Below are 72,089 nucleotides of genomic sequence, written 5' to 3'. Positions count from 1 at the left end.
ATCGGAGGCATCTTGATTGAACAGGTATTGGCGATAACGTGCCAAGAACACGCAAGAAAACGGGGGGAGAACCTCGACGATACGTAAAGCCAAAGCTGTTTTAGCTAATATGTCAGCGGTTTCATTGAGGGTTAACCCACAGTGACCGGGCAGCCAAACGAGCCGGATCTCCCGCACGTAAGTGGGGACGCAGGAATAAAACGTTTTGATAATAAGATGTAAAGCTTCTGAGGAGAGAGCCATGCACACGGACAACGAGTCGGTGAGCATCACGGAAGAATTCGCCGAATCAAGTTTTAGGATTGCAAGGAGTAGAGCAAGACATTCCGCATAAAAAATGGGGATAAAATCTGGTAATCGCAATGAAAAGGACCAGTTCAATGTCTGAGAGAAAATACCCACCCCAACTTTTTCGTCTTTTTTCGAAGCGTCAGTTGCAATGACCACGTGGGATGCATGGGTATTCGGACTGGTGAGCCAGGAGAATGTTATTGATTATGTTAGGCGGGAGAAGCTTAGCGTTTTTGGGGAAAATATTGTCCAACGCAATCCCTACTACTGTGGATGGTAACTGCAAGGCGGGAACTGAAAGGAGGGTGGTGTTTAATGGAGTAAGCAACGAATTGGCAAAAATGACCTGTGGGCGCCGGAGACGAGACCAATATGAACCAAAAAACGACATTGCATGCTGGAGGAAAACAGCCTGTGTTCTGGCCAGCGGGGACTCAAATAACTTTGCGAATGCATTGACTGTTAGGTATTGGAACCTGGAGTTCAGCGTTGGGACATCGGTTTCTAAGTACAACACCCTGATCGGGACGTAAGCGGGAACAACGTGCACGCGCTCCTCTTCGCAGCTTTGTGTTCTTCTCCTTCTTCTTCAGTGGTTCCCCTACGGGAACATGACGAAGGTGGTTGAGCGCGAAGCTATCTCGTGATGGATTCTTTGGTTGGTCAATCCCTAGGGGCATCCTGCCACAATCAACATCAGAGGCGCTGCGGACGGGGCACGGACAAGTGACATGCCCCCGAGCAAGACATGCTTCGCATGCCTTGCTCGGGGGCATGCGAAGGCATGCCCCTCACCAAGACATGCCTTGGTGAGGTAAAATTTGTTGACGTTGGTGCACCAGCTGAGAGCAACGTACACACCCTCCTCTTCGAACCTCTGTCTTCTTCTTCTTCTTCTTCTTCTTCTTCAGCGGTTCCCCTGCGGGAAGATGACGACGGTGGTTGAACGCAAAGCTATCTCGTGATTGATTTTTTTGGTTGGCCAGTCCCTCGGGGCATCCTGCCACAATCATAATCAGAGGCGCTGCGGACGGGGCACGGACAAGTGACATCCCCCCGAGCAAGAGGTGATCCGCATCTAAAGTAATAAAATATTGTATCCATGGTGGGTAACAAGACAGAAATGTATTGCACCAAGATGGCAAGCTGGGCGAGCTGGTATTGGTTCATGGTGATAGAAAATAGCCAGCGCAAGGAAGACGAGGACGAGGAAAGTCTGTTGTCTGTTGCCGCGCTGTGTCTGTTACCTTCCTCGTCCTCGTCTTCCTTGCGCTGGCTATTTTCTATCAACAAGACAGAAATTGTGGCGTAAGACAGTACTGATGAAGATAGAAGGCACTCAATGCACATTTCATCTGTGAATCACCCAGTACCTTCGGCCCCAGTTTTCATCCTTCTTAAAAACGGTTGCAAGCAGCGCAGCTAACCAGACAATTGGAAACTACCAATATGCAGCACCCCTCACTGCGAAACTAGCTTATTCAGATTACTGTGGAGCTTCACTCCGCGATTACTGCTACTCCAGACGCAGAATGCAGTGCTGAATGTTCGGGCATTCACGACAACAGTCGCGGCGATGGCGACTGCATCGTTTTCCTCTCCAAGGACAGTGTCCATCATAATTATTAGCTGGAATGTCACGGTTGCTGAGTGAGGACCAAATGGGAGCACATGACATTCGTAGAACGCATTGGGTGTTACAAACGTTGTCTTATCGTAGTGACACTTCTTACTCGATATGATAGTACCTGGTTGCGGGCACTTCATCTAACGCCGCTTCATCCATCGAACGCCGTTTCGTAGAGGCCGTTCCATCGAGAGCCGTTTCAGCAAATATTTTCTCGTCGAAATACGATTCCTCGAAGTCGTTTCATCCAACGCCGTTTCAACAAATGCATATTCCATCTAACAAAAGAGCTCGAAAGCCGCGTGGCAGCGTTTGCGATGTAGGAACGCTTTGAAAATACTATTGACACGAAATAATGTACAATGCTCCCATTGCGCTCGTTTGCGGCGGATGGGGGGAGGTCGGGGAAGTTATACTGGTATTCTGTGCATGCCAATTTAGCAAAGGTCTGGTGTTTTATACAGCGGCCCTTTTATCATCGCTCCGATTCCCAAGCGTTCATATGCGCATGCAGTCGAGTTCAAGACGATTGCTTGTCGAAAGCAGGTTCTACTCGTAAGGCTACTCCTACATTTGTGACAAATTCACTGGAAGTCTTGTTGGAAGTCTGAGCGTTGCGGGATCTGCAAGGGTCGTGTCGCAACTTCGTACGGCATGAAAAAAGAAATCAGGATGTGAACGACTTGAACAAAACAGAGTCATGCTCCAAACATAACTTGAGTTGAAGACCTGGGAGTCAATAAAAATTAATCTAGTGACATCAAATAGCCCTGGTGACACTTCTTATTCCAGTACCAGGCGCATGTGTTGCGCATTTTGTTCCGCCAATTAGCAGCATGCCCTTAATGTTCTCTTTTAGATGCAACAAATGTAGCACTCGCTGTGATCGGTGATACAACGGGCTATAGCCTCATAACTGAGGAGACACGGTGCGCAAGATGAAATAGCGGTCAAGTTCATGACTTCTTCCCAGATAGCGGACAATTCTAAGTGGCTCAGTTGTTCATTAAAAATGAATGGTTTCAGATTAAATGTTTAATGAAAAAAGTATCACGCAGAACTTCATGCGGATATCTATCCATGGCCGTCACAGGCAGGCAAAATTTTTCTAGGATGAATAGCTCTTAGTCCGAAGGATTACTAGCATAACTTTCTTTCATCTGTCATCATCTTTCATAGGTGGCTTTCATCTGTCCGACGAGCACGTACTTTATTTTCAAACAATACCTGTCTGCAGTAATTGCGTCACATCGCCGTTCATTTGCTACTTAAAACCTGTTTGTGGGCCGCCGTACCAGGTCACCATTGACGTCTTATCAGCGAAATGTTCTCACATTCACGGAGTATAGGGATTCAATGCAAAACAGGTATTTGCTGTCAATCCTCAGCGTTTACTTGACCCAATTTCATGTCTATACCACGCATATGGTCTGGAAGCATTCACAAGGATGTCACAATAGTTTTTGTCAAAACCTTAAACGAAGCAGGCACTCCCGATGTGGTGAAACTGCGTTCTACGTAATGACTTCGATGAAAGGGGGTTCGATGAACAGTCCCGGAACCACCAGTGCCTACTTTACATGTCTAATTATGGGATTTTTTTTGCATTGCTGAGCCGCTCAGGACAATGCGTCGTGCATGCCGAGAAGGGGATATACGTTATGTTTCCTTGCGTGTGTTACCTGATCTCTCTCTCTCTCTCTCTCTCTCTCTTTCAAACAAACACACACACGCGCACGCACGCACAAACTGTATGTTACTCGCTCCGATGGCTCAGTGGCTAAGGCGTTGTGTTGCTGAGCCCAAGGACTCGGGTTCGATCGCGCCCGCGATGGTTACTTTTCTCATGGAGGCGCAAAGTGAGAAGTCTCGTGGGTCGCGATTTCGGCGCACGTTAAAGATCGGTCAAAATTATTCCGAAGCTCTCCACTAGGGTGCGCCTCATAGCCCAGGTGTAGCTTCGGCGCTTTGAACCTCCTGTGGGTGACACCGCTTGTGGATTTCCGTGATAATGTGAGACCGCAGCCAGATGCGGTCTGGCTTGTGCAGGCGATAATGCTTCCAGAAGCAGGTCTGAGCGCAGCGGGAGGTTGTAGTATCCTAACGCTTCCGCAGCATCCGCGTATCTTTTGCAGAATAGGCTGGAAGAATTTCGCGGCCTTGTTTAAGCACCGGAACCGTTGTTTCTGTCCGTAATGTCCGCGGCGTCATCAGAAAACTCCGGATAATAGTACTCCCGTCACTTACCGCGCACGTGGGCACGCGCTTCACGAAGAGCGCCCGGCGTCGTCCAGGCTTGCGCGTGGCCCTCGCAAAAAAATACCAAGAGAACAGCTCACGCGTGTCCGCGCCTTAAGGGAGGAGCACAAGATAACTCCCGCAACAGACGCCCAGTTTGCGGAGCCGGTGCCGGTGCTTCTAGCCCGTGCTGACACGTTCCACTTTGGGACGAACAGGAAAGCCTGCGGAGTAAACGATCCGGGCCCTCGGCCAGTCATACATGAGGAAGACGGCAATATAGATGGATATAACGGTGACTACTACTACCACAGTGAAAAGCGGCGATGGAACATGTAAGTAAACAATTTAAAACTTAATTTAATGCGTGGTGGTCTGTCCTTCAGTGTTTACATAAAAAGAAATCCGCCAGCACCACTATGGTTCAAGCCATGCGTGGCTCAGTGCAAGCTTTGCCACTTTTGTTAGTTTACGCAACACTGCTAAAATCTGCTGGGCACATGTTTTATCTGAAATATGCCTCACTTTTCATATTCGCTCAGAAGCGCATGTATGAATCTTCTCACCTGATGTCAACAGGGATACCATCTATATGCATTGTTTAAATTTGCCGCTTGTGCACAGATACTGGTATTTATGGGTGTACTTCCAATGGACAGATCTTGTTAATTGAATTGTGAGTTCTCCACACCACAAAAAGAGTAACATCAGAAACGTGGCGGCAGGAAATTTAGATTGAAAACTTGCTGGCATTCGTCAAGATATATTTCGCATGAGAGAGGCACCCACAAAAAAGCTAGGTTTTGCACCTCAAGTTTGCAGATTGCTTCGCAAGTTCTGACCCCAGAGCGCCGGTATTTTAATCGAACGTTTTCTTTTTTTTTTCAGACGAACTAGACCCAGAGCAATGCAGGCGCCAGAAAGCGTGTGTACGCTATCAGGCTGCCGCTCCACTCGCTTGCACAGAGCTGCTACAGTGGCGACCGCAAAGAATAAATTGCCACCAATAAAGCCGACGCGGTCTTCAAAAACAGCCGCAAAAAAGCAAAGCGCCGCAGGTGGGGTCGTCGCCCGCGCTGATGAAGAAAGCTATCCGCGCTGCAAAAGCAAGAAGGGCTCTGGGCGAAAAGAAGAATAATACGCAAACAAGAGAGATAAAAAGAAAGACAAATAGAGAAAGATAAATCATATGTTGTTTTGCACATATTACGCACAAGCACAAGCCCTTGCTTTATAAAGGTGTGGTGCCGTCCCTATTTGTCCTTGTCCTTTCGCGCTGTATTGTTCTCTTCCCGCTCGTAGTCACATGGCGTGTACCAACCCGTGGTGTTCACAAGTTCATAGCTGGTGACACCAGCCATACAACTGAGTAGGCGGCGGGAGATCTTAAGAGGGTTTGGAAAGGTGTGTGGCTTCCGTTGGGTGCTGCCGTGAGGTTGCTAGCGGGGGTGGCCACAAGTGCACGGACTTCTGGGTCTCAGCTGCCCAGCGCTCCCTCCCACTGCTCTTCATTAAAGAGACCCTGCAACACTTTCTTCAACTTTTTTTTTGAAATCTTCATTGCTTGCAGAACGTAGTCACCCAACCCACTAAGTAGTTAGATTAGAGGGTCGCAAAGTACCTGAGCCAAAAATTTCAGCTCTATGCCCATCAGATAACTGGTAAACTCTCTGAAAAGATTTTTCTTTCTTTCCCGCTCTTGACGTTCTTCGACGGCTCGGGTTACGTCACTAACGCCATGTAGCGGCTGCTGGCCGCTTTTCTTTCAGTTGCAGCATTGAACGCTTTTCGAGTGCAACTTTAAAAATAAAGCCACAAAAAAGGGCCCATCTCCCCGCGAGGGGGACTCGAATAAATGCGTCGCATAGGGGGTGTATGTATTGCGTTAACGTTTAGTGCTTGGGGAGTTGGTGGTAGTGAATGCGTTGTATCAGCAGCTTGTTGACGTAGTTTGAATGAGTCAAGGATATAAGGCTCGTTCGTAGCTTTTTATTCCATGTCGGTTTTGTGGCGCAGTGGGAAGAGCACCGTGTACCTCGCGTTCCGTCCACAGATAGTGAATGCGTTGTATCAGCAGCTTCTTGACGTAGTTTGAATGAGTCAAGGATATAAGGCGCCTTCATAGCCTCCCATTCTGTGTCGGCTTTGTGGCGCAGTGGGTAGAGCACCATGTACCTTGCGTTCCGCCCGCAGGGTCGTGGGATCGAAACCAGGCGCCGGTAAGTATTATTTTTTTATATAGTGTAGGGGGAGGGGTGTGGACCTGTTGTTGAGAGCGAGGCGGGTAGCCTGATGCGGGAGAGGAGGAGTGGTGGAGAGGGCGCACCTGGAACGGCTGTTGCGGACGCCGACGCACGCCGACAACGCCGGGTGACATCGTGAGTTAAAGAAATGCTCTGCATTTAAAACAAAGTAGAAAATGAAGGCGTATCTGGTGCGATGAGCAAATCACGTGGTGCCGCTCCGTGCTGGCGATAACTATAGCTTTCGCAGTGCTTCCAGACACGAAGGAAAGATTGCAAGCGCTTATCGAAAGCGTTGCAGGGTCCTTTAACTATGAATGGAAAGGAATCTTGTTGGCAGGTTCACATAGAGTGGATCAGCGTGGCTTGGTCCCTACAGTGTGGACGATTAGGCCAGAAGAAATTGTGAGTGCTGGTTTCGGTGCAGTCGTGTGTTGCGACTACAACGCCTTCGCCAAGAAAAAGTACTTAATTTAGTTGCATGGAAGACAGCCTATCCGATCGTCGCAGTTGTTCTTCGTCGCGATCTTGTACCCACGTGTCCACGAACTTCGTTCTCCTAGAGGTGACAAAGTTTCAACATAGTTTACGAACATACTGAGTGGCGCAAATACACAACACACAACAAAGAAGACACGGACAGGTGGCTGTCCGTGTCTTCTAGATACGCAGCCAATTTTTCTCTTGTTTGTTGTTCGGATGTTCTGTAATTTTTGTGCTTCCCCACCCTTCATGTAAAACCGCACCAATTGGGGTCTTTGATTTATCTGTAAATAAATAAATAAATAAATAAATAAATAAATAAATAAATAAATAAATAAATAAATAAATAAATAAATAAATAAATAAATAAATAAATAAATAAATAAATCATTCCCCTTGCCTTGCGGCACCTAATTTCTCGCGATGGCAAAGTCGCTGCAAGGTTAGTGTGCAGGATGCGATGAGAAGGGAGCAAGTAGTCAAAGCCCGCGAACAGTGTATGAAGCGCAACATCAATTCCCATCACAACTCAGCTGGTTTCTGTGGTATTTCCTTCAAAGCCTTCTTTACTTCTTCCGTCGCCACTTGTGGGATGTCGATCTTCTCTCAAATACTTCGTCGTAAGGCATTTTCCTGGGTGTCGCGGCTACAGTACAGTTCCCTATAGACCTCCTCGGCTACTATAACAATTTTATTCCTATTTGTGATTACATTGCCGTGCTTGTCTTTAAGTGCATATATCTGATTTTTCCGCATGCCTAGACACCTCTTCATTGCTTTCAGGCTGCCTCCGTTCTTTACAGCATGCTTAATCCTCTCCATATTGTACTTCCGTATGTCAGCTGTCTTACGCTTATTTATTACCTTGGAAAGCTCTGCTAGTTCTATTCGGTCAGCTGGGGGGGGGGGGGGGGATTGTCATGCTTTGCCGTTTCTTAATTAAATCTTTCGTCTCCTGGGAACGTTTACCATTATCCTGTCTAGCCATGGTGCCCCCGACTTCAACAACCACCCCGAAAACAAAAACACGGTGAAAGTGGGCAGGCTGGAAGGAATTGTAACAGCGCCGGTGTGTCACGAGATCCACAGGAGCAATGAACATGTCGAAGAACGAAGCGCGGTGGGTTAATGAATGCCCCCCAAACAACGATTACATTGCGGTCTGGAAGTGTTCTGAAACATAAAGTGTTCTTATTCACGTGACAAGCAACATTTGACCCCGCAGGAAAGACCTTTTCGACAAACAACATTATATGGCAATACCGTGAAACTGCAATTGAAACAAACTCCAGGGAACGAAGAAAATTGTGGTTTTAAAGTAAAGTTTAATTTAAAAAGGCAGAAAACAGTATATCAAAATTCTAGTGAATTTGTGGAATTTAAATGCAATCAGGGGCGTTCATTTTTTGCCACCAAGGAATCTCTCCCCGCTTGTTTACATCTTGGGGCCTAGGAAAAATGGTAGTATTGCAGCGGAGCATTGAGCAAATCATGTACTATAAACAAACCGCTTGTCTACTTGTTTTTGTGCGCCCTCTCGTAAAGGGTTCCCCGGTGTTAAACGCACATTCTTTTCCGTTCAGTCGTGACAAAATGTCGTGTTTGTCGAGCATAATCGAGCGGGATCCGACATATTATCCTGGCTAAAGCTATGATAAGGCGAAAAATCTGATGTGTTATTTTCTACAGAAATAGAAGTGGCTTCGGCGAAAGCTGCCTAAAAGCGGGAAACCATTCATAACGAAAACTTGGCGGGACTATTCAGAGCCAGTCAATAAGTGACGCAATGAATTAATGGATATGCATGGCCTAAAATTTCAATCGAACTTGAATTGTCTGTAAATAAAAAATTTAACATGTACCCATAGTAGTTTTGGGCACAATTCTGTGCTGGCAAGGGCTTTCATAACACATGTTTCGGGTAAAGTGTTCGGTTGAGTAAACAAGTAAAGTTGTATTGTATACTTTTTAGACATTTCAAATTAAGTGGTATTTCTTGCCATACAAATCGCGTTTCAAAAGCAGCAAGTGAACGACGAATTCTACTTCTTGATCTCCACACCATCCTCAGGGCGCCACCCTGCCGCTGCCCAGAGGTGCCGACTACGGGAGGATCGAGGCTCAGGGACTCGACCCCCTCCGAGATTTCCCAGGTTGGACGGGGAGGGGGGGGGGGGGGAGGGGGGGGTAGTCAGCTCCTTCGGCGATGCTGACTCCGTCCCGCCCCCCCGCTCCCTGAAGTTCCATTGCCACTGCCATTACCAGTTGAGTTTTTTTTTTCGTGTTGCCTCTACCTTTTGACTTGTGATACTATTGCGACAATATCTTACTGCATCATAGTTGGCGCAGATGGGCACGGCTTACTTTCATTTCATACCTTCCATATATTCCTTGAAATCCTTACCATAGGAGGACAAGTGCCCTGGAAGCACCCGCGGCGGTTGCGTCATCCGTATTTTGCTATCATTTTAGATGCGACGCTCAGAGCATCTCTTGTCGGCGGCCCAGTCCTTCCTGCGTGCGTCCGTTGTTGTCCGCGGCGTGTGTCCGTTGTCCGCAGCCACTCTCCCGCTCTCCTCTCCGATAGCGAACACTCTCTAGCGAGGGGCATTGGATTGGATTCGATTGGATTCGATTGGATTCGATTGGATTGGCTTGGCTTGGATTGGATTGGATTGGATTTGGATTAGATTGGATTAAAGTGGATTGTGTTGGATTGTGTTGCGTCATAGCCGCGCAGACGCACTGGCGCCGGCGCGTGCCCAGGTGAGAGCGTGTGCGGCCCAGCGCGCTCTCACTCCGCCGGTGGGCGGTGCTGCGCGCGGTGATGCGCATGTGCAGTACTCTCTCTCTCCGCGGTTTCCTCTCCTTCGGGCGCGCTGCGCATATATAGTGCCTAGAATATAACCGGTGTGCCGCTCTCCGGCGGCCTTTCGGTCGACGGTTGCTCTCCGTTGCGCTTGAACCGCCTCAGCGTCGCATCACACCAGGGTTCCCGCGAGGGGAGGTGGGCGTAATTTTTTTAACTTTTGGCTGGGAACTCAGTGTGCACACAATATATATTTAAATATACACAGAGGAATAAATTATATTTAAAAGAGAAAAACGGAGCCTACTAATCGTCAATGTCCAATGTTAGCGATAGCCTGCGCTCCGGAGATGAATATGATGCTGTATGCTCATCCCGCTTTCAATTCCTTTGCGCGCTCTCATGGGCATGAAAAAAAAAGGCTGCAGTCATCCGTGACCCTTTCGGAGGAGTTCATAATCAGCGTCTTGTCAAATTCACGAGTGTTCTGTGCCTCAGTATTGCTACTCTTTCAAGTAGGCAATCCTGAGGACTCATAGAGAAACAAGCTGTTCTAATAGTTTCTATCACTTAGGGATGAAGACAATCGTCCCTTGCACGCAGAGGTCATAAATGTATATGACTTATTCAGTACTGAAAATGAGGCCAAGCCGCATACACTAAAAATAAGAATGAAATTCTGATTAAGGTATTTAACGCGCTGAATTCTAATCCCAGGCTGGAGGCACGGAGGGCTCCGGATTAATTTTTACCGCGTGGGGATATATATATATATATATATAACAGAAGAGAACACACAAAAAAAAAGGATGAACCGGGAACGGAACTAAGCTTTCTGTCGCAGCTAGCTCGTGGATATTTTCATAACAACAATTGAAGGATGGGCGAATCGATTTACAATGACATTTGAGCGTGCTGGCAGTGCTGTCGCAGCCTCGTCCACCACAATAATCTCCTTGAAAACTTTTTCAGTTGGGGTTAGGAACTGGGAGAAGGTATAAAGAAAGTACAGCCATAGAGCAGGCTTCTACAAAAATCAACTGCCCCTCTTTCGAAACTACAGCGATGGGGGAATGCAAAGCTTTCCGAAAGCAATGCCCAGCTTTCAACCACCGTCGTCTTTAGACGGCGGAGTGCATGATTCTTCTGTCTAATTTTGCACGTCCATGCACCCTACTCCGAATCCAAACCCTGCTTCGACCATGCCGGGAGGGCGCAATCGGATAGACGTCGGCTTCATAACGCGAGGAATCCAATTTCGATTCCGACCACGGGGAGAATTTTCGTTGTTTTTTTAGTTTATTTAATAGCCTCAACGCTTAGTAGACATTAAGCGAGTTTTCTCTATATCCAAAAAAAGCTAGGTCGGCCTCCAGGATATAGTCCAGCAAGGAACGGTAGGCAGGACCCTTTAGCCACCGATGGTAATGGATTTCTTAGCGCAAATGTAGGCCTGCTGCCATCAAAAATTTCCTTCAAAATCATTAGTTCCAGGGCATGTCCATAATGAGTGGTGAAAGTCTGCCGGAACTGTTTCATCAGAGCATGTTGGAGATTTCACGTGCCCTCGGTAGTCCTCTTTCCATCCACTCGTGCGGGAAGGAGTAGTAGCCACGCCCAGCCGAATCCTTGAAAGTAACTGGAAATTTTTGTTATTCACTTCATCCACAGTCATCGTCATCGGCAGAAAAAGTTGGCTTTTCTACAGCGCGTTTTGGGTGGACTACGGACAGCTGTGAGAAAAAACACTCTAAAAATATGTAATTTGGGCTATTTGCAGGAATAATTGCCCTCAATCGCGGCAATGTCACTTGGGCTAATCTCAGCCTAACTGATCTGAATATATGCCTGCCTGCCACTTCTTATTCTGGAAGCTAGTAAGCTTAAGTCATCATCATCACCAGCCTATCTACGCTCATTGCATGCAGGGCAACGGCGTCTCCCATTAATCTCCAGTTACCCCGGTCCTGTGCTAACTGCGACCAATTTATCCCTGCAAACTTCTTGATCTCATCCGCCCATCTAACTTTCTGCCGCCCCCTGCTGCGCTTGCTTTCTCTAGGGATCCACTCTGTTACCCTTAATGACCAACGGTTAACACTGGTGTTCGAAGACAAATATGGTAGGTGGCTGTCGCACTTACCCCACCGAGCGACGATCGCTTTTTCCGGAGCCACGCTGGCGAATACGGTGAGCTTAGGACTACGTCAAGACTGCGGTCTCATTTCAGGAGTCCTGTGAGCAACATGCGTCTCGTCGTCCCATATCACGTTGTCTGTTCCCAGCTGGATCGCCAGAACGGCTGCGTTTTTCCCACACCCCCTGTCACGTTTCCTGGACGCGACGCGACCGGCTGAGAACGGCAGCGGTACCATCGTGAACCCAACGATGAGAACTTGAGAGCTTTAACAGAATAGGGGGGAATTGGCGGGGGTACGAGGCGGGGGGAGGGGAGAGATCGGAGTACAATGGGCCGGTCCTCGCGCACCTGGAATTCGGCTGGCAGCGTACGCGCGACGGCAATCTGTCGCGCAGAAGTGGTCCAGAGGCCGGATTAACGTGAAACCTTTTCATGCGCAGCATTCTTTGCCGAGTACCCCCCTAACCAGGAGCGTGTAACGCCCTGCATTTCCACAAAATTGCAGATTTCGCGAAAGTTCCAAATTTAATCGTTAGAATAACGTAAATGAAGATAATTGGGCAAGCGAAATTTTGACAAACTAAAAAAGTAACAAAAATATAAGCAAATTACGGAAAATTGCAAAACGTATACCGCATGGCATTTCCACAATAATGTAGATTTCGCGAAAGCTTCCCCTGTAATCGTTTGATTGCGTAAATGGAGATAATTGGTTGAGCAAAATTTTGAAAAACTGAAAAAATAAGAAAAATATAAAATATTTACTGAAAACTGCGAAACGTCTAACGCCCTGCAATCCCACAATATTGCAGATTTCGCGAAAGTTACAACTGTAATCGTTAGAATAACGTAAATAGAGATAATTGCTGAAGTGAAATTTTGAACAATTAAAAAAAATAAAAATATTAAAGAAAATACGGAAATTGTCAAAACGTATGCCCCGTGGCATTACCACAATAATGCAGACTTCGCGAAAGTTCCACCTGTAATCGTTATAATAGCGTAAATGGAGATAATACGTCGAACGAAATTTTGAAAAACTAAAAAAAAATAAGAAAAATATAAAAACGGAAAATGGCTAACCGTGTAACGCCGTGCATTTCCACAATAAAATGCAGGTTTTGCAGAAGTTCTAAATGTAATCCTGATAGGTACATAAATTGATTTAATTGGTTGGGCGAAATTCTGAAAAACTGGAAAAATAAGAAAAACAAAATAAGTACGTAAAATGGCGAACGGTGTAACGCCCTGCATTTCCACAATAACGCAAATTACCGGAAAATTCCAAATGTAATCGTTAGAATAACGTAAATGGTGATAATTGGCCGAACGAAATTTTGAAAAACTAAAAATAACAAAAAAATTACGAATGGCAAAACGTGTAAGCATCACATTTCCACAACATTGAAAATTTCGCGAAAGTTGCACGTGTAATCGTTATAATAGCGTAATTGGTCGGACAGTATTTAGAAAAAAAAACAAAAATATGCCTGGAAAAAACTCGCACTCAAGACAGGCGGCATAAGAATGGTACTCATTAGGAGATCATTTTCTGAATTTCTGCAAAAATTTTTTTTCCGGTCTACCTTCGTCTAAAAATCACCATTCCATTCCGGGAAAAAGGTGGTCAATTCCATTCCCATTCAATTCCTCGAAGCGTCGTCCTCATTAAATTCCCATTCCATTCCGGCATCTCGAAAAGGTGGAATTAATCTAGAGTCATTACGATTCTAGAGTAGAAACTTCGCAATTCTGTCTGGAAAATTTCCGTGGAGGACGCTCCGTTGTAGGGCCTTCGATGAACAAGCATTTCGGTGTACGGGTAATGCAGTGCAAGTACACTACGGTGCAAGTATATTTCGGTGTGCGTACATGTTACTGTGGGCGTTTCACCGAGCCACTCTGTTGAACGGGCACGAAACACTCTAAGCGCAGTTTAATAGGCAAGATTATATATCCTAGAGTAATTATGTATTTAGTCTCCGGAAACATACGTCATGCTTGCATGGTTCTGTGATACTGGAGTTGTTTGGGAGTCGCTGCCCTATGCCTAAACGGGCGTTCCTTAGATTTTGTAGCTACACAGCAGGAGAATATGTGTGTGCCTTTAAGCAATGCTTTAATATTGCGCGCAACGTGGCTCCATTTCCAAACACAGCAATGCACCTGTACGACGCAAAGGGTGTGCACGCCAACCTTCTCACAATGATTCTACGTCCCGCTAATATGACACCTCGAGGATTGCGCTACGACAGTACACTAGCGTCATAGTGCAAGTGCAGGATAAAACCTCTCGAAAGCAGAATCCACCACCAAAGATGTATATGGTGCTCACGTGAGCGAACTTTCTTCCGGCAGAGCGATCGTAGCAAGCCAGAGCGGCACGTAGCAAGTCCTCCGTAGGTTCTGCTGATGAGCTACCACTAAGAAGACACACAATCCACCCGAGTCAGTTCGATCGATATGGGAGCCGCCATTCACAGAGCTGCGCGACAGTCCGGAACTCAAGACCACATTTGATAGGACTTATGAGCTGCGAAAGCTTTTAAGGTCTTATTTAATGTGCAGCGACAATGTTCCAAACAAATCTCCTCCCTCTAAAGCTCCGCCCCCCCCCCCCCCCCCCCCCCCGCTGTATACTAACCCACCCAACCACCGCTCTAAGTTAACCTTCTGGTGCCCCAATCCGTACGTTTGCATCATTGCATCAGACCCTGAATGAAGAGCAGTTTGGAGTGAATAGCAAGACCGCTTAACACTGCGGTTTGAGCCCACTCCCACACCGTAAAAAAAGAGACCAAAAGTAAAATGACGAAATCACAGCATGGTCCTTCCTAACTTCTTACCGATTAGTATAAAGTTGGAAGAAAACATATGGGCACACTCGCTGCAGTCCTTATGAACAAGAAGGAGGAGGAGGAATGCCTTTAATGATGAAGTGTAAACAAGACGTGATCGAACCGGTTTACAGCGGACTGAATCCAAACGTGGGCTACCGTAAGTTCCTGGCCGGCGGGCGCCTTCTTCAGCAGCAACCTCCTGTAAGCTAGCAAGCATGCAAACAAACAAACAAACAAACAAACAAACAAACAAACAAACAAACAAACAAACAAACAAACAAACAAACAAACAAACAAACAAACAAACAAACAAACAAACAAACAAACAAACAAACAAACAAACAAACAAACAAACACACACACGAACGAACAATCAAACGCACACTCGCGAAGGTTTAAAGATACGTTGATACAGTTGACTTTCCCGCAAGAAACATCGCTGGAAGGACGTCGCAAAATGCATGGAAACCTATTCCAATACAGCACGATTGTAAAAATAAAATGTCATCTAGCATATCAAAAAGCCAATCTGCCATGGGTACATGCTTTAAGGAGCACGCCTTCGCCAGCACGAAGACCTCTGGCCTACATCTATTTCCCTGCTTCCACCACTAAATAAGCTACAATTCACAGTTTATTTAGTGTCTCTAATGCCAGCTACTGTACCGGGTACATATAGAGCAACGATGTTATTGTTTATTTCTAGCCCCACCTAGTCGAGTGTGTTTTAGCAGTTTCCTTTTCGCAGCATTTGCGCACAGACAGGCGGCAGACGGGGGTGGCGAGCTCTGAGACTTTGAGAGCACCTTATTAGTGCACAACACTTTGGCGGCCCCTACTGTGGTTTGGCGGCTACGGCGTCGTAACCGAGCGAATGATGGAAAGACCGAATACTGAAAGAAAGTGAAGGAGGAGAGTGTCGCGTAATTGTGAGGAGGAGGATGGTTTGTGAGGTGGCATAAGACCACTCCAGAAGTGTGATGGAGAGGGCAGTATGCCGAGCCCGCGCCAGACATGTGTGTGGAAACCGCCCCCGGTGACTACTGGCACCCGAGAAACAAAACACAAAACCAGGCATCCATAAAAGCAAGCGTCTTGTTTTTTCAAGTGCATAGAAACCTCACGGAAGCCCAGCACGCACTGCGTGCTGCACGTTCATGGGTCTTCCGCGTCCGTCGTCGTGGTTCTCGTTGCGTGGCTCATCCTAATCAAGCGCATTTGTGCGGGAGGTTCAAACACAATTTACAGAAGCATGCTCGGCGACGCACTATGGCGACGCCAAAGCGCTGCGAGATAACGACCTAGCAGCGCGCCACCATGCGTTTGCTGATCACACGATCACGTCCTGAGACACAGAAGCCATGCGCCTTGACCGAGACGACTTCTGTTCGCGCTGCGCACAAATTTCGCATTAGGTAGTATCGTAATAATCAGGCATTTTTCTGTTGTTATGGTCAGCTGGCCTCCGCACGGGTAGCCGGGAAGCGTCCGGATGAGAACCCCTCGTGTTAAAGCACCGTGCTCGTGGCCAAATTATAACGCCTGAGTGTCCGTAGAGATGGCGCTTCCTGGGCCATATTTTTGTAAAATAAAGTTTTTCTACTGCTACATCGTGTCGCGTGGATGCTACGCTACAGTGTAAGTTCGTTGATTCGGAAATATAGGGAGTAAAAAAAAATGTACGAATTATCGGAATGTCAAATTATCGAATGAACGACAAAAACAGCCCATCCACGATTCTTTTATGCGTACCTCTACTTTGCGCAGAAGTCGGGGATGCTAGTTGGTCTTTTGAAGGATAGCTGTTCGGAAAGAACAAGTTTTCCGACGAGTTACAGTATGTGCAGAGCAAGAGCACTGCACGGAGCAGCATAGGGGAACTGTTTCAGAACAGCGAGAGCATCCGCAGGTTCTCTTACAGCGCGACCCGTCGGGAGTACGACATTGCAGGGGTCCTCTGCATCGGACGCCTCATCCTCCACACCAATGGCGTCGCTGATAATTGCGTCATTGCTTATCTGGCCGGCAACTACAACGCCATCGTCAACGTCAACGTAATCAGCAAGCTGAACTTCAGTGGGGAGCAGATCAACGAATGTCCCATCGGCGTACTTCTCTTCTGGCGCTGTAGCGGTTCACTGGCAGCGATGTACGCTCGTATCCTCCCCACCATAAGGGCTATTGAACTGGCGTGCGAAGAAGGCGTTGCTCCGAATTAAAAGGTCAGTGCGTAATTTTGCGCCGAAAGAACAATGATCCGCGGCCATTGGGCAATGTACATTATTGAAGGGAGGGATTAGGAAGGCCGAACTTTCCGAATTTCCGAATTAACGGGGGCCAAATTAACGAGCTATTACTGTATTTCGAAGGCCGCCATGTTCCCGTACTTGTAATTATAATACGTTCCCGTTACATTCCCAAGTGCGTACGTTTTGCTCACATACCGTGCTACCATCACCTTTGCCACAACAATACAGATGAGGAGAGGGATTTTTTTATATAAGTGACACGTGAGACCCAATTTTACGTGAAGCGTATTCGGCTAAAGTTTCAGTATTTTTCGCGTCCGTGAAAAACCTCCACGGGCGTTTGAAAGGCGGGCCACTGGGAAACAAACTGCCTGGTGTGTGTCCTCTACGGCATACAATTTAGTTTTCAGACGGCCTACAATTTCGATGGTGACCGTGCACTTACAAAGAGAACACACCCGGATGGTTTGTTTCCCTCATGAAAAAATTGGCCGCGTATCTGCTCCTTTCTTTGCAAATGTCGTCAAAAGACGATAGCCTTTATCGAATTTTGCCAAGTACATGCCTCCCTTCGCTTTCCCGCTCACTTCTCATGTTGTTCCTCTTGCGTCACGCTCCTCCCAAGGTAAGGACGCCAAACGTTTGCTTAAATCATTTTAAATTTCCCGCGTTCCACTGCTCCATACCGAGTGGCTCGATGCCAACGCTGCCGTACGGCGAAAACGCGCGTGAATCGAGGCGCCCTACTTCAACATTTATAGAACCGCGTTTCCCTACTCCACGTGTGTTGCAAGCAGAACGTGGAACCTATCTTGTGGAACCTTTCGTAACTGTTGCCGGTTGATTTCGTAAAATGGCGGCAGAAGCTAAAGTTGCGCGGGCGATAACAGGCTACGGCAGAGTGAATTTTTTTCTGCAGTTGATGAAGTATTTAATTTCGCAAAAGTCAAGCACGTATATTTTTCTATATAGGAACACTGCAAATATCACTTCTGCATTAATTTGTTGTCTTATATTTGCGTAATGTTTTGTTCTTCTTCAACAATATTGACAAGTATTAACATTATACCCAACTTCGGCGGGTAGAATTAGCTGTGACTATATAAGACTATTGCGTAGGCATTGTTTTACTTCGGCCGGGTGGCTGAATTGGGTCAGACAGACAGACAGACAGACAGACAGACCAAAATTTCTGGGTTTAAGTAGCCCAAGAAAGACTACCGTCTTTAAAAGACGCTGGACCTCGGCTCGAGAGCGGAGCACACCCCGAGCGCGTCGAGAAAGCATTTATTTATCTGATGGTGCTTAACTTGCAGGATGACGGGGTCCAAGTGCAGGAGGGATGTAGGCTAGAGTTTTAGGGTTCCTGCATTTTTGTTTTTTACGTGCAAAAATGCCTTGCGGCGAAGTGAAATATATCGCGGATGCTCCGGACAAAACAGCTTTAATTACTGCATATGTCTTCCTTACGGGATGATGACTTTGAACGCCAAGAGAACATTACAATACTATAGCGCAAAGAACGGGAACGAAGACAAGAAAGACGACGGGACGAGCGCTTCGTCCCGTCTTTTTTCTTTCTTCGTCCCGTCTTCTTCTTTCTTGTCTTCGTTCCGTTCTTTGCGCTATAGTATTGTAATGATGTCCTACCAAATAGCCCAACAGTATTCCTTGCCCAAGAGGAATAAATTTGCTCGTATACCTTTAACCTAAATTTTGTGTCTATTCTGTGTCGTGTGCTAAAAATCTTCGCTGGCTATCCGATACCTTGAGTGAGTGGAATAAGTGGCGATTTTTCTTTTGTTGAATTTGCTCCGTTGGCTGCACCAGTTGGTCCTTTATGCGCATTCTGCTAAGGCGAAGCCAGGCACATTTTTAGAGTTTGTTGTGAACAGCCAACGTGTCAGACCAGGTCTACCCATATTGTGTAAAGGTATTTAATGTTAATCTATCTGCTTGTCTGATCTCAATTATACCGTCATTCACCCTGTGGTTTATGTGGAGACGAGAAAAAAATGAGAGAACGGACCAAAAGGGCATGACACCTTTATTCAGCCCGACTGGCCGCTGTTGCAAGCACTCATTCAACAAGATGCCACGTGCACCGGCAGCCTGGGCATTCTATTTGCCGGTCGTTATGTAGCATCAGGTGGCGTTAGCGTGAAACCCTGCAATGCACACACGCTTCGCGCCTATCTTTCCACCTGCAGCGAGAAGCACACTTTTAAGTGCAGAGCACTTTAAGGGCTTGCCTTGTCGTCGCAGCTCGCTGTAACGCTTAACGCATAACAGTCGACTTCCGGAATCAGGCGGTGCAGAGAGATAACGGACCCAAGAAGGGCCCGGCGTACTGTCGTAGCGGCCTCCAACAGAGGATTCGAAAACCACGCGGTTTATATAGTCATAACCGTTCAAAACTTCCGAACCGCTGGCGCTTGTCCTACATCTCGCCGTTGTTTAGCGCAAAGAAAACTGCACGCGCATTTGAGGCAAAATACTCGTAATTAACCGGCAGCGCCCGCGTTCATTTAGTTGGAAACGCTCGTTATGTTGGTTTTTACGATAGTAATCGAACAAAAGTGGCAGTGCAAGAAAAAAATGGCGCGTTGCAAACTGCGCAGTAAGGTGCCGGCAGCGCCGGCACGTGCGGGATGAAAAGCAAGCACAAAAAGAACAAAACTCCAGCCGGCGCTGTTACAGGCAGGCGGCGCGCGAGCACTGGGAAGACTGGAAATTTGAATTGCATTGGGCAAACCTCCGTTCTATTCATCAAGAGAGGAGTGAGACAGGGCAGCGAGGAGCATGATGGGTGGTAGCAGTGAGCGGATAACGGCGCTACAGCCCATTATGGCAAATCACTGCTTTCCACTTCCGACAGGCTCACGTTGATTGGAACGGCTTTAATTCTTTTTCGCTATTCTTGCTTCGGTTTTGTAGTGAGCCATGGATATCATAAATTGCCTTGAGTGAGAGGCAGTTTCAACCTCGCTGCCTTAGCCACATTTATTTGAGTAGCTTGCAACGAACTTATTAAACGTAATGTAACGTAACTTAAGGTAACGCAACGTAACGTTCACACTAAATAGAAGGACTCCAACACATGCGAAACGAACGCCCGGCGTGCGAGGTCATTGTGACATTGAGCGCAAACGCCACGTGATGCTACGGAGCTACCGAACGAACTGCAAAAACACTTTTCCCGGCTGCACGACGAAAGTAATGCGCCATTCTTGGCGTGCATCAGATTCTTTAGGTGGGAAATAAGTAAGCGTTTATTGTATGACGGGTGATTCTTTGTACAAGTGGGATGATAAGTCATTGCCACGGTGTTTTTGTCGCCGCAGGTAAAATAGAAAAACCTATGAGCGTAACGCTCCGTAACTTGCTGTCATAGAAGACGTCCGACACATTCCGTAGTAGACTTCGTTGACGTGCTGCTGCCAAATAGGTGCTGCACCTGGACGTGGAATGGCAGCGGCTTTCCCGTCGTTTCGCAGTGACTCAGCGGAAACGAAGCCGCTTGGCCTAACAGATTGGGACATTTTATCTGTAAGCATTGTAGATTGTGGATACAACTGCCACATCATCTTGGAAAGCGTTGTTAACCTCTTGTTTCCGAGTAACCGGTAGCTTCTTGCGAAATGGAACGATGCCAAACCTGTAAAACAAAATTCAGACCGGAATTAAAAGAATCAAGAATGTTACTGAGTATGGAAGATGCGCACTTATACCAGTTGTCTTTATGAAGGGGCATGCACATCCGTGTTGTTTATGAATCTTGCAGCTGCACCGCAGCGATATTTCAGTGTCAAACATTTCTCGATTCTGGGTTTAAAGCTTCATTATACTTCAACCGGAACTTCAGCACTAAACGAGCTGTGATGCTATATAAAAATGATAACATGACATTTCTCAGAATTATTCGTTCTGAAACGATGAAAAAACTGGTTGCAACATAGATGGAATTCGGTGTAAGCTACGATGGTAGGCGGTGTGAGTTTTCTGCCACTGCACATGCGGTAGACACAGGAGCTCTTGCACAGGTGCCGTGCTTGTGCTTTTTTGCAGCTTTTTTGTCTTAGCAATTTTCTGGCAGGAGACAGAACCGCTGCCGAAGCCTTCTCCTAATAAGAGTGCACATAATTTTAGCAGAGTGCACAAAATTAAGCGTCGAGCTCAAGCGTAAAGAACGCACATACTTCTTTGTGGAGGCCCCATAAATCCTGAAGTGCTTCGTATGCGCAGCAGGGATAACAATGAGTTAAACAATGTAAACTTATATGACTTTATGAAACGGGCAGGAAAAAAAAATTGTAACTAAAACGTAAGATTTTATTGAACACCGTTTGGCCTGTTTCTCCGAAGTGCATCAGAATGAGAAATCCCTGCGCCTATGAGAACTAAATCGGCCAATTCCAAGCCGAAATAGCTAGTCTAAAAATAAATCACTGACTCAGGGCCACGGCGCTATACAAAAAGTCGTTGGGTAGCAAGTTGGGCGGGTTGGAAGATACATGGTCGGCGCAGAAAATAACACGGAGCAGAAACAGTCGTCCCCTCTCTTTCTGTCTCGAGTTGTCGTCTGCGCTGACCATCGTGAGAAAAAGCAGTGGGCACATATTACAGTGTCCTGCTCAAGCCATGTTTTTCAGCCGGATCTTATGCTGGCCATGCTAATTCGTCAATCGTGTGAGTTTACGACGATTCGTCCTTCGAGCATGCTTTCGTGGCACTGTCCTAAGCGGAGTCTAAGCCTACCAGCGACCCTCCATAACGTGGGATCGTCAAGAAGAAATAACGCGAATACCGGAACCGGCATTATTTAGTGAACGAGAAAACACTTTCATACTATTCGAGGGGGCTGGCATCTACAGCAACTATTCCACGTTTCACACCTGCAATTCTTCATTTTTGCCCCGCCACCCCCTCTCCGTGTTATGTCGCTAGGCAGCTGGTTACTCAGAGAACGACAAAAAAATAAATGCGTATTACTGATATTACTGCAACGCCACCTGTGATTCGACATTCGAAATTCTGCGCGACCAAATTAAAATAGACGGGCAGTTGAGCAATGCGTTTTGTATTCGTACCACAAGGTTTCGGCTGTACACCTCTGCGGCGCCGGGGATTGAAAGGCCCTCGAACAGAATGCCATTCAGCTCACATGCCACTATCGAGTAGCAACGAATTATGTGTAAAGAAATCCGGTTTAAGTGTTATTGGAGTCAAACGAGGATTGCAAAAGAGGTTTGAGGCTCTCAAATGCTGTTAGGCGTTAGCGATCATATCCCTACCCACATGAGACACACTACTCACATGGCCCACCCCACAGTCGCCAGTGTGCATGCCACACACTAGCTACAGCCGTTCTCCATGTGACTTGCTCGAGCTTCGCTTCAGCACTCGCTTACACTGGATGCAATATTAATGCTCATGTATTCCTCTGGGATAGACTAGCTCCCGCAAAAATGATATTGGGTGGCATAGGGTAATTTTAAAAGCAAAACTATATGGTTTAATACAACGAATTGTCCTGTCGGTCATTTTTACCATGACGAATTTGCGGAGCAACGTGCGAATGCGCACTAACCTTCGTTTCCTGGTAGACTTGTCTTGCACAGCAGGGGATTCATCTCTACTGCTGGCGAAGATCGGACAGAAACAGACCCCGGTGCCTTGACCCAAGCTCTCGCCGTCCTCGATGGTCTGGGGCATGGCCACGCCCATCGTCTCTGGTAGGAAGAATATCAGCACGCCGGCTACCAACGCTGTGCAGCCCATTACGAGCATGGGAAGGTAGGCATCCAGCTCAGCCTGCGGGGAATCGGAGAAATGCAAGATTTATGAGTTTCGACGATTGCAAGAGTTAATGCTACACTTGAACCCACGAGGCGGGTTGTTGTTAAATACCTACGAGTATTTATGACTGGGCTCTGATTTTCTACAGTTGGCAGCTTTACCAGCACCTTCGAAACCTTATATGTTTCGGCGTGAAACTCTGGTGTAGATTCCAGTTCGGGAGATGATGACGTGATGGCATCAAATGTGTAAGTGAATGATGAACTGCTGCAGTCTGACGTTCGTTGTTCAACCTTAACGTCTGGGGAAAGTACTGTGTGAGGGAGGAAAAAACAGAAAGGAAAATGTTGGTTAGCCTAACAGCTGAAATGTTCCCGCGTTAACCAGCGGAGCCGTTTTGGTTGCAGTGGGTGGCGCACATTCCTGAAACAAAACAAGAATGGCCAGGGCGCAATCGAAAGGAATGTGCAAAGCTTCTGCTGCTTCCCGGCCGTGGGTGTCCACATGACCGGCGACGGGAGCGGCTGTGTCGCGTTTGTACTACGCTCTCTCCCTCTTTCGTACGTTTCCGCTGCTCCTGCATCTTGCCATCCCTTTTCTCTCCGCGGCTCCAGTTCAGCGCTGAGCACCGACATCATACTCTCTCCAGCTCTGCTGCGCCACGCCTTGCCTATCTACCAGGGATCCTGCTCGCGGACGCGTTCTGCTCGCGGACATTTCCCGGGTAGGGTACCTCCCTTTGGAACGTATGGGGAGTACGCGTACAAGAGCTAGAAGCAAACAGTTTCGCTGTAAAAATACATAGCGCAGAACAAGTATAATCTCCCGTTAAAAAAAGGTTGATTTGTTGTTCAAATCCAATAGTGTGGATCATTGTTAAGGCAGATTATCAGAGTTTGGTGCTCCGTGCAGGGTAAGAAATAAAAGTGGAAACTGTCGAAATAGCACTCTACATAGCGACCGGAGAGCATCGTTATAGAATCCGATGCAGGTATTGTATTACAGGGCAGTTAGAAGCAAACCTTATAGTAAAAAAAGACGAGCGACTGGGAGTCCAAGTAAAAGTCTCTGAACCTTTTTGGTGAAACGTCATGTGGCTCGATTAGCAAGTGATGCCATCGAGTAGATCATCCGACAGTAAAATGCTACGTGGCAGAGCAGGTGAATTAAACGCCCGTGCTTTGCCTTCCAATTATTCGTTTGAAGCTGAAGGGATAATGGAGCGTGTTCTGCATGCGCATACGGGACGTTACCTGCTTAAGCGCATCGCTGCTGAAACGAAGGATATTCAGTTCTTATCTCCGCTAGCAATTTACTCAGTATGGCATTACAAGAGCGAGCTAAATATTTAAATCTAGCAACTCGGCCAGCAGCGCAATCTTCACTGAGGTCGTCCTTTTTGGCGAAAACATTCTGACGTATTTTTTTCTCAGGTGACCTTGTAACAGTATATGCTCTTGTATTCTAGAGCGGTAGACTCAACTAAGGTATGTTAAAAGGAAAACTTGCTGTTGCAATCAGAACATTATTCGCCACAACTCCACTACTTCGAGGCCAGACGTATACCTTTATTAAAGAGGCAAAGCATGATCAGGCATGTTTAGGATGAATTAACGTATCCATGCATACTAGTCCGTACTCCATCGTGAGAATTTCGGTTAAGCCCGATTCGCCAAGCAGAACTCGCCTCTTTCATGATTTAAATGAAATAATCAAGATAATAGTAATTGTTCGTTGGAGTTCCGCCTCACACGCCAACTGGAGGTTGGGGCGGCTTTGCGGTCTTCCGGGTAGCAGATCTTCTCATTGCAGACAAATGGGGCCTCGAAGACGAAGTTGAAGTAATGCAAGGAATATTTATGTACACTTATTTACATTTGTACATTACAGTCAAAAGCGGGAAGCATTGGGACTGACTACCTTCCTCGGCAAAGCCGATGGTGCACGCACCGCACCGTAAAAGAACGGCCGGCCGGACTCTCGCACTCCGTTTTTAGCCCACCGAGAGTCCAGCCCACATGCAGAAAACATCCAATCATGACACACCATCAATATGATGGGATACCCTTTGACCTGTCCCCCTCGCATTCCCCACCAGACCGTCGCCCCGATCGTCGCCTCATCGGCTTGCTTGTTCCTCGGAAAATGAAGGGTGCGGACAGGCCGGCGGCACGTGGTATCTTGGCCTCTTGAACGGGTTGCCGCGGGCAGCCGACACCACTGCCTGCGATGAGTCCCGTATCCCCACGTGCGAGAGGCCCACGCGTGTCCGCACCTCCACGTTTCCGTGCGCCGCGAGAAATTCCCGGAACACGGGTTGCCATCCTGCCCGGGTGAACGGCCTTCCCGATTATGTGCAGAACCGTCGACATCTTTACAATAATGTTTGAGGATGCTTCCATTGCTTCAGTGGAAGTTTGGTAGCTGTACAACTGTTGTCATTCTGCAGCTCCTTGTTGCACAACCTTTTCTGTTATTTCCGGATTATAAAGGAACACCTAATATATATTCAACGTGGATCGGGGGAGAACAGAAGACGAAAACAAGCATGAAGCTAGCAGAAGACGATGATAGCCTCGAAAAGCCACGGGACGCTTCGAGAACTAAAACACAGAGGTTGAGCTTCAAAACAAGATATTTGAGAGGCCGCTTACCAGAGACTCGACCTGTGCTCCAAGCAGCCCTCCAACATCTCCCAGAAGCCTCTGGAGCAGTACGGCGCGACCCCTGATCACGGTGGGGAACACCTCAGACGCAACTTGGTACGTGACGTTGAAGCCTCCCGCGAAAGTCATGATCATCACAGTCGCCATAATCAGCGTTCCCAAAGCAGAGTCTGCGGAAAAGCATAGGATTGTCCAATAGTTTGTCTAGCAGCCTAGCGTCTAATATAAATCTTTAGTATTATAGTTATGCATACATAGATCGCACTTTAATTTCTTCTCATTTACAACGTTGGCGCCAATTTGCAGCCGCTGGAAAAGAATCCTCACGGCTGAATTCAGCTGCAGCAGGTATATCCCAAGGAAGCATTTTAGGATCGCTAATCTTTAACATATATCATAATGATGTAGTTAACTTAGAAAAAAAATGCAAAATATGCAGTATATGCAGATGATACTACGGGATTTAGGGTTTAGTACTACAGTGATCGTTTCCATGTAGAAAATGTCTACTACATCACACGGGTCTTTTATTATGCACGAGGTGCATGATATTGCGAAGTTGAACTCTTCCGAATTAATGTTGCCCGTTTTGTGTGCTTGAAAAATAAGCACAGATGGCGCAGCACCAGAAGAAATTGGCTTCAGTGCGAGATTTACCGAGAAGTCGAGCAAGCAAACGAGCTGAAAATGAAGCAAATAGTAAGATTTGTTGCGTTTTTGCGTTCACTAACACACACACACGCACAACACATGTACGCACGCACGCCAGAGCGAAAGAGAGAGAGAGAGAAACACTTTACTGAGCATTCTAATCGTGACCCCAGCGGTTTGCACCTCTTGGTCTGAGCTCGGCAGCACCTTCTCCTACTGCTCTACACAAGTAATTGAAGGAAACGGGTCTTTAGGACATCCCCACAGTATGTGAGGAAGGGTGGCGAGGGCACCGCATGCAGGGCATTCTGGGGAGGGGTATAGAGAAGGGTGGATAAGGTTCAGTTTCGCGGGTTTAGGGAAGGTGTTCGTCTGTAGAAGACGCCATGCGTGTTCTTTTGAAAGGTCGAGGTGGATATCGGAGGGAGGGTATCTACAGCGGGAGAGGCGGTAATGGGTAGTTATTTCATTGTACGTGACTAGTCGCTCCCTGGCAGATCTGGCCCCGTGGTAGGGAACGTGACTGGCCCCAGCTCGGATCGTAAGCCCGCGAGCCGAGTCGTGGGCAGCCTCATTTCCCTCGAGACCAGCGTGTGCCGGAGTCCAGATAAGCTCTACTGGGGAATTGGGAGGATTTTGTTGCAGAATGTTTGAAGGTCAGCGTTGATATTAGGCCGCTAGCGAAATTTTTAACGGCCGTTTTAGAATCAGAGATTATGATTGATGGGGTTGGCCTCATCGAGAGTGCTAACGCAACGGCCGCCTCCTCCACCGTGGCTGGGTGGGGAGAGTTAACGGAGAGCCGGGCTAGAGCGGCGGCAGCGCGCGTGTCCGCTCTAGCCCGGCCGTGTCTCAACATGATAAAGCAGCAGGCAAGTGATACACTCTCGCCAGGCTTGATCTATAGGCAGACGTTTAGGTTCTGGTGAAGGCTAGAATAGGGTCAGAAACAAATAGGTGGGCTTCGGATTTTCATTTTGCTACGGCGTTATGGATAGATTTGGATTTGGTCTTGCTGATGTAAAATGTATGTCTTTTCTTCAAATAAGCGCCAGAACTGTCCGTAATACACACCACGTTAAACCCCACGGCACCCAAAAGGTCCTACAAAAGCGACAGCATGCCTCCTCCCACACTCTTCCGTTCAGTTTTTCGCGTAATGTTTGAAAGGCCTCAATAAAAAGCAAAAACCCAAATCAAAAGGCACAAAAAAATGCACCACTAAAACACATCGTCAACAAAAAATGACAAAGTGTCGAAGCTCACTTCATACAAGTCCGATTGCTATACATAGGTGTAAGCGTAATGGAAAGGCACCAACAAAAAACAAACAAAAATAAATGGGAAGGCACAAAAAAAGTTCACCAATAGAAAACATCGACAACAAAAGAAGACAAAGTGTCGAATCTCACTTCATACAAGCCCGATAGCAGTTACCGATGTAATGTGTACTGAAGTACGTAATGGCGCGAAGTGCAGCTACGTAAGAGAAACCTCCGACAGTGGAGAGTCAGTAACTGAGCGGATGGACAGCGCTGTCGCAAAGTTACTGCAGGCCGCCCAAGACGCACCAGTTAAGCGGCATACACTCAGAGATGAAACGCTTTGAGATGCGAGGAAATCCTTCCGGACTCTGTTTGAATTTTAAAGACGATAGTCTTTTTTTGGGCCACCTAAGCGGGCAAATTTTGGTCTCCCAGCTGACATGTCTGTCTGCGTGTCCCTCGTTGCGGTCGCCCGACCAAAAGTTAAAGGGATTCCGTTCAATGTTCAGCAGAAAGAAAGCATTACGCATATTTGACACAAGAAACTGCATATCTTCATTCTTGCGGTAGCAATAAAAAATAACGCCTTGAAAACAGTTTTTGAGCCAAAAAAATAAAAAAAGAGCTTGGGCTTGGGTGTATAGACGTCGAGGTGGTACACTAAGCTCAACGTAGCAAAAAAAAAAAAAACATTATCATCCCCTTCTAAAGGACGCTGAGAGAAGCGCAAAAGCTTCGTCACACAAAAACGGAGCCAAAACTGCGTCAAATCTTTTTCTAAAAGTGCGCCTAAGTTCGACAAAATTGCGTCCAATCGATCGTCAAACCTTCAACCACCCAAATCGCAAACGGAGCACGAACCCGAGCGACAATTTTTCTCGCGCTAAGTAAACGAATCTATGAACGATCTTAATGTATACCGACACGTGGTTTACGAGATAAAGTGACACTATTGTACTCCTTCATGATCGATGCGTATATTGTCATATCTAGAATCGTACCTTTTTTTTGCAATTTGAAGTAAACGTTCTGAGAAGGGGCGGCGAAGGCTTTCGTGTTCCGACTACATTTATAGTGAAACAAGCAGATACGTGGCGATTTTGTTTTTGTAATAAATGTTATTTACAATAGGGGAAATTTGAAGTTGCTTTCATAACTTTTGTTATTTAACGCACGATGACAGACTGGGGGAATCACCGGGTAGTGGCGCCACCGACCTGTTCTAAGCAGCCACATGACGAGGCAGACGAGGCCACCAGCGAACATGAATATAGTGTTTGGCCAGCGCCGCCCCAGCGTGTCAAGCGCCAAAATGCAGAAGACGTTCACGGGAAGCTCAAAGGCGATGGCGATCGAGTACGTTGAGTAGATGTCCAGGTCCAAACGTCCAAGTTCCACTTGCGCTACGTTGTAGCACAAGCTGATTATAAACCTGGACCGCAGAAACGAGAACTCATCAACGTTCATTTTCCATTGTAAGCTGCCATTGCTTCTGTAGGCAGGGACAGAGCGTGCATCTGTGGAGCAACACTGTTGAGCCATGAGAAACAAATTGGTGTCGACTGTGGGTAATTTGAAATTATACACAAGTGCAATGATAGTGAACGAAATAGCTGCACTGAAGGCGGCTGGTGAAGAGGGAAGGGCAGAAGTAAAAGTGTGGGAGGCTAAAAAGGAGGATTGGGAAAAAGCACTTTCCGTTTCTTTATTCCTATCACTGCCATGGATGAGTCATGTAAGTTAGTTGCACGAACCTTCTTCCTTTAAAAAAAAAAAAAAAAAACTGGCTGCACTGTTTGGCTATCTTCAAAAGATCCGTGATAGCGGTACGACTCGGGATAAGGTACGACTCCCGCCTTATGTAATGCCTCCGGGCCTTTAAGGCTTCAATAAATGAAATAAATAAATAAATGAAAGGGTACAGCGCAGATCGCCAGCCCGATTGGCGCTTTTTGTACCAGGTTGGAGCACAAAGTGGTGAATAGCTCTGTTTATGTGCTAGGAAATGCATTTCTTGTAAACCTTTAGACCCTGCCTTCCCCAAGCGAGCCACGACATATCAGGAGAGGATTCTTCTGTTGCGCCTTGCCTGGAATCACTTCCTCACTCATACCTTCCAAACGCACGATACGTAAAGATTGTTCACTATTTTGCGAGAAACACTCGAACAGCGCCAAAGGACAGTGCAGTGGAAGGCTGCCCCTTACGAGTTACCTTTGTGTACACGTGCGAACGTACCAGGCCGAGTAGATTAGAATGGTGATCCTCCGAATAATGGGAGATCTGAGCATGAGGACGGTGCTTTGCCAGAAAGTTAGCGCCTGATGGCCTACAGCTCGCACCTCCGTTTCACTGGCCGTCACCTGTGTATAAAAAACATTTGGAAGACGCTTAGCCACCGCCTTTAAAGGGACCCTGCAACACTTTTTTCAACTGGTTTGAAATCTGAAATCCTTGCAGGCCGTAGTCGCCCAACACACCCAGTACTTAGATTAGAGGGTCGCAAAGTACCTCAGCCAAAAATTACTGCTCTATGCCCATCAGATAACTTGGAAACTCGCTCAAAAGATTTCTACCTCTTTCCCGGTCTTGACGTTCTTCGACCGCTCGAATAACGTCACAGAGGCCATGTAGCAGCTGTTTGCCGGTTTTCCTTTAGTTGCAGCAATGAACGCTTTTCGATAGCAACTTAAAAAAAAAAACCACAAAACCAAAGCAGAAATGGAAGGCGTATCTAGTGCGACGAGCAAATCACGCAGTGCTGCTCCATGCTGCATAGCGATTACTATAGCTTTCGCAGTGGTTCCAGACACCAAGGAAAGAGTGAAAACATTTATCGAAAGTGTTGGAGGGACCATTTAAGGGTTGAACGCGATAGCATTATTAATCCACGTTCCCATCGTATTATCATTTTCTACGGCGCATTACACGCTAGCGCTGCAGTCATCGTACTCCACTGCGGCGCCCGCGAGCGGCGAAAACTTTCCGCTCCCGCCCGCACACCATTTCTTGGGACAGCGCCTAACGATAGTGGGGCATCAGTGGGCGCAGCGAGGCGGTGGTACTGTAATTTTAGCTCACGCTATTTACCGCTCCCGGTCAAAGCCTCTGATGGCGCCAGCTTTTGTGCGACACGGGGCCTTTAGCGCTCCTCGTTGAAAATTACCACTATATCAAGGTATGTGGGGAAAGTGACCGAGGTTGCTTCCAGTGCTGGTGGATGAAGTGCCCAACCTTAGCGCCCAACAGCGGGAAGCTATTCACTAAACAGTTCACGTATGCGTCGCAGATATTTAACATGAGCGAAATCTGCTCTTTAATACTCTCGTATAAAACCATCGTGACGTTATTAAACAGCCTCTGTACACTCATTCTTAAGCAGAGCGTCCGATCGAAATGCGCTTACAAAGGCGCAGAATTAACCTTCATCCACACATACCGCGGTTTTCAACACTAGCGGATCGCTAGTCTGTGAAGTCATCTGGCAAGAAAGTAAACTCATTGCTTGTAGAAGCCACGCAAGCCTCGCTGCCCGTCACTAGTGTGTGTATGTCCATACTATACCTTGTCCATCAGGGGTGTGCAGTTTATTTATATTTCATATAGAATTTGTACTATTTGTTCTAAACTGTAGAAATGGATTTGCTATTTCTAGTTACGGGTTCCTACAAAGTTTTCTCTGTACCCGATATTTCGGGTTGTCCGGGGATCTGAAGGGCGATATTTCGGGTAGCCTGTTATTTCGGTAAACACTATCGTTTACCAGCAACGCCAATATCAAAAGGTCCCAGTCTCTTTTTGCTCATGCCTGAGCATAGTTATAGCAATTTGTTATTTTACCACAGAACCTGCTTTTTATTTGTTTGCTATAGTTTTCGTGTACTATTTAGAAAACCGTAAACTGTCAGTTCGTATTGTTTCAAGTTTCGCAGAAGTGGCTGTCACGTATTTTATTCGTAACAATGTTCTTTGCGCCGAAACTTGGCCTGACAGCTGGTGTTCAATGACCGCCTGTTTACAAGCGAGACCCCCCCCCCCCAATCCCTTCCCCCCCCTTTCCCCCCCCCCCCCCCCAATAATTAATCCTAGCTTAAACGGAAAAAGTGACCCGGCATTGTATCACGTGTACAGATGGCAGGTTTTGGGACGTGCCCTTCTCTTTGGGGGGGGGGGGGGGGCGCTTTGTTGATCGGACAAGGTTCATCCCAACCCGCGTCCGCGCTGTGACGGCTTGCACCGTCTAAGGTCAGCGGACGAGGGCCGATGCCGCCCGGCAGAGCCCTGAGGCTTGCAGTGTAAAGCGGCCACTGTGATCCCCTTCCTTTACCTCAACGAGCGTCGCGTCGGCATACGAATGCGGACGCCAACTGCCGCTCGATACCAGGCTGGGCAGACGCTGGCGGGTGTTTGCCCCAGGGGCTAGGTGCGTAGTGCAGTGTTGTTTCTGTATCGTGGTTGTCCACGTAATAAACGCCTGTGCTATGAAAGTTACCACTTCGCTTTGCAGTGACTGGTGTGCGCGCGGCGAGCGCCGTTCTTGTCATACGGCTTGACTCGCTCGAACCCGTGGTAAGCAGTCTCGCCTTCGTTCAGTGCTGTGCGAGAGTAGTGAGAATAACAACGGCACATTTTTCTATTTCTAAAGCCATTACTACCCTAAACTTACCGAAGGGTAGCAGAGTAGTTAAGATAAGGCCCCAACCTTCATGAAGACTATGTTCAGGAGGAACAAGGTACCGAAGTCACTTTGAAAGCGCGCGGGGCCATCCGTAAAACTTGCCTTTAGCAGCATTTCAAGGTGCTCTGTGGAGACAACCTTGCCGTTTGTCCGCGCTATCTTCTGCAGGTTGGCGAGGGCTTCTTTCTTACGGTCCACCGAGAGCAGCCAGCTGGAAGACTCGGGAACCCACCTTGAAACGCAGGGCGGAAACACCGAGTGAGTGAGTGAGTGAGTGAGTGAGTGAGTGAGTGAGTGAGTGAGTGAGTGAGTGAGTGAGTGAGTGAGTGAGTGAGTGAGTGAGTGAGTGAGTGAGTGAGTGAGTGAGTGAGTGAGTGAGTGAGTGAGTGAGTGAGTGAGTGAGTGAGTGAGTGAGTGAGTGAGTGAGTGAGCTAACTGTAGTCACCGGGTATTAGGATTAGTGCGCGATGATTTCGTAGAGCAGTGAACAGCTTGGCGACTTAATGAGTTGTGTTAGCATCGAAGTGGAGTCGACGCAAATATCGTAGTCAAACACAATTTTACTTATTATTGCGGGAGCAATAGATAACGCACGTCGGCCGAATTCGCGCGGTCGGTCCTCGGACACAGAGGAACAGAAGAACGGCGAAATTGCGCGCGCTTGGAGATGTGGCGTCAAGCCGAGCGGGCAGCGGTGAAGCTGCATGCCTTCGCGCAGCTCCCGGATTCGCCGAGCAGTTAGGTGCTGGGGAAAGGATGGCTCTGGCGGCTGCTCGCCGTCTTTCGCCTTCGATGAGCCGCTGCACGGTGTGCAAGAGTAAAATGGAGAGCAAAGCGACTGCAGCGCCCAGTAAGCGCAAAAGAGGATGGACTTGGAGTGATGGTGATGAAAGGACCATGCTGGAGGGCAGTGAAAGAGTGACAGGCAGCCAACGATGCTGCTAAAGTTAGCAGACGGGACCACACTAGAGCGGATGGAATGCAGAGCACGGCAGGTACAATCTGCGAGGAACGTGTGGATCAAACCGGAGCAAGGCGAGCTAATCAGGCCGAGCCTCAAGTTCGCGGTGAAGTGGGTGAAGTACTCACGCATTCTTAAAAATCCTCCCTAGATTTTCCATTACACTTTTTTACCAGTCATTCGGCTTAACGATTAATGGGAGGAGGAGGAGGAGGAGGAGGAGGAGGAGGAGGAGGAGGAGGAGGAGGAAAACGAATGGAGAGGCCAAAATGTTAAACGTGGAGCGCCGGTTCGCCACCCTGTGCAGGGAAGTGTGGTTCAGGCATTTAAAAAGGGGCCCCGTGAAAAGTAGGGCTTGTAGAGGAAAAGCGCCTGCATTCACTCCTTTTCTCAGGAACTATAAGTGTTCGTGAAAGCGGGTCCCGCCATATATCTTTGGTGATGGGTTGATGTTTTTTAATACGTATAAAGACTGGGGCACACACCAGAAAACGATGACAAGGAGGGCGCTAATAGCGGCGTTGGAAGCGACCAGGGCCCTCCAGCTTTGCAGCAGGTACCCGTACCACGGCAATAACGTGCCCATTGCCATCCAGGAGGTGCTCCACACAAACGACACCAACGTTCGGCGCTCCGATACGGTGTACTCCATCACTGCGGAAAGAAAATTGAGAGAAAAGAGGCGGGGATTCTTGTTTCGAGGGCTTGGCCAACTAGTCGCAGGTGGGTCTGAGGATGGCGGTTGAGCTGCATGAGGAAGCGGCGTAACACTCCGTGAAGAGTAGGTATTGACAACGTCGTTTTGCGTAACACGACTAGAAGCTAACTGTGCACCCGTAGCTACGACTCGCATCCATTAAAAAAAAAAAAAAACATCACGAAGAACGTTCGCAGAGTCATCAAGCTATGCTCAAATATCTGCAGCAGTACAGATTGAACGATGAAGGGCACTGAAACGGCGGATCCTGCTGAAACTTTATTCTGCAAAGCGTATTTAAGCGAACCCGGCGGGCTTCTCGCTTTTTTTTTTTTTTTTTTCACATCGTCTTTTCAGTGTCGTACACTCGGCATTGCCCCTCTTAAACGCGAAACCGTTACTCGGCCAGTTTGGCGACAGCGCGAGCACAGTTGGCTTCTGCGGAACGCGTCAAGCAGCCGCGACCGGTAGCGACGTGACCTCTTCTACCGGAACTGAGCGGGCTGCAACATCCGCCGTACGCACAAAAATCCTCAATAACTTACTCTGAAGGCGAAGGCTTGGCGACCATCAATTACTTCTTTATTCGTACACCTTGCCTGCGTGTCTTCCTTCGCTTTCTTTCTTCGTAATTTGACGCAATTACTCCGGCCAGGCAGACTACCCGCAATTCATGCGGCGGCTTTCCCACCGTCAGGGCTCTCTTCCGCGTGTGACGTTCCGTCACGTCCACCAGAAAGGCGGCACGCACCAGACTCATTCTTGTTCCCCCTCTGGCAGGGTAGCGAGTTGGCGCAGTCTTAATGCACTTATTGGCTCCTGCTCTGAACACCCGGATTGTAATCCCACAGGAACAATGAAGTGTTTTTATTGTTTTATTTTCCCTTTACAGCGGCGGCCATTTTTGTACTATTTGTGTTGACCCCGCGCAGCCGACGACGCCAAGGATGGCTCTTCGCGTTTGATGAGACATTTAAGACTTTCGCATTATTTAATAAAAGAAATCCAGTGCCCATCCACTCTGCTGTGAAGAAGGCTTTGAAGCGCAGCTGGGCTCATTTTAAGAAGTGCACGAAACAAACACATTACAGTCAAATCTCGATATAAGGAATCAGGCCAGACTGCCCAAAATCATTCGTTATTTTGAAATATCGCTGCAATGAAAAACCTGCGGCTATATGCCAGTGCCCATACCTAAGAGTGAAAATGGCGTACCTTAGAAGTATACGCGAGTGCAAACACGCAAACTCTCAAATCAAAACATTGCGCTTACTTCAAAGGAGGTTTATTTGACGAAATCGGTTATTTTCTTCTGGTAAGTGCAGAAGACATGACGGAATTCGCCATCTCATCGGGTACATCTTTGCAGCGAGCGATGACAGTGTGGAATTCGTTGATGTGCAGTAAAACATCAATTTTTCACACTGTCTCAGCTTCTTCTGTGTTCCGTGACCCACAGACGTCTTCGTTCGCGTCGGGTCGATGACTGCTGTCGCTAGCTGCATTCATCGTTGCATCTCGCACGAACTTCGCAACAAGATCACTTGCAACAAAGAAATACCTGCCGCACACGGGAATAGCGTGAGAAACAGCCGAACCACGGACCGGCCACCAACTGACACCCCAAGCAACGAGAGAGAAAAGGGTCAACGGCGGATAGGCTGTAGTACTGCACATTAAACTACAGCTTTGTGGTGGCGCTAGCAATAGTCACTCAACATGGGATGATGATAGCTAATTCACTTGGGGGAACCCACACAGAAACGGCGGTTTCTGTTTCACGCGAGGGTTGCGGTGCTGTTACTTTACTCTAATTCGGAATACTCATGTTCCTCGATTATGAAGGAGAAAACAAATTGCGTGCGTTATTCTGAAATATGCGCTATACTGAAATTCGTAGTTCTGAAATATTTTCTCATTGAAAATATAGACAAGCTGGCGGGGATTTTGAACATTCGTAAATTAAGAATTTCGTTATGTGGGGTTGGTAGTAACGAGATTCGACTGTATCTGTAATGTGCTATTGAGCATACTTCCTATTTAGTCAGCCAAATGAAACGTGGAAGGAATGGCGTTTTCGTACCATCATTACCATTGCGCACAATTTTGGTATTGCCATAAAAAGTGCCCTTTGCCTAATGCAACGCTCCTCTGAACACGTTTATTGTATCCGCATTAGCATACTACTTTAACAGCGAAGCTGCTGAGAAGATATTTTGTATGGTGTCCCTAATTAAAAATACCAAGAAAATGGCGAGCGCTCGTGCACGCGTGGCTCTAGTGCACGCTCGTAAAGCCAAGCATACCCACTTTGGGAGATTGGTCAACAGTGGTCACAAAAAAACTCGAGCGTTCGCCGTGTCGTGGCAACACCTGCTCGAAACGGGAAAGAGACGTCACAGCGTACGCCTCTCGTTCGTTCGTCCTCGCGTCGCCGTCCGCATGCGCTCTGTACCGTGGAAGAGCGGCGGCCTGAATGTCGAAGCTGCTGTTGGTGATCGTTGACTCCAAATCGCCCTGCCGCGGATAGTTCCCACTGCCGAGGAAGATGCTGCATTTCGAGAGGCTCGGCGTGCAAAGCATCCGCTATAGATGATAAGTCACGCTCGCAGAATGGCGTACGAAAACGTCGACCAAAACGATGAGCTCACTCTGGCCTCGCTCAACATAAGGTCATTGAAATGCCGATCCGCTGAAGTCATCCACGACACCGGGTGTAGGAAAAAATGGTCCCGGAAAAAATGGTCCCGGAAAAAATGGTCCTGGAAAAAATGGTCCCGGAAGAAATGGTCCCGGAAAAAATGGTCCCAAATCCAAGGTAGGAAAAAATGGTCCCGGAAAAATTGGTCCCGAAACAAAGGCATGAAAAAGTCTTGTTCGAGTAAAGCCGGTTAATCGAACCAAGGACGTTTGTCTTGCTAAAATGAACGAGGTATTAAAGAAAAATATAGAAATGTTCAGTTTCTAAAAACACCCGGAACAAATTGAAGACGGCACCAATCTAAAAATGCAAGCGCTGCGCTAGATTGTTGTCTACCCATGTTAAGTGAAAATAAAAATATAATGGCTTTTTCAAACAAGCAAGCACACGATAATTCGGTCGCCGAAATGTTTGCGCACGGAGGTGTCCGTGCAGCGAAACGGTATCCATACACCGATACGTACGTACACCGAAATATCCGTACACCAAAATGTCTGCACCGAAACGTCCTGCACCGATATGCCTTGCACCGAAATGTCCTAGACCCGGGACGACGCTGTGCACTTCTTTGATGGAGCTCCCACGGCTTCTTGTGCAATTTTCACCGATACTGACGAAACCTCGCAGCGTAGAGTTCTATGACCTTCCAGGCACTCAGATGGCTGTGTTCGACTAAGCTACTAAACCGACGGTTCCAGGCCTCGCAGTTGCTTGTGCGGTTTTAATCCAATTACTTGCATTAAAATGTTTAATCCATGCTCAGCCCATCCATCCATCCATCCATCCATCCATCCATCCATCCATGCATCCATCCATCCATGCATCCATCCATCCATCCATCCATCCATCCATCCATCCATCCATCCATCCATCCATCCATCCATCCATCCATCCATTAAAGCGTCCGTCCGTCCGTCTGTATACCCAATTTTCTTTGTTAGATTTTAGCTTCCAAAGGCGTTAATTTTGGCCCCTTATGGGAACATTAAAGCATTCCATCTTTCTCAAACCTTTAGCTAAAACGCAAAGGGACAAAATCAAACCGCAACAAAGTTCAGATCGGACTAACTTGAAGGGAAACACGTTGGCTGGGCCATGGGACCATTTTTTCCTAGATGGTCACTGGGACCATTTTTTCCGGGACCATTTTTTCCGGGACCATTTTCTCCGGGACCATTTTTTCCGGGACCATTTTTTCCGGGACCATTTTTTCCGTTTCCGACGACACCACAATGATACTAAAACTCAACTTTGTGTCCGTCAATGATCACCTACAACAGCTGCGCCAGTAAGCCTTGCGCGTGAGTGCAAGCTTCCATGAATGTTTTTAAATGCAGAGCATTTCTTTAACTCACGATGACACCCGGCGTTGTCGGCGTTGGCGCGCCTCGGCGTCCGCAACAGCCGTTCCAGGTGCGCCCTCTCCCCCACTCCTCCTCTCCCGCATCACGCTACCATCCTCGCTCTCAACAACAGGTCCGCACCCCTCCCCCTACACTATATAAAAAAATAATACTTACCGGCGCCTGGTTTCTATCCCACGACCCTGTGGGCGGAACGCAAGGTACATGGTGCTCTACCCACTGCGCCACAAAGCCGACACAGATTGAAAGGCTACGAACGCGCCTTATATCCTTGACGCATTAAAACTACGTCAAGAAGCTGCTGATACAACGCATTCACTACCTGTGGGCGGAACGCGAGGTACATGGTGCTCTTCCCACTGCGCCACAAAACCGACACAGAATGAAAGGCTACGAACGCGCCTTATATCCTTGACTCATTCAAACTACGTCAAGAAGCTGCTGATACAACGCATTCACTACCACCAACTCCCCAAACACTAAACGTTAACGCAATACACCCACCCCCTATGCGACGCATTTACTCGAGTCCCCCTCGCGGGGAGATGGGCCCTTTTTTATGCATGAACGAGAGTGGGAATTCACTTCCATCTCGCCGAAAGGAATCAGTGTGACCTACCGAGGACGAAAACGGTGGTGATCACCGGGTAGGATGCTACTCCCGTGAAGAACTTGAGTATTGCGTAGCTGAGGAAGTCTGAAAAAAATATGCACAGCAGGTTGCACGACGAACCAATGGCGATGAGTATCAGCGTCGTTTTCTTCCGGCCAATTCTGAAAAACAAAAAAGGTACACAAAAATACCATTGGTCATGCTACGTGTTGAGAGATAATTCAAACAACGTTTCCGCTGACGCGTAAGATGAGAGAAAGAGAAAGCGGAGATGGCAAATGGGCGAATTTGCCATGCGGGCATTTTTGGCTTTCAGGCATTAGAACCAAGTAACGTTTGTATTTGACATGCTGATAGACAAGAACGCACGACAAATCCCGTGTTGGTTAGAACAATATAGTTTGCCTCGAATTGTCATTTCTGACTTGCCAATACTATCCGAGAACAGCTAGCTCTACAATTATTGGGACCATAAATTTCTACCGCCGTCGGACTGCCTGAGAACTATACTGAACTATTCAGTAGTGGCCAACCAAATATATACGACTTTGCTTTCTCCCAAAGAACTTTAGAGCTGCTGTTTGAATTCCACAACCTACCGAAAGACCCTGCTATAGACGCTACCTAAAAGCTAGCTACCCCTTTGGAATGAGGTCGGGGGAAGGTATATGACGTTGAATTGTTGCATCAACTCGTTATTCCGCGCATTACCCGCGTTTTGTTTCTCTTGCTTTTTGAAAGACTTTTTCTGCGATGACGTCCGAGCTTCCTCCTCAAGTTTTGTGCTTTCGCATACATTGTTATCCATAACGCGACGGTCGCCCCTGTATTCCCCGCCCAGTGGAAACACCTGCCACATGACAAAACGGATCGTGGAACACTGGCGGTGTCGAAAGACGCCCCTGAATCCACCCCTGTCCTTCACTTTGGTTTGTTACTTTTTTAGCTGATCATTTTGGCATTCGTCTCTTTGTACTCGGCTTTGGCAGGTCTTGCATTTAGTGGAACCTAATTTTCCTATATTTAAAAAAAAATACACCTTTTCCTTTTTACCATCAAAGAAGGACAAGTTCTCTAAAACTTTATCAACTCGAGAGTGAGACCATTCACGTTTTCTCCAATTATTATGAAGGTACGAGCACTGTGTGCCTATATATTTATTTTCTATTTACTTGTTTTACGTGGTTTAGTTGGCATGGTACCTATACGCCTCGAGCGCGGCGTGTAGGGGCGCTACTGAAATCCCCCTAGCGGCCCGTTTCGAAAGCAGGCGCGGGAGTCCCCGGCCCGCTCCCCCCTGTCCCAATTTGCTTTTGCGGCTCGCTCAAAACAGCGGTTTACCGTTTGTCCGCGTTCGAAATACCTTATAACGTGGAGCACGCACTCTGTTTGCAAGGGTGGTGTGTTCACGAGAGTATAAACGTTTATGACGCGATCTTAGTGAGATCTATATGAGCGCCGGGCGTGTGTCACAGGCCGGCGTCCCGAAGACAGCATTTGCATGCAGCTGATTGCAATTCCGCTGCCCTGAAATTTAGTGGCAGTGTCTCCGTAAGCAGTGTTTCCTCCGATGGTCATGATGTAAATAGACTTTGTGCACTTACAAAATCCAGCGGACCACTCATACCTGACAGCACGCAAGTTACGCCTGCCAATATCACATATCAGATATTGATCAGTAGCATGAACAAGCCAATGCGGCATAAATTTCGCAAACATTGTACCAAAGAAGTACGATGGGTAATGCAAAATTACACTCCGGAGTCCGCACACGACGACAAATATAATGCTGGGTCGTCTTCCCGAGGTGAGCGCTCGCAAAGATTCATCTGTTACATTTATCCTCCATGAGAAGCGCGGATACGGGCTTAGAGTAATCCGCGTCCGTGACCAAACTCTTCTTCGAAACATCGTCATATGACACAGGGAGACTGCAGAATCTAGCATAAACCGAAATCAGATACCCTTATCAGACACGACACTCTTCTAACGAGCCCGTGTGTACGAGATTTCGGCGCATATTAAGGATCTCCAGGTGGTCAAAATTAATCAGGAGCCCTCCACTACGGCGTGCCTCATCGTCTCCGTTGCGTCGGCGCGTTAAACCCTGCAATAAATCAATCAACGCCTCCAACGACTCCTCGTATCGCTTGTGAACTGCCTACCCTGTATTCTTCAAAAAATGCGTCCGCCGAGTGATCAGCCGTTCGTTGAAGGCGAAAAACAAACTAAAAGTGAACACGGAGCTTGTGTGTGTGATTACTAAAACGTTCATTCGTTGATTTCGCTCCGCATTTGTAAACAACGATAGTTGAGTGCCCTCCTCCTCACCGTCCCCCCCCCCCCCATGTCTAGCGAAATATCAGTGCATTTCGCTTCTAGTCGGTCTGGTGGTCGGTTGCTCAAACAAACGTCTTTAGCATTTCAGAAGCTGCACTCGTTTTTTTTTTTTTTTTCATCCCGTACGACGATTCTATTTATTCCTGACTTGCAGACCATTCATTTTCCCGTGGTTTCATTAGCATATACCTTGGTTCTTACTATAAGGCATGAGTGGGCACATATCTGACAATGCACAGCCTTTGAGTGTGCTGAACATTTTCGCGTGGCTTGTATTCCCATAAAAGGCACAAGTTTTTGTCAGCTATTGGGTTATCCCATCCCCGAAACAGATTTTTCTACGACGTACATATTCGAAGCAAAGCCGCATTTGTTGTCTGCGCTGCAAAACGAACCAACCTCTTACAGTGCTAATATCAGATCTAAACGAGGCGATAATAAATAGAATTCACTTGTGCTGACGTGTTCGAAGGTGACAGCGGTGATATGCTGCTGCCATCGCCGACGCCCGCTAGAGCGGCCAAGAAGCGCGCAGACCAGCCTCCCCGGGTAGCTCTTGTTGGCGTTAGAGCGCTCTACCAAGACGCAGCTGTTTTTTTAAGTGCCCTAAACATGTAGTTAGCTTATAGACGTCACCGTAACAAGTTGTTTAGTACGCAGAAAGGCAAAGAGAAGCGAAAGAGAACCAAAACACTGCATGACCACCTATCAGCCACGCAGCGCTAATCCCGGAAACGCCGCGGAGAAGCGGCGGCAGGCGGCGCAGCGATCGCAAATCTCGAGGCGTATAGAACCCAACGGCTTGTGGATTTCTTAATGCGCATCGCACAAGACGTACTTAGGTATGTTTACTTCTAGCGCGCCCACACAACTACACGCGGGTGGTCAGACACGCGTGTTCTCCTATAAAATTTATTATTTCAGTGCTGTGGCTTGTGCCACATCTTACTTGTCGGACAGTATTCCTGAGAGGAGGTTTCCCGCCATTGAGCCACACCAGTAGGCGCTGTGGACGGCGTACATTTTCCAGCTTTCCCCGCATAGCCACTGGTTCTGTGGGCACATTTGAGAAACAAGGAAACAACGAGTAATGTGAGTGTAAACGTTGACGCCACGGTAAACAAGCACGATGGCTTAAATATATAAAAATAAGTTTGCAATCCACAAAATAAACACAAGAAGAGTAGTATGTCGCGGGAGCTGTGGCGGCCGTTGGTTGGGCACCGTTGGCGTCGGTGGCGCTCCCCACATGGCCAGGTTGTTAAGCGTACGGGGAAGAATCAGTGTGCCAAGTGTAGGAGGAGTTAGGGAAGCGTTTTTTAAAGGAGCCATGAAGACAAAATACAAGTTGGGTTTATTAGAAAGACTGCTTAGTCCCGATAACAATGATACCAATATCATCGCAATCTTCGAACAAATAACGGAGATATTAAAGAAAACGTGTGAAGCAGTCGCAACCCCCTAGCCAATTTCCCGCAACTCTTCTATGACGTCACGGAACCTTGTTTGTGCGATTGGCGGCCGCCTAACTGACCTGTCGCGACGAGACATGACTGGACGTCTGTAATGGGGCTCTAGTTCCATTTGACCGCATCACTTGAATGCTCACGGGCAGTTAACGCACTGAAAATTATGTTTTATTGTTGGCCCGTATGACGTCATTCTTGCTCATAACACGTCACTGTGGCGCAAAATTTGAAAGTTTTTAAATACTCCTTGCTTTTTTCGTTAAAAAAACATCTATTGTGGCTGTAATGGAGCTGAGTGAGATACTGAATCCTAGTTCTTTCAAATTAAACGAAGTTGTATTTTCTCTTCATGGCTCCTTTAAAGGGCTCGTATTAGGGCTTCTCGGCGTGCCGGGTGCATATTTCTAGGTATGGGTGCGGATGGGTGTCGGATGGCTTGAGGGATGCGTTGCGTCTGCTCACATTTTGGGGAAGGCCATACCTCTGGCGGCCCTCAAAATTCTGCACAGTATGCGCCAGCTCCCAGGCATGCACATCATCTGGACCCCTGGACGTGAGTCCTTCGAGAGAAACGAGGCGGCGATTTCAAGAGGGATATCAGTGACAATACGCGCGGAAGTGATCGCCTACCTTTAATCATAAGCATAACATCTGCACCGACAATTATCCCAACAAAACAACGCCGGTGGAAACTTCTCTCCCGAGTGGGGAATTTTTACTTCTGAAGCACCTTCAAAGAAAGGTTTTCTCGTACACTCTTAGCATTGAATAACTGAAGGAAGTGTTTACATCCCGCATCGTTAATGCTGCACGCGTAGCATTGACGATGCAGCACGGGAGTGGTGAGACAAAATCACAAACTATGGTGGACACAAGAGTGGAAGGAAGCAGAAAAGCTACAGTTCTGGAAGAGGGCGAAGACACGCAATATAGTTGCTCTCCAAAGCCTATTGTTCCTGTTCATCAAGTGCAGAACTTTCAGCCCCGTACGCCACGAATGACGACAGTTCCCGCCAGAACACTTCCATCTATACAGCGACGAGGCGACCACCTTTCGCCGGCTTCAGACGAACTCCTACCACCACGGCATTCTCCTCTATGTCATGTACTCTTTTTTCCCACCCTCTGCTAGGCATCCTGCAATTTTTGTCCCCAACCTGACACCCTGTACCAACCGGTATGGTAGAGACCGAAAATCCCACACGTTAACCCCACTCTTCACCCAACGTATGAGCAGTGGGCGGACCAGCTGCCCAGCACCGACCCAGCGTAGGCTGGTGGAGAGGGCCTGGGCAGCCAGCGCGAACAAGGAATTTCCGAACAATAGAGGACGCCCCCTATCGGGCCGGCGCCGAACCATCAGCGGCTAACGCTCATCGTAATAAAGTTCACTCACTCACTCACTCATCCCTCTTCTCAGTCCACTCACATGCAAAATTTACATCAAATTACCCACTGTGACCACAGGAGCAGTGTCATCATCACAACTAATCCCCGGTGCGGGCACAGTCCGAGGGCTCCTAAGCAGCCCTCAAGGGTCTTAAAGTAAAGCATTAAATACGACGATTGACATGATTTGCTTATGCCCGGTGTTCTCGAAGGGCTTCGTCATTTTTCCTCTTGGCACAATTTGCTTGGTGGTCGGCTCCCGCCGTACGCTTTGGAATGTCTTCGATCCACCTCCTGAGCGTCGCGGCGCTGCTCGTTCTCTTTATCTGCCGCCGAGTTTGAAAGCACGCGTTTTGAAGGCACGTGATGCCTTGGGAGTTTAAGGACGTAAAAATGTATGAAAACCTAGTCTAGTACAATTCCGCTGTGAGCGTTAACCAGAGACTCTCGGGTTTGAATGGAATCGTTTAACCCAAACCAAGGTAGCACAGAAAGTGTGTCCGTAGACCCGCTTGTCTAAGGCCGCTCACTGGCATGTCCGGCCAGCATCCAGGTTCTGGCAGCCACCATACGTTGAGCAGCCAACATTCGGCCACCAGCACTTCGGTATTTTTCCGGCCGCCCGTGTTCAGACACAAAACGGCAGGTGCCCGGCGGCCAGATGTTCAGTTTACCTTCGGCGACCGATTCTCAGAAAGAGAACGGCCGACGTACAGCCCCAGGCCATCCGTTTTTTTCCTTCGAGAAGCGGTGTTGAGCCGAAGCACGGCAAGCGACCTGCCACGGCGTATTCGTATTGTGGCAGTTGGCCTTCGGAAAGAGATCGGCTGAAGTGCGGCCGCCATGCATACGCTTTTCCTACGGTGAATGGCAAGTGTCCGGCGGCAGAATATTCGTGTGCTCCGGGAAACTGGCGCTATAAAGGAGATAGGCCGACGTATGGCCCCAGAGCGTGCGTTTTTTCTTCCGTGAGCGGTTTTCAGCACAATTACGGCAAGCGAACGGCCGCAGAATAGTTGGCAACCGATGTTCAGAAGGAGAAATGAAAGGGAGCAAAGCACCTGGTGAAGATCAGATAAGAGCAGTCCTCTTAAAGGATGGCGGGAAAATTGTACTAGTAAAACTTGCAAGCCTTTACACGCAATCCGAAATAACTGCGAGTGTTCCGGAATCTTGGGAGAACGCGAACATCATCCTAATCCAAAAGAAAGGTGACATGAAGGAGTTGAAAAATTACAGGCCGATAAGCTCACTGCCAGTCGTCTACAAGGTACTTGCAAAGGTAATCGCTAACAGGATTTCTACCACCTTAGATTTCAGTCAACCTAAAGACAAAGCTGGGTTTCGTAGAGGCTATTCAACCATGAACCATATTCACAGGATCAACCAGGTGATAGAGAAGTGCGCAGGGTATACCGAACCCCTCTATATAGCCTTCATAGGTTATGAGAAAGCGTTTGACTCGGTCGAAACCTCAGCAGTCATTCGGGGATTAAGGAAACACGGTGTAGACGAGCATTATGCAAGCATACTAGAGAAGATATACAATGGGTCCACAGCCACCATCATCCCTCATAAGGAGAGCAGTAAAATGCCTATAAGGAAGGGCGTCAGACGAGGAGACACAATCTCTCCAATATTATTCACAGCATGTTTACAAGAGGTATTCAGAACATTGGATTGGGAACGAGTGGGAGCAAATTTTAATGGCAAATATCTCAGTAGCCTCAGATTTGCTGATGATGTTGCCTTGCTAAGTAACTCGGGGGACGAATAGCAAAGCATGCTTACCGCACTGGACAAACAGAGTGGAACCGTGGGCCTGAAAACTAAAGTAATGATGAATGACCTCGGGACAGCCCAGCGGTTTGCGATAGGTGGCGAGGCAGTGGAAGTGGTAAGCGAATATATCTACTTAGACCAAGTTCTTACCCTGGATCCCAACCATGCGGCCGAGGTAATTAGAAGTATAAGAATGGGGTGGAGTGCATTCGGCAGGCATTCTCAGATGATGAATGGCAGCGTACCGTTGTCCCTGAAGAAGAAAGTGTATGACAGCTGCATCTTACCGGTACTCACCTACGGGGCAGAAACTTGGAGGCTCACTAAGAGCGTTCAACTTAAATTGAGGACGACTCAGAGAGCAATGGAACGGAAGATGATAGGTGTAACATTACGGGACAAGACGAGAGCGGAGGGGGTCAGGGAACAAACGCGTGCTAAGGACATATTAGTAGAAATTAAGAAGAAATGGACGTGGACAGGGTATGTAATGCGAAGGCAATATAACCGTTGGGCATTAAGGGTAACAGTGCGGATCCCTAGAGAAGGCAAGCGTGGCAGGGGCCGGCAGAAAGTAAGATAGGAAAATGAGATCAAGAAGTTTGCGGGGATAAATTGGACGCAGTTAGCACAGAACCGGGATAATTGGAGATTAATGGGAGAGGCCTTTGCCCTGGAGTGGGCGCAGATAGGCTGGTGATGATGATGAGGATGATCAGAACGAGGTCAGCCTTTATAAAGTCCCAGGTTATCTGTCTTTCATTCAGTAAGCGGTGTTCAGCAGAATAACGGCAAGCGCCTGGGCGCCGAGAACCCATGCACTTCCGTCCACTGGTGTTTGGAAGGAGACCGGCCGATGTACGTCTGGTTTTTCCTCCAGTGAGGAAAAGGCCGTAAGCGGCCGAGCGATGTAGACGCATTTTGTAGCGGAAGCTACACTGGCCGAGGTTGAGCAGTTTCGCATGGGCCATGAAGGGCCGTACTGCGCAAGCGCGAAGAGCATGAGATTAAATTAGATTTGGCTTGGCTTGGCTTGGATTGGATTGGATTGAATTGGATTGTATTGGAAATCGATTCGAATTGTAGTACGGGTGTGTATAGAATTGGATGTCCACATTCGCCAGCCTTCGCATTCCAGAGGAGTAACGTCATAGCCGCTGCAGACTCACTTGCGCCGGCGCGTGCCCAGCTGTCGGCTCCTGTGCGCAGTAGCCAAGTCTGTCACTGCACCGGAGCCGCTTGATAGCCGTTTCGCGTGGCTCCTGGAGAGCTTTGCTGCTCATGCGGGAGGACTAAATTAGATTGGATTGGAAATCGTTTTAGCAGCAGTAAGCCTGATAATCAGCTAATCCTAAACAACCAGGAAACCTAAGAATAACCAGCTGAAACAGCTCACGCTACGTAAATCCTGGCATAGCCGAGCTGATTTACTGCAAATTTTTTTGCATCGGTTCCGTGTTTCTACATTTTTAATAAACGAACTTCGTTTGTCAAGAAGTAATGAGTGGTATCAGGGTAACCGGGAGGTGCAAGGACTCAGTGGATATCAGCAGTTGACCTTTTAAGCCATCGGAAGAACATTTATTGCCGCAAGGATAATGTGCCGCACCGAGCTATGGCTCGCCAGTCATAGCGGTAGCACGCCTCGCTCGCCGTCCTCATGGACGCACCACCTCCAGGCTATTTGCCCCTTCTAGCGATGGAGAGCATTGTTGAGAAGAGGGCATCTATCCGGCAGAGATGCCCGACCAGAAGTGGCCGTGGTTCGAGCTCAACCGGCGCCACTTCAACGACTCTCCACCCAAGAAAGGCAAGGGCGCGCAACAGCACAAGTTTCCGGCAATTCTTCTAACAATAATACTGAGAAAAACAATCTTGCAATATTTTGTTCGTACTAAACTTCGAAGAGGCTAAGCTCGTCTATTTGTAGACGCAACTTCGTGCCCTGCACTATGTTTTTTCATCTGCTTTTATGGCTGCTTGTCCAAAAACATGTTTGATTTTAAATTTGCGATAACAACCGAGCTTTGTCAATGACAAAGCCAGGATTTTTATTTATTGGCGGTGTTTGAGGGTGAGCTCAGCGACACTTGTGAACAAGGCCCAGCGAAAAGTGCCCCTTTGTAGGTATCCTTTTAGCAAATGGAAAGAGCAGGATACGCAAACTGTTTTCCCTAAGTGTTAATTCCCAAAACAAAAAAGGAGTGACACGTAGCCATTGACGCTGCTTGCGCAGTGTTCGAAGAGAGCGCGAAAAATTCCATTTTACAATGTAAAGCTGGAGGAACGGCTGTATACATAGGGCAGAGCTGCAAGTTCGCATGGGAGGGGTGTAGAGCATTACCCAATCAAACTCGACCAGTGAAATACTGATTATGTTTTATTCATTGCAAAATGCAAGTTTTGCCGTATGCGTACTACGGTTGCTATATTTCTGTTTGAAACAAGTGAAACACTACTGTGACGCCTTTTCTTGCGTGAACACAAAGTTGAATAAAACTGCAGCCACTAGAAGCAGGGCGTCATTCGAAACGCGTCTGCAATTTTTCAACGAAGTACGACATTGGGGGAAAATTATTTTTTTTTAGATAATCAGTGGTGAGCACGTAACTCATGAGAAAAACACCAAACAAAATTGAAAATGAACGTACTTGTTCAATCTCTCCTAGAATCATTCCTGAAGAAGACCATTAGAAAAGCTTATCGAGTAAAAAATTTATCTTTCAAGAAACATTGTCAAAACTAAACACACTTTTTGTGTGAAGTAAACTCTACAGAATGTTTCTGATTTTTGTGTGGAGTGCCAAAGCGCTTCATAAAAGCATGCGCGCCTGTTTGTATAAAACTAAACCGGCCAGGCAACTGTTGTAAAAATAGTTACTTTAGTCAGAGCATGCAGGTGTTCAGGAAAATTGGCCAAAAAGAAATTTGCTAAAAGGGGCACGGTTATCTGTGTGAAATTAAAACCTGTTATGTTACCGCTTTCCCTACCTAGCTCTGCCAAAGAGCTAGTTATTGCGCCTAGGCTTGTTTCTGTGCTTCGTTTTTTGCGTGACTGAGGGATGGGTGAGATCAGTCACGTGCGCATCTTTTTTGATGCATCTATAGAAAGTCTTTCAATTCTGTAGTATAGTTATAGGGCAGTTAGGTCTTTGATAACTGTACTTTTGCTGCCACAGAACTGTACCGGAGGAGGCTGGGAGCTCTGTCATGTTTTTTGCAACCTTTGACCCAGTCTTCCTCTCCGTTCCTTTGACAAAAATAAAATTTTTTGATATTTGAAGAAAAAAGAATGTACAGCCTTTCACCCCCGCTACCGCATACTTAGGTATACATGGAACAGGGAGGCTGCAACGTGCTCACTAATCAATCACACCCGATTTTTTTTTCGCATTGGTCAGCCACTATTCCCTGTACTTTCTTTTCGGGCAAAACCACTGAGTGGTGTTCTATTTTAGATTGCCCCATTCGCGCAGAGCGCACGTTTCAGCCGATGCATAAAGATTCTAGAGAAATGCCACACCGCATGAGCGCTCTTGAATTTATTGAAAATGTGGACAACAACGTCAGCTATGTTCAATGCAATTATAAAATACCCGCGCATAAAGCTGGAACACGCGCTTAGGGGTACGAGCATATCATTTGTGGCACTTTGGGACCATGATTTCGTGCGACTGGCGTATGAAATTGGCAGATTGTATGAGGAGAGTACGGCGAACTCGGTTTTATTTCCATTTTCGTGCTTTAAAATTTACCTCCTAATTAACGCCCTTGCAAAATATGGCGGCACCTAGGAAATCATGTGGACGTGTAAATACGAGGGCATTACTTGTCGCCGAGTTTGTCGCTGAGTTTAGTGCTACGGCGCGGTGGATAAACGTTGTTCGTCGGCACCTCGACACTTATAGCGTTTCGATAGTGTCGTAATTCTTCGGCAATGAGCTGGCGCAGCGGAAAAGCTGCACCTGCCGGCTCCACACCATCCGCTTTTACACGTGGCGTAACCTATAAGCGCTCTCGCCTTTTGATGGGAAAACACTAGATGACTCGGTCGAAAATCCGACATGCCCTGCTCACAGATGGCCCACAATGTGGCCGAAGACTCAAAGAAGAAAAAAAATTAAGCAATCAGGTCGAAAAAAAAGTCGGGTAAATTTGCGCCTGGATGGGAATCAAACCAGAGCGTACAGACGGTGGTGCAAGCATGAATCATGCACCAATTCCAGGGTGGCTCGATGGCTCTAGCTGCCCGAAGATATACCCGGGGGAGACGCTGTGGCCTTCGACTTTAAGGCGTGTGTTACTGAGGCTTGCGTAAAGTATAACTCTACTGAGGACTAAATCTACTGAGTAATTACAGAAGTGATCATTATAAGCGAGTAGTAAAGTACTTTTCCCCTAAACGACGGAACGGGCCGCCCACGCGTTGGGCCTGATGTTGGGCTCTAGCGTCGGCAACCGGCACCAGCACCTTTATGTACAATGAGTTTGACGTTACCTGTCGAAGTTGGCGTCGTAAGTCTCAGCGTTACGGATAGGTAACGTAAAGCCCCGTATAGGCTAAGCACGACTGGCGAAGGCTCTGGAACATAGCAAGACGGAGAAGCGGAAAAAGATACAAAGAGAAAATGAGCAGGAATCGAGAGTTTTAGCACTCCATATGTTCCGTGTTGCACGTGGTTACCGTGTTGACCGGGACCCGTCTGGGCACTTGCGAATTCGTCGCGGTAGGGTGGATTAGTTCCGCGGGCCGGCCCTCGCCATGGCCGCGCATTCGTTACGGTGGGGTGTGTCCGTCTCGCCGTGCCCGCGCGCAGACGCAGTCGGGTCTCGGTCAATTCACGGTAAAAACTGAAGACACGGAATGTACGGAATGCTAAAACTCTCTATTATGAGCGAACACGATATTTCATTAGGTGCAGCGCCAAAGTTAACACTCCCGCAGCGGCCTCACCCGGTGGCGCAGTAGCCACAAGAGATCTAGGGTCGCATGGCAGCACCCACAACTCGAGAATGTCCGTTCAGGAATTGAACACCGACACCAGTGTCGTTTGACTCATGAAACGCAAAAAGTGACCGTATAGTTGTCGCAATCGGGACAACACGAATGATACTAAAATGGCTGCCGCTGTAAAGAGAAAACAAACAAATGAAAACAAATTTGGGTTCGTGTGGGATTCGAACCCGTGTCACCGACGCAGCAGCTAAGTGCATGCTCACAAAAGGAGGAACCCGGCGCCCTGCCAGAATGGACCGATTATCCTGATGCATGCTCCGTGACAGGTGAACGCGACGGCATGTGCGCAGAACAGGTGCGCGCGGAAAGGAGCTCCCGCTGTGTAGAAGTTGCCGCGTGAATTTCGGCCAGTCTTCCTGGCCGTAACCCCCGTCGAAATATACAGGGTGTCCCAGCTATCATGCACCAAGATTTAAAAAAAGAGAAATGGCGTAACTCGAAGAAAACCTAGTGCATAATGTTTGCAGTACTGTGAAGAAGCGGAGAGTAATTTTTTCGTTAATGAGACTTAATTAATTAATTGTAATTAATTATCTAACTCGAGAAATACTGTCCTAATCACTAAAGTGTCAATGGGGCACTTGTAGGTAACCACGAGGGGCATCTAACTGCGCTATTTTCAGCGACGAACTAATTGCGTACTCATTTATTCTGACTGATAAAGGAAACCCGCGAAATATGAAAAATACCACGTGACGACGCTTACGCGCGCATTGTAAAGCAGCGTCCCCAAACAAAGGTGATTGAAAGCAACTGCTTCGCGTGTTACCCGCCCGAAGAGACAGCGCATCACCTTGATAATAGCATGCATGGAAGGAGCAGCAGCAGCAAGATTCGCGGGACGCGTGTGCAGATAAGGAACAAACTCGATTGCGATTTCTTCTTTGTTTCTTTTGTCTATTTCATTCTTGCTAACTCAGAGGCAGCCTGTTTGAGGGCGTTGCTTTACGGTGCGCGCGGAGGCGCCGTCACGTGATATTTTTCATATTTCGCGGGTTTCCTTTATCAGTCAGAATAAATGAGTACGCAATTAGTTCATCGCTGAAAATACCGCAGTTAGATGCCCCTCGTGGTTACCTACAAGTGCCTCATTGACACTTTAGTGATTAGGACAGTATTTCTCGAGTTAGATAATTAATTACAATTAGTTAATTAAGTCTCATTAACGAAAAATTTACTCTCCGCTTCTTCACAGTACTGCAAACATTATGCGCTAGGTTTTCTTCGAGTTACTTCTTTACTCTTTTTTTAAATCTTGGTGCATGATAGCTGGGACACCCTGTATAACCGAAAGCGATTAAAGAGACGCAAGCACGATGAAGAAGTTGAAGTACTTGATAATCGCCGGCTTTCGCCTTGAAATCCCGCAAGGAGACTCTAGTGACCGAGAAATATTTGTTTTTAGGGCTCTGAAACATAAACGTCAGCCTATACTATCAGTTTCACTGTAGACCTTAAAAGTGCTTATGTGTCCTCATAAATGTTTCCTGTGGGTTGTGTTTCTGAGGTACACGTTGCAGACAGTGGGCAAAAAAAAAATGTTCGTCGTTTTCAGCCACAGCTTTTCCGCCACAGGCCTGCCTTTCTGATAACGGCGGGGTTTCTGCACAGCGAGCAAAGCAACGCTCCCAAGTAAAAAAATACCTTTGGTTGTAGCAGGAAACGTTGCTGGCGGCTGCTAACTCTGCATTGCGAAAACATCAAAAAACGGGAACACCTACAGCCCCTGTTGATAGGGGAGCAAGTGATGGTGGAAATCATGTGACCTCAGCGGAAATGACTGAAAAGTCTCACAAAGCTCCAGCTAATTGTGGCGGTTTCTTGGCGTAGAAAGACTCCTACAGAAATTCAGATAATTATATACTAATACGTAACATTCTTATGCCGCTTGTCTTGAGTGTGAGTTTTCACAGTCAAAGCTTTCGGTTTTCCTAAATCATGTCCCATCCATTACCTCCATTTACGCTGTTGTAACGATTCGAAGTGGAACATTCGAGAAATTTTCATTATTGTTGAAATTCAGGTCGTTATACGGTTTGCCAGTTGCCGTATTTTTTCAGAATTTCGTTATTTATCATTTTTTCAAAATTTTGTTCCACCAATTATCTCAATTTACGCTATTATAACGACAACAGGTGGAACTTCCTTGAATCTACATTATTGCGGATATGCACGGTTCGCCATTTTACGGATTAATTTAAAATTTTTCTTAATATTTAGTCGACTAAAATTTAGTTCGGCCAATTTACGTAGGCTATTATAACGATTACAGGTGGAACTTTTGCTAAATTTGCATTATTGTGGAAAGACAATGCAATATACGTTTTGTCATTTCCCGTACTTTTAAAATATCTTTCTTATTCTGTACTTTTTCAAAATTTCTTCCGACCAATTATCTGCATAAATTTACGTTATTATAACGATTACATTTGGAACTTTCCCGAAATCTGCATTATTGTAGAAATGCAAAGCGTTACACGGTTCGCCAGTTTTCGTAATTATTTTATATTTTTCTTATTTCTTTAGTTTTTCAAAATTCCGTTCGACTAATTATTTCCATTTACGCAATTATAACGATTACATTTCGAACTTTCCAGAAATCTGCATTATTGTGCAAGAGCAGGGCGTTACATGGTTAGCCAGTTTTCGTAATTATTTTATATTTTTATTTTTTTATTTTTTCAAAATTTCTTTCGTACAATTATCTCTATTTACGCTATTATAACGATTATTGGTGGAACTTTCGCGATATCTGAATTTCTGTGAAAATGCAGAGCGTTACACGGTCCTGGCTAAGGGGGGGGGGGGGTAGTCGGCAAAGAATGCTACGCAATATACTGCTGAAACGGCATATGCAAATGCCGAAATTGTACATCTGAAGAACTGTGTATTTAAATTGTTCACATGGAGATATAAGGAAGGCTACAACCTTCACAGTTTATGGCGCACTTTTTTAAGCCTTCATACGTTCCCAGAATCTCGTCGCTGCTTCCCTGAGGGTAGTCGTCTCGACATAAATACGCATGCGCACGAAAGTCAGTTTCTTACTTTGCACGCCGAATTGCTGCGATACGCAAAAATTTGTGCTCTGCCCGACCTAAAACATTCTTATATGCTCGGGGAGAGGAGTGGCGGCGTAAACCTGGGCGTCGCGAAGGCTATTCCCAGGCTAACCAGCTGCAGCACCTCGTTTACCACACACAAACAGTTAAAGTCCATCAATACTGAGTACTTAGTCCTGCAAGACATGTTTTGCAGATATGCAAGCCAGAAAATGAATGCCTTTACCTTTCCTCTTAGTACTTAAACGAGTACTTAACTACTATTTGTCACTCCAGAGAATGCAAAAAGGAATGGGGAAAAAATTGGCATTATGGTGTTCCGCAAGGTTCCATTTGACGCCCGCTTTTATTTTCTTCGCATAACGTCGTAGTAAGTTTACGCTCGGTTCTTGGGATGATTACGTGCGGATGACGGACAAACAATTTTTTTTTTCTGGAAGGAGCAGGCATGTGTTTTAAAGACAACAGCAAGGCTGGAAATTTGAATTCATGGCTTACAAGAAATCAAAGCTAAATGCTAAAACCGAATTAAAATATTTGAACCAGAAAAACGTAAGTTCATTGAGTAGGATACCGTTATGAGATTTCGTTGTGAAGATACAGAATGTGTGACATCGCATAAATTTCCGCGATTCATACGCCAAGAAAATTTAAATTGGTGTGAGCACGTCCACAGAATCTGAACGAAAATTCCACGTTCAACAGGAATTACCTGTAAATAATGAAACTTATTATGTACTATGCAAATTTCTTATGCACTAGTACATTGACGCCTCTACATCCCTTTTCCGTTTGGGATAGCACATCAAGAACTCAAGGCAAGGATTCCACATACATAAATAATTATGCATCCCTTCATAAAGAATGTTGAGAGAATCGCGGAGGCTTTCTGACATCACAACTGCCTTAAAAAGCGTCAAAACCTTCGCGGAAAGTACGCCAAATTGATCCTTAAACCTTTCAAGGCCCAAATCGCAAACGGAAAACGAACCCATGCGGCGGAGTTCCGCCCAGTAAGCATCTACGAACGATCTCAATGTACACGGATACATGGTGCATGGGATAAAAATATACCATTGTACTCCTTCCTCATGATCGACGGCTGTATTGTGTTATCAAGAACTATTGATTTTTCGCAATTTTCAAGTAGCCGTTTTGATACAACGGAAGCCCGGCTTCACGCACGGGCCGCATGTCCAAAGATCTTATCAGAGCTTCTCGGGCGCGCAGCCGCTCTTAAAGGAAATGCATTACCTTTTTGACAGGAAGCCATTGGACCCACTAAGAAAGCTTTCGCTTTAAAAAGGTTGTTGCAAATGATGAAAACTGCCGCATTTCGGAGTATCCTTGTTCCTCTTCTTAAGAAGACCAACATTCTTGTTGCCCACAATGTACCGAACCAAAAGATTTGTTTAGTCATGCGTAATGAAATTCATAATGTCCTGGAGGCTCTTTGGCAGAGCTATCTTGCGAGGGCGCATAAAGGAGCAGGGACCCAGTCAGGTACTTATGTGTACCTTTTGTCCCCGTACCCTTAGTCTTTCTTTGTGAAAATAAAGAGCTTTTGTAAAAGAAAAAAAAAGTACCAGTTACGACACACTACTTACAATAGGAAAAATATACGCCCAAAAAATGGCTCATAAAAACGTGGTATGACACCCTTGATATTCAAACGCACATCCCATTGTACTGACCGTAGTTTCGAGGAGTTTTTATGGCAAGTTTTTATAGAAACACTACTTTGTACCTGCTGACGCAATGACAAATACTAATCTCTGTTCAGTTTTTAAAGACGCTAATCTTTCTTGGCCTGGTTAAACCCGAAAATTTCGGACTGTCTGTTTGTTGATTCAGCTACCGGGCTAAAGTTAAAATAATTCTGGAATAGTTTATAAAGCAAAACCTTTGAAATGTACTAAAACTGGTACCATACTTCATATTTGTTATCGTTGCTGAACAAAAAAAAACTTATTAGGCATAGTTGAGGCACACATCAATACAGAAATGGTACAAGCAGTCTTCTCTTAATGAAAAATAAAACTGTCCACGATTTTTTGGATAGCAAATAGAAAACCAGTCACACATAGTGTTTTCACCTAAAATACAAAAATGCCGCCCGCCCGAGCCTCTACCTCGAGGTGGTTTTTAAAGCCCCAAAGTAACAAAAAATCTATTTTTTTTGTTACTTGCACTTGCAGCAAAGTGCGCGAGGAATTTTAAAAAAATGTTAAATAAATGTTCGAGCTTTCATAAGTTTGTGTTATACAGGGGACATTCACCAAACGAAACCTCAACAAACCGAGTGATTGGTTTTCGTTTATAAGGTGTTTCGTTTACCAGAGCATACGTTCGGTACTGAGCGTAGCGAAATTTGAGTAAAGAGTAGACAGGCTCAGTATGGGCACGAACGAATTTGCACAGAGGGAACTAGTGAATAATTTGTTTTTCCAAATACCAATGACAATTTAGAAAATGTCATACACTTGCTAATTTCACTAAAAAGAATACTGTGAAATCTTCGGTTTATTGGACAGGGGAAAACTACTTTACATTTTCTTGGTTTGGCCCTCGCAGGCATTTTTGTTAGTGGAAACACCCACACTTGCCAGGCTGCCATCTGTCGTTGCTGCGCTGCCATTGTATGCTGATTATGCGAGGAAATGTGGCATAAAACACCGAAATAACGGCGTTATGCTGAAGCCTACCTGTACACAGCTTCAAGAACACCGCCGCTACAAGCAAGAGATATGCGGGTGCAGGGTGGGGATTGGGCGAGAAAACAGAACAACTGGAGAAAAAAAAGAGGCAGCTGCCAGTATGCGGCTGCGCTCTCGGAACTAATTGCGGTTCCAGTTTATTTTAGGGTTTGTTTATGCAGCGGTCGGGTTACTTGCGTTCTGATATTTTGCCTTAATACAAAACCAACGAAGCGCGAGATGTTTATTATACTTAAGCCATAGATCCTATTCACGGATTTGCGCTTAACCAGATTCTAGTGCACATAAAAATAAATTGTTTTTATGAGTACCGTGCCTGAGAGGGGGTGCGGGCGGGCACTTTATCAGGCAATTTAGTTGGCGTTAATCTCAATCCCCAAACTTATCTGAATAAAACTGCTTTAACTTCTTTTGCAAGCATGCAGTGGTGACCTGAACCCCCCATTAGCTTCATTTATTCCCTCTCACAATAATGTTTATCATAGCTTTCTGCTCGTGTTATTTATTGAAACGCCCAATAGTTCCGGCGTCAGAAAAAATTGACACCCACCTCCATTGCGACCGTGGTGAAGAACTCTGACGGGTTGAACTGCCACCCTGTGGGGCACGTGGCGGTGTCGCCGTCGGTGACCGTCACGTCAAACCCGTTGTCGGACAGGCTAACCAACTGACAGCGGCTCCGCGGCAGCGCGTTAAGGTCCGGGAAGTCTTCCCGAGATGTGCCGTTGACGAAGCACCACTGGCTGGGCGGAATGACCAGCAGGAAGACGTGGAAGAGAAAGCACATAGTCGTGTTCCACGTTGCCAGGATGAGAACGGCGAACATGACTGTCTTGTTGAACAGGCCGAAGCCGCCCACTTCCCGGAGCACCTTCTCAAAATCCATCGCCAGTCAGACGTTCTGCATTGAAGGAAGTGCATGGTCAGATTTATAAAGGTAGTGTTCGCTTCAGGGTACACGCGTGGGATATTTTATTCAATTCGGCTGCGCCAGTCACAGAATATTGTGCGAAAACCGTATACGTTCCCTCTTATGAAACATATACTCCAATACACCACCGCTGGTATGGGAAACTCCGTAAGTATGCAACACTTCGGCGTACTTCAGAGTACGGAAACAGTATTGAGAGTGCGGCGGGAGCAGGAGGAGGAGGAGGAGGAGGAGGAGGAGGAGGAGGAGGAGGAATAAGCAGTCAGCCCTGGGAAGAGGCCTCATTCCAGGGCCCCGTCAATCCGTCCGGCTTCTTGGCCTCTCTGCACCAGCCAAAGATGGTTGTCAGGGTCCTATCTGGGCAGTGCTCTTTCCCAGTGCTCAGGGGAGGGGAATAGCACAGGCATAGATTTCTTGTGGTCGACCCTCCCGTCGCTCGTGCTGTAACTAACTGGCCTTCTTGAGGCAAAACGCACTTCACACAGGACACAGAAGGGAGGCTCTCGGATACAGCTCAGAATGAGAGCGTAAGTTTGTATCGTAAGGGTGGACATATATTTCATTGTTTCAAACAAAACATGCATACTAGCAGTGTGATAATATCCTGTCCTCAACAATCGGCAAAGAAGTTTAGTTCCGTATCAGAAAAAAAATTAAAGATGGATTGTTTACGCGGTTGACGCTGAGCCAATGAATTTCTAAACACCCAGTAATATTGAGTGTTATTTCCTTGAGATCATTGCTTATTAGGTGGTATTTATAAAACGTTGCTTTAAAACGACCCTTCAGAACACTTGCAACGACAGAAGCAAAACTCTCAACCACGTCTGCATGATTTTAGCAAGGGATCATTAAAGCACTGTTTTTATGACTCTCTTTACGAGCTTCGAGTATTCAGAAGGGTAAGGAAGGAGCGATAATAGTTTCATGGCTCGTATCCAATCCAAGTGTGGGATTGTGAAAAGGAGAGCCTCAGGGGAAGAAACCGTACCGAATTACTCTTTGGTATCTGGTAGGTCAAATCAAAGGGTGCAAGGCGTTCCCGAAAGAGCGAAAGAACTTGCGCTACATAGCAAGAAAGCTCGTCATTACCAGAAACTAAAGTCACCAATTAGTCATCAACGCACATTAAGACTTTCTGAATGTTACTTCCTTCTATGCGAGTGCTCGAAATCCTGCCGTAAAGAGGAAGAAAGTTGTCGCTCTAAACCTGCCGTAGCCCGAACCTGTACGCACAATTCTCCTTGAGAGAAACCCGATCCTCCCATGAAACGAAAGTTGTATTCAGCTAAAAACTAACGCCGCTCCGCTGGTCTTTAGGCACCTTATGTACACCCTGGTCGGTGAATTGAAACGATGCATAAATGACGGGTGACGTGACCACTACAGTACGCTATGCTGGTTGCGTCCGGGCGTCTTGCGCATTACTGTCCACAATGGGGTTGCAAACTACTGTTTGATAAGTCCAGCCTGGCCGGCGGCAATGGTCACGAGAGAACAACCCGGGAGATCGCTGGGTCTTTCGAAATTCATCGGCACGTTGAGAACTGCGCAAGCATGCCATCCTTAGTTTTCTCTGATAAGCAACTGCACTTCCTTGGCGACTGTCCACGAGAGGAGATCAGCCTACCTATACCTGTCTGTAAGAATGGAATGTTTGTTCACCCTTACATGGACATTCAATTGTTATTCAACGCCCTATCCGCATATAGTTTCTTCGTCCTATGTGAATTGCACTGTGTCTCAAAAACGTCAAAATACCAACTAGCCCATCAGTCCTGGCTAAGCAGCTCATTGGTAACGTCACTGATTGCATGGCGCGTGCTCCAATATTTGGAGCGGGCGGCAAAGCCAGTAGCAACACGCGCTGGGGCAGCCTGCATTTCTGCTTATTGGGCATTTCTGCTGCTCTGTGAGCCTGATAGAATAACAGCATCAGTTGTCAGGCATGCGCCAAGACTTAGGGCTATTATTTCTCTCTGCGGTCGTACGACATAAAACGGTACCGGCAGCTTGACGTACAGAGCGCACACGGGGTACGTGTTCCTATGGGGTCTGGTTAACGACGTGAGAATTCAAGGCTCAATGTTTTGACTAACATACTATGTTCAGGCTTGTTTTAGGTAACATTCAACTTACCTAAAGTAGGTAAGGTTCAAGCGTTACAACGGGCCAAGAAAGTAATACTCATGGTACGCCGAACAGCGGCTACCGACCGACAACGTAATACGTCAAAGCGCGCACGCGTTATGCGCCTAACGTCGGGCCGCCGGGATCCAAAAAATACGGTGGTTATTTCAAATGAAGGTTCTCGAATGAGGCTTCAGAAATAAGGATTCACCGAGTGAAGGAGCGTATGCGGAATTGTAGTGCTTTCGCCCTAAAAATGACACTTCAAGGACTGTCTTGAGTTTCTACGGGATGAGAAACACTTATCTATTGAGGCATTTTATTTGATGATTGTCTATATCACCTGATCTCAAGAAATAGATAGACTAGATATGCGATAATGGGCACTTTTCGCAATCATGACTTTTTCGAGAGAAAAGCATAAAATACAGCGGAGTTTCAGATGATCTCTCGACTTACATGTTATGAAATGAAGACGTGATAGCCTTATTTTTCGCTAGGCAGTCGACGAATCTCCCTGTTCATGTCGGACGCCAGCTGGGTACTGCGTTTGTGAAAGCCCGCCGGCTGCACCTTTTTTTTCGACTACCTAGCCAAGTAAACCTTCCGCAATAAAAGAGCAGATAGAAAACAGCTGCATGACCTGCGTATGTTCTGCAGCCTTCACATACAAACGGCGTCTGCAGCCAATAACGATCAGGTGTCACGCAGCGATGAGAAATGTTGTGAAGACAACGTGACCTGAGAGCGAGCGGTCAGAGTCCTGCCAAGCTGCCAGTATGGGGCCTGACAGTTTGACGTGACGCTGCACAGCGGGTCTTTGTGCATGTAATGTTCACAGCTGTTCTTGGCGACCTTTTGGTCTTGTTTTTTTTTTAGGTGGCTGCGTCTCTGTAAGCATGCAATACTCAATACGTCCGTGTTCTACATAGTGGAAATGTATGCTCACAGGATAAGTTACCCCTCGAAATCGACATCTGACCCGCCGCGGTGGCTTAGTGGCTAGGGCGTTGCGCTGCTGAGCACGAGGTCGCGCGTGCGGTTTCCGGCCGTGGAGGCCGCTTTTCTGATGGAGGCGAAAAGCAAAAACGCCCGTGTGTACGAGCTTTCGGCGCACGTTAAAGATCCCCGGATGGTCAAAATTATTCCGGAGCACTCCACTATGGCGCGCCTCATCGCCTGCGTTGGATCGGCGCGTTAAACCCTACAATCAATCAAATCAATCGGCATCTGACAGCGCCCCGAATGTGCAGTTCATTTTAAACGCGTGAAATCTTTCGAGGGTGGTTCAAATGCGTAATTTCGCTGTCTTTTACGTAGGTGACATTTTGAGCCGGTATACGTCCAACATCAGAGCAAGGGAAAGCGTTTGAGTGGGGAAAATCAGAGGTATTCGTAAGGTAAAACCTCTGAAGGGCTACCATATTGTGGAATGCTCTGTGGAAGAGATATTCAGAAGAACTGGAAAGGAGCTGACGTATATCTGGTTCCGAAAATCTGTTTTAAGAGCAAAGACGATAAAACGAGCTTAATTATTAGTACTCCAATCAGTTCCTCGATTAGTGCAACAAGGGAATCACTGCGCATCCAGCTGGTGTTATCATGGTCTGTTTCGGTTATGGATGCAAGAACGCCTAGTCAGTGTTGCCGCATGATGCACCGCGTGAATCAGTGTACGCATGGCGGCGCCTGTGACGGGGACCGCTAAAAGAAATGAGACGTTTCGTTTCCTTCTGCTGCTGTTGTTGTTTGCTCTCAGCACCATTTTTCATACTGCCCCATTCCCCTCCGAATTCTATTCAATATACACCGCGTTTTGCATAAGTGGATGTCACAAGTAGTTTTCGCGGTGTTCTGTTTTTTTCTGAAACAATATGAAGCTCTGTTACGGAAAAAAGAAAGGAAATGTGTTCATTATTTCATGACCAGTAACAGTAAGATAATCGTTCTCCCACATCTAAGCCCGCTGTAGATGCTATTGCGCTGAGGACAGGGAAGTCTCATCAATGGGCGCTTGTCTAAGAACCAGGAAAAGCCAGTTGGTAAGTGCGACCGTTTGCAGCAGGAGCAAGTGAAGGCCATTCCGAGGAATTGGATGGAAATGGTTTTCAAAATGCTGTACAGAGTTCCTGTAATTACTTGGGGATGCCAGAAATTCTTACACTTCAGAAAAAAAAAACGGGTAATTGTTTAAACTTTTCTGGGACTATGAGCTTAGAAATGCCTTTCGGCTGGAAGGGTACTGCCTCCCTCTTACGCACGGAAAAGTGTTCCCGCTTTGAAAAGATGGTGCACCCGGTGCGGAGTGTGTCTAAAGCCAATGGTGCCCGCATAATTCTTTGTATGGTAAACCATACCTTAAGTATCGAGGAAGGTGGCGGTAGGATTTCTTGTATTGAAGAAAAATCAATCGGTTGGAGAATTGCAAGCAATCAGTATAGGTTTAACAGTACTTTCAAATACAGCAAACTGCCGCAGAGCAGCGCTAAATCACGAGCTTTCTGCTAGCAGCGCAGCGGCAGATGTTGCGTGCATGACCGCAAGCGGCAGCGAAACCAGGACGGCGAAGAATTACCAAAATAAAAAGCAAACGCGGAAGTAAACCAAAAAGCAGAAAGCAACAAAAGCAGAAGACTAAAAATAAAATTGGCGAAGCTTGCACTAAGTCGCGCAAGGCTTGCACCATAGCGAAGATCGTGGATTTCTTTCTATGTAAACATTGAAGGACACACCGCCAGGCATTGCATTAAGTTTAAAATTGTTGTTTTACATGTTCCGACGTCGCGTTTCACAGTAGCATGTAGTAGTCATCGTCATATCCATCTATAGCGTGGTCTTCCTCCTGCTTTACTGGCCGGCTCTGATCGCTTTGTCCGGGGGCTTTCATATTTCTCTCAAAAGAGAACGCGTCAGCACGCAACATGCGGCAAGCGGCCTCGCGAACTAGGCCTCTGTAGCGCGAGCTGTCTTGTGCTACACCCTTGAGGCACGGACGCACGTGAACTGTTTTCTTGGTACTTTTTTTTGGAAGCGCCACCGACCAGACCTGGACGACGCCTGGGATAACTATGACCCAGTTTTTTTTATGACACCGCACGCCGCACGCACTATGGCCAGCAAGAGCAAATCAAGAAGGGAATGAACACACAGCAACCGCGACACTTGCCGCTGATGGTAAAAGAGGGCACTCAAAAATAAAACTCAACAAAAACCCCATGCCCTTCCCCACTGTGAAGAAGGATGACAAGCGAAGTCGGGCGCAGTGCAAGGACGGCACAAAACAAAACACCTTTGTTTGTAGTTTGCGTTTGAGCACACTACCAACCCAATTAGCTGAGTGAAACTTGGAAGGACTAGTTTTACTCGAGGGGACTGACACGGGGCTGTCCGTTTCCCTTGCGCGTTGTGGGGATCTTACTGTTTGTGTAACACACCAAACCGACCCGCTCAACCACAAATGACAGCAGTTTGGTCACATCGGGCTGTTAGTCCTCCACGTTAAAGTGTCCCCCCAGCATGACGGGCATGTCAACAGTGAGCGCGTGAAGCCTGCCTGTGCGTGCGCGCCCCCTTCCCCCTCCAAAATGCACGCATAAACATGGCAGGAAACGCCGCGCGTGGTGAGCAGAACACGCAACTCCGGAAAGAGACGGCTTTCAGTAGAGGAGAGTATAAAGTGGGGCTGTAACCATACTCCCTCCGAAATCACAAAGTGGGAAACCAGCTTACGAAGTCGAAGCTTACACAGATCTTCCTAAAGTCGGCTTAACTTCTAAACACAAGCGCTTGCTGGAAGGACATTTCTCCGAGGGCAATACGTCATATCAAATTATCGATGCCCTGATACCTGTGTTTTTATTCCTTATGGATTTTTTCATACACTGAAAACAGATTTCTTAGTTCTCTTTCCACACGGGCGCTAGCATTGGGGGATTAGACATACACAGCTTCGCTTCAAAATAACTGCGGCGCTTCTTCCCTGCCCTACCGAAAGAAAAACCACTTGAACATTTTATGCGGGAAAGGTTTGCGGCCACGCCAAGGATACGTGCACCGCCAGCCACCGATCAAGTGGACAACAGCGTGCGAAGCATCGCAAAACATTTAATAGAAGAAACGAGGGGATGGCTGATGGCATAAAATGAGCTTCTCGGCTCCGATTTACTGGTCTCTGCAACGCTTCCGATAATCGCTTTCAGTCTTTCCCTCGCGTCTGGAAGCACTGCGAAAGCTATAGTTATCCCAGCACGGAGCGCCACTGCGTGATTTGCTCGCCGCAGCAGATACGCCACCCGTTTCTCTTTCGCTTTTGTGATTTTAAGTGGCTCACGAATGCGTTCATTGCAGCAACTGAAGGAAAGCCGGCAAATAGCCGCTACAACGCTGTAATGACTACGGCATTCGAAGAACGCCAAGACGGAGAAAGAGATAAACATTTTTTGAGCAAGTTTCTAAGTTATCTGATGCGCATACAGCAGAAAGCTTTGGCTGAGGCACTTTGCGAACCCGTAATCTAAGTACTGGATGTATTGATTGACTGCGTTCTGCAAGCATTTAAAGTTTCAAAAAAATGTTAGGGGGTCCCCTGGAGTAGTCTAAGTCATACTCGGATCAACGGTCTTGCTCAAGGGTGGTAAACACCGGCTTCTAAGGATCTTACTAGCCGACCGAGAAAGATACACGTGCCTGCGTGCTTGCTTACCTGCTTTTTCTTGAGGTTTGCTTACCCTAACTTTGGATTTTTGTGTTTATTTTTAATCTTACATCCGAGTTTTCAGACTAGATTTGCTGCAGCATATACTTTAAGTCGAGGCGGGACTGACTCAACAAAGCAGCGTCATCCGAAAGCGGGAGGTGTCTTATGTATTCCTCATTTGTTAGGTGATCCTAATGTCACCCAATTTAGTAACCCAGACACCGATTCTAGAGAAGCCCTAAATAATTTCGGTGAGATTTTGGCTCCCTTCCTAACACTCTTGCTCACGGAGTAATTCTTGGACCATGTCCTTTAGAGTTGAAAATATTTTAATCTTTTTAAAAACTAGTATCGTACCAGTACATCGTACGTATGTGTCCTCAAACCACGCTAACTAGGGCTCCTCAACCACATATCCTCTCAATAATTCCACCACCAAGGTTCTGCGCTCTAAGTCAAATGCCTTTTCCTGAACTATAAATAATTTTTCGTTGAAAATATTTTTCTCTGGCTTGCCCGCTCAAATTATGAGATTCTAAGGTGCCAATTTTCTTAATTTGTACATAACAGAGAGTAGGGCAATGGATTTGGATATATTTGGGGCCGCAAGGCGGCGCGACAAACATTCTGCCATCTTTTGTAGGACCATGTCTACCGAAAAACCAATGCTCCTGTACAAGCCGAGCAACTAAAGCAAAAACATCAGTGACGCACTTGCGTAACACTCACCTGCTGCCCCAGCTGCCTGCGCGAGCGGAACACTTGCACGGGGAAATCAAGCGACGGACCGGTAGGTTGAAGTTGTACTGGTTATATGCAGTCTGCCCGAAGCGGATTCAGCGGCGAGGGCATCATTTGAGGTGACGGGCGCAGATGGCGCTGCTGCAGCCATCAGAATAGAGTTCCGGTATATCGCGCAGCGGAACAGTTAGGCGTCTGATTGCCACATGCCGCGGGTCACACGCTACGACAGCGAATCCCGCTTTCAGTGCCGCGCACAAGACGCCGCTTTCAGTCAATTCTGCTCCAGTGACCGGCGGAGGTTGCGGTGGCAGCGGCAGCGGCGGCCGCTTAACTGTTCCGTTGCTGTTGGTACACGCACGCGCCGACTGTTCCTCGCCGCTGCCACTGGCATGGCGGCGGCTCCTACTCGCGTGACTGGTGGCTTCCCTGCATGACTTTAGAACTCAAGACGGCGGATGGACGCGCAACTCTTGCTCGCCTTGGGGAGCTATGTACAGGAAACCTACATCAGACGGCCCATCCGGGATGTCGCAAGCCTGTCACGCTTGTCGCCCGCGACGCAGGGGCATTTATGAAAATTTCGTTTACAGGCTACTTGTTTGCTCTCCTAGCTGAAACTCCAGAAATTCGTCCAATTAACCGGACGAATGTTAAATAATCCACGAAATTACCAACTAATCTAAGACAGAGACGTTGTTGGCGTGCTTAAAAAGTGTTTTTTTTTGTTCGTGCTTTTTTTTCCGTTGAGCTTTATTCTGCCTGAAAAACCAATACGCCATACAGCCCTGCACTTTTGGGGGTGTTTTTATTTAGCGTCGACATATGAGCGAGCGCCCCTCTCGTGACGGCGATTTACCTTTTGTCGGCACTAGGCGCAGCTGCGACCGCTGCGTCGTCGCATTGCTGCTGCTGCTTGAGAGATGAAGCCGCCTGCGAGGTGTGTGTTGTTTCTTTTTGTAAAGCCAGTCACGGCAATGGGCGACAGAGCAATGGCAGGAAGGCTGACGTCACGGGGACCTGCTATCAGAAACCTCACTCAAGTGTGACATCAATTTGAGTCACCGCGCAGCCGTCTATTGTAAAACGCTCGACGATTTTGATGTAAGCGTGCGTCTGCCGGGGAGATCTGCCCCATCCCTTACTGCATGCGATGAAGCGGCCGACGGTCTGTTGGTCCTCCGTGACCTCCCAGACTTAATTCCTTATTATGGCCTGACTTAAACCCCGTATTCTGCCCGCGCGTAGGGTTATCTTTCGTATGCTAGGTTTGCAAACAAAAGTTTGTGTCTGTCTGTATGCGGGCAGGCGTGTTTGCTCCGAGTAGCCCGGAAATATTACTGGTGGGTCAGCTGGTCAACGCGTTTCTGACTCGCATGCAGTTGGTGAGTAACTTGCTGCCTACCAGTGGAGGTCAATCTGTGGCCCACCAGGGTGTCGCCGGCGGGTCCCGTTACCGACGGGTTGTCCGCCCACCACTAAACCCTGGTCCACCCACCGCTAACCACCGGAGACCCGCTGGGGCCACTTGCGGATCACGTGTCCCTTGGAAAGATGGAGCTGAAATGAGAAAGGGGAACGTAGGGAAAGGGGAAGAGGTAGAATTGGATGGTAAAGGAGTAGAGGGGGATGGGACGGGGATAACAGAGAGGGGGTAAGGACGAGATTAATATCAGGGGTCGAGGTAGAGGCGGAAGACGGGAGGGGAAGATAAGGAGGACAGTGCGGGAAATGGGAGGGACAGGGGCTGAATTGGCGGCGTCGCAAATGAAGGGAGGAGGTGTAAGAGGGAAGGGATGAACAAACACCCCTATACGTGGACAGGAGGAAGAGACAAGGGTAATGGAGGGAGGACAACATAGAAGAATATGGTGTTTATACGAGGGAGAATAAAGGATAGCAGAGGCGTATATGGAGACCGGGAGTTGAAGGGGGGACAAAGAAAGCGAGGTAGTATGAGAGCCAGAGAGAGGTGGGGACATCTTTATTTGCTCTTCTATTAATGCTTCTGCGTGGCTGAGGTGGAGCTTTTATAACCGTCGTCCACAAGCGCTACCTTAATGCGTTGGAGAAGGGCCTCCGAGAGCTCTTCTTCTGTGAGTCTTATGGCGTATTCGGTTGGGCGTTTACGAGCGCTCTGGAGTGCTCTGAAAAGCGGCCGCACCTTCGGTTGGTAGAATTCGAGCACTCAAACTACCTTCGGTTGGTTCTTTCGGAGCGTCAGCCTCCGACTCGGAGCGCTCCCGACCGCTCTGACTTCGAAGTGAGAGCGTGGCGCGATCTCGCCGGGAGGGCGGGTCACGTGACACAAAACGCCGCGGAAGGCACATTCCCATTGGCGATTTGCCTCGTCGCGCGCGTCGCGCGTGAGGCCATGAGGCGGTGTTCGCACTTGCGATGAGCGATGATGCGACTGCGTTCAGTGCAGCTGCTTCCCGACTTGTACGACCTCGTTGGTGCGTCAACCATTAGCAGTAAAAAAATGGTGTTACGCGACAAAAGCAGGTAGAAATCAAACTAAAACACATGCTACTAACCTGGAACAATGCCGAAAGCATTTGCCGGTTGCGGGAGGAGCAGAAAATAACAAACTCAAGAAGGCTCTTTTCAACACATTATTGCACGAAGAAATGCACACACTTGCTTTCACGCCACAAAACCTGCATCACGGCCCACAAATTTCGCTTCTTTTCACAGGCGCAAAGTTCTGACGCCTCCGAACTCGACGCGTGTTTACCAGTCGCCGATAGAAGCACGAAGAGGCTGCAAGTCAACCTACCGTCTCGCTGTCCACCTAGCCCTATACGATGATTACTTGCTTTTACAATTCATACACGCTTCTCCACACTGATGAGTTCCACGCTAATCGTTGATTAGTGCACGCGTACGCTGAAGCCACTGACCAAAGAACCGAAGCGCACGGGAAGTTGCTTTCCGGCCCGACCCGGCGGGTACAGCGATAGCGGGCCAAGCGCTGGCCGAGCGAGCCCAGCGCCGGTGGCGGCGGCGGCTCGCCCTCGCCTGCCTGCAGCCGTTTGCATTACCGGATGTAAAGAAACGTTTCGTTTCCGGCTGCGTCAGCCTACTCCACGTCCATGATTGGCCATCCGGTTTTGCGGGGCCGTCGCGCGACGAGGGAATTCGGACCGAGAGCGATCTGCTCCGCTGTCGCAAAGCGACGAAAAGCGACGGCCGGCTCATCGCTTTGTGACGTCACGTTTCGTCGCGCGACGAGGCGAATCGCCAGTGGGAATGTGCCTTTAACTGATCGGCGCCATTTGTCGATGCAGCGCATGAACCCGGCGACTTCCCGCGCTGACTTCACGGTGCTCCGAGATCGCCTATTCTGCGATCTGCGGTTGGTACGCTGCGGTTGGTACCTGCGGTTGGTACCTATTCTGCGGTTGGTACGCTGCTCCTCGCGCTCTGATTGCGAGCCGCCTTGGCATATGGCGACTCCGAGCCAGAGGACCGGAGCGGCCAACCGAATACGCCATTAATGAGAAAGTGGCGAAGTGTCTGGCTGAGGATGAGTCCCTGCCGATGCTTTTAAATGCAGAGCATTTCTTTAACTCACGATGTCACCCGGCGTTGGCGTGCCTTGGCGTCCGCAACAGCCGTTCCAGGTGCGCCCTCTCCCCCACTCCTCCTCTCCCGCATCACACTACCTTCCTCGCTCTCAACAACAGGTCCGCACCCCTCCCCCTACACTATATAAAAAAATAATACTTACCGGCGCCTGGTTTCGATCCCACGACCCTGCGGGCGGAACGCAAGGTACATGGTGCTCTACCCACTGCGCCACAAAACCGACACAGAATGAAAGGCTGCGAACGCGCCTTATATCCTTGACTCATTCAAACTACGTCAAGAAGCTGCTGATACAACGCATTCACTACCACCAACTCCCCAAACACTAAACGTTAACGCAATACACCTACCCCCTATGCGACGCATTTACTCGAGTCCCCCTTGCGGGGAGATGGCCCTTTTCGTGAGTTTGCGGAGAGCGAGTCTGAGCTGTTGTTTTTGGTGGTCCTCGGGGGGTGGGGGTCATGCACTCCGCAAAAGTGCCGGAGAATGTGAAACGGAGTCTATGTATGTGGGCCTTGAGTCTGACCTGTAGTGCTGGTTGTTAAAGTACCCCTGTCCGCAGCGTGGAAAGCTGGGTGGTAAGATTTGTTTTCTATGTAGTGAATAATAGACGGGGGTGGGGTCCGTAGGACATCTGCTTGAGCTCGGCTCGGCGGAGGCAGCTTGTCTTCGATCAGGACCAAGAGCTAGGGGGTGCAGCGTGTTTCTTGATCGGTGCGCCGTTCGACCAGCTCTGGATACGTGGCTTTTCTCTCTTCGACACTGCTGGTGGGGCGGTCGTATTCCTTTAAGAGCGCGATTGGAGGCTCGGACTCTCAGAGAAAAGTTTGGAGAGCCGTCACATTTCTTGGTATCTCTTGATCACTAGGGGTCCAACCAAGCTAGACCGAAAGCTCCGCTTGGGAGGTTAAATGTACTTTGAGAATGTTGCGTACGTGCGTGGCTATTCTGTTGCAGCGGAAGAAGCGGATCGTGCGTTGGTTTTCAGTCAGTATTAGCAGTTTCCTTCGCCCAACGAAGTTCGTTATTGCCTCTGCTATGGCTAACGCTTCGGCATGACAGGATCATGGATTCCCAGGAAGCTAGTTTCCGTAGTATGCGGTGGTAGTAACTATACCGTCCTCTTCTACGGCGGCGTCAGTCTCGACCGCAGGGAAGCTCTGATGTACCTTCTGTGCCACTAGATGGTGGGTGGGACGTGCTCTGTGGTCCGTATTCGCCTCTCTATTTCCACACTCATGTTGTGAGTATAGCATGTATAGTCCACCTCGGCAGGAGGTTCCAGGGAGAGGGGGGAGGTGGTTCTGTAATGTAACCTTCTGGTTCAGTTTGTTGCCTTAGTGTACGGAGTAGAGCTCGCCCAAGGCGCGCAGCCAAAATTCTTGCGCTTCTTTGCGGATGTTTATGCGGAGTGAGATTGGAATGTGAACTCCCACTCATCGAATCTCGTGAAGTGGAGTGTAATTTGGGAGCCCCAGAGAAAATGGATAGGTTTGCGTTGTTGCATTTCTAATTTGCCTATCAGAGCGCGGGACAACCGCATGGGACGGGCTGCGTACGTGATGCCAGGAATGATGAGGGCCTAAAATTTGTAGCAGTTTATGTTCTTTCAGCCACTGTCACTTCTTGAAACGAGTTTCACCATGTGCGTGATGTGATAGATCTTAGAAAGAGAGAGAGACAGAGAGAGAGAGAGAGAGAGAGAGAGAGAGAGAGAGAGAGAGAGAGAGAGAGAGAGAGAGGACTGTATTTGATGCTCGAGATGGGTTCTGAAGGGCAGACGACTTGGACGGTTTCCCTCCCTTAGCGGCCAGCCAGAATTCCCTGGATCCTCGCGAAGGCTTCGGTCATCCGGGCTGTTGGGAGTTGTGGCTCAGTTGTGGAACTGATCAGAAGTCTCCCATTGTTCTATAGTCATGAGTTTGCATTTCTTAAGTGTACTCACATCATACTTCCTATAACAGGTGGTCGTATTTTTTTGGAGCTCATGACTATATCATGTGATGTATATCTGATTCATAATCTTCTGGGCATAAGTATCTGTGTTACCTTGTTGATGAAGTCAGAAGCCTAGCACCAGGATTTTTTCTTTCCTTCCTACGGGAGTGTCGTCTACATTAATTTCATCGTATTACGACTATGGTGAGTGCTGCCGGCTGGATCATCCAACACGACCATGTATTCAGTCTTAGACAGGGAGCAGCAGAGACCATACAGCTCAGTTTGTTACGGTAATCGAATCTGTGAGGCCTTCCTATAGAGTTGAAAAGGACATGAGAAAATAATATTCAGAGAATTTTGATCAATACATTCTCATGGAAGAAGTGCACTACTACTAGTGCACCGAGCAAGACCCAGTCGAGACCGACGAAAATGGGCCGCTTGATCGCAGTGATGCAATGATCGCAGTGACGCTGTAGCTACGTATAGATGGTATTCACTGAAACGTTTACCGGGCGATTCCTTCGAACACTTAAAACCGCCATGACCGTGCCCGCTGTGCCTGCGCATGCGCTTTGCGCTCGCATCTCACAGAGAAAAGAACACGAGCGTGCATCGCCTGCCGCGTTTCAACCCGATTCTCGGCATTGGCGTCAATATTATTATTCGCGCTCACATTATGTGGTGACGCTCTACTTGTTCGCGAGCACTTCAAACCTTCAGAAAGTGAAACAGCGGCTGCAAACGAAAGCTACACGCCGCGCAAGAGGACGGCGCTGCAGTTTCGTGAGGCTGCGGCTGTCGCCACATGCCGCCTAATGCGTGATTGAGTACAAAAACCAAAGAATGATTTCGAAGAATGTTGAGTGTTCCACGCGTACGACGGTTTAGATACGATGGTAGCGTAGCAGCTAGTGCGTGCGATGCCATCTCCGGAGCCGTGGCTTGCTCGCATTGCCCAGCCGGCACAAGCGACCTTTAAACAAATCACTGAAGTTGGGCCTCCGCACGGCAAAGTTTCCGGCAACAATATTCCTGTTGTCCTTGGACAGGTGAATGACCTTGAGTGGCAATCGGCTTTCACTTGTATACGAGCGCTACTCGGTCCATAACGACGCTGCCACACAGTTGCGCTCATACGTAGGTTCCGAAGCTTTCACCGTTCTACCTAGTCGTGCGACGACTTCAACCGTGTCTGGCGATAAGTAGATTCTATGGTGCTCCACGTAACAGTATTTGGCGCTGAGTTATTACTACCCGTTCGGTGGGGCATAGTTTGGAACATAAACAGCTCGCTGTAGTCATTCGCTGTACTTTTTCGGGCGCCAGCACGGACAAGTACTGCCACCTCGTAGAGCCCGGCGTAATAAGTGCGCCGTCGCCTTATAGACACAGACGCTTGGGGACACGCATGTCGACGAAGGCGCATGGCTGTCCGCATGCCTGCCACGCCAGTGAATACACCCTACGTATGTCATATGTGGAGTGTCAGCAAAGGGTGCTGTGTGTTACGATTGTATGTGTTCGGTGCAAGGGAAGCGGCAGAGCGCCTTTAGCGATTTCGCGGTCTTTTAATGCTGCCCCGTTTTGATCTAAGACAGTAGGTATGTCAAACTGGTTTGAAGTTAAAATTGTATATTTAGAGTGCGTATCACATCATAACAACTCTAAACAATGAATATGGTTCCTGCTCTGTATCACTGGCCAGTCCCAAGCCTGTGTAGAAAGAAAGACAGCTTCCCTTGGGATGCGACACCCGGCGATAAACCGTACGCCATACCTAGGTGGAACGCTACGTCATACCCAGCATGTATGGAAAGCAGGGAGTCTGGAATCCGAAACACCATCCTGCCATAAAACCTACCACATACTCTGGGCAGGAGTGCTTGCTGTGCGGTGCAAGCCTGGATGGAAAGCAGGAAGACCGGTGTCAGAGGCGCCATCCGGCCATAAAACCAGCGTCAT

General features: G+C 47.6%; 1 protein-coding gene across 2 annotated transcripts; it reads right to left on the bottom strand.

Annotated features, from left to right (window-relative positions):
- Positions 1-19,028: 19,028 nt before the first annotated feature.
- LOC144169528 (solute carrier family 22 member 7-like) lies at positions 19,029-64,736 on the bottom strand. Of its 2 annotated transcripts, none has more exons than XM_077698739.1 (11): positions 59,612-59,705; positions 56,642-56,992; positions 41,605-41,708; positions 38,322-38,476; positions 33,426-33,594; positions 32,082-32,211; positions 29,540-29,664; positions 28,519-28,733; positions 25,374-25,555; positions 22,511-22,734; positions 19,029-20,578 (listed from the first exon to the last, which is right to left on the bottom strand). In XM_077698739.1, the coding sequence occupies exons 2-11, from the start codon at positions 56,975-56,977 to the stop codon at positions 20,464-20,466; spliced, it is 1,755 nt and encodes a 584-aa protein (XP_077554865.1). In that variant the 5' UTR covers positions 56,978-56,992; positions 59,612-59,705; the 3' UTR covers positions 19,029-20,463. The 2 variants fall into 2 exon arrangements, with proteins under 2 accessions (XP_077554865.1, XP_077554863.1); XM_077698737.1 differs by lacking the exon at positions 59,612-59,705 and adding an exon at positions 64,578-64,736 and having other exon boundaries at positions 19,030-20,578.
- Between the last annotated feature and the right edge of the window lie 7,353 nt (positions 64,737-72,089).

This window comes from Haemaphysalis longicornis, unplaced genomic scaffold (assembly GCF_048455015.1).
Source record: "Haemaphysalis longicornis isolate Haplotype H1 unplaced genomic scaffold, Haemaphysalis longicornis Haplotype H1 scaffold_2, whole genome shotgun sequence".
Classification (NCBI taxonomy): Eukaryota; Metazoa; Arthropoda; class Arachnida; order Ixodida; family Ixodidae; genus Haemaphysalis; species Haemaphysalis longicornis.
The sequence above is the reverse complement of the archived record's forward strand: the minus strand, read 5'-3'. Positions and strand labels throughout refer to the sequence as shown.

Excerpts from the sequence above, each read along its gene's own strand:
- LOC144169528 (XM_077698737.1), bottom strand. The coding sequence starts at position 56,977 with ATGGATTTTGAGAAGGTGCTCCGGGAAGTGGGCGGCTTCGGCCTGTTC. Across the intron at positions 28,734-29,539 it reads ATTCTAATCTACTCGGCCTG|GTTTATAATCAGCTTGTGCT; the intron begins GTACGTTCGCAC and ends TCTGCGGTCCAG. Across the intron at positions 25,556-28,518 it reads CATGTGGCTGCTTAGAACAG|ACTCTGCTTTGGGAACGCTG; the intron begins GTCGGTGGCGCC and ends GCTTTTCCGCAG.